The sequence below is a fragment of the Grampus griseus genome (genome assembly GCF_964374135.1).
Source record: "Grampus griseus genome assembly, chromosome: 19".
Taxonomy (NCBI): Eukaryota; Metazoa; Chordata; class Mammalia; order Artiodactyla; family Delphinidae; genus Grampus; species Grampus griseus.
Window position 1 is genome coordinate 57,867,588 of NC_139013.1, and position 68,845 is coordinate 57,936,432.

A 68,845-nucleotide genomic window follows, 5' to 3' on the forward strand; every position below is an offset into this window, starting at 1 on the left:
CGTACCCTCCTGCGGGGCCTCACAGGTGAGGACCCACAAGGCGACGTCTGTGTCACTCGTCACGGGGGAGTGTGTGCCCCGGAGGCCACCAGGCCCGGGTGAGGCGCAGGGGCTGGCGGTGACGCTGTAAACCCCGAAGCTAACGCTTGGCTGCCGGGAGTGAAGGGGGTAGAGCTGGGTCTGGGATCCACAGCCGCAGCCCATCCCCCGCCTTCTCTGCACAGTGTGCACCGAGGAAACGGCGTCCAGGTGAGGCGAACAAAGCGGGGCGGTCTGTTGCCAGGTGCTTTTAAAAAATATTCAAGTTTAATAATTTATGCTTTACCAGTAAGACACACATTTCTACTTTTCTGTAAAAGGCGTTAGTGGCACAGTCCTGAGTATGCCGCCCCGAAGCGGACCCGACGCTGCCTGGGCCTCACCTGCCCGCAGCTTTGCCCGGTGCCCCCAAAGCCCCGACTAGCCCGCGTGCCAGGTCCACCCCGTGCCCTGCTTCGCGACCGGCGGCTTCGGCCGTGGGGTCTGGGCTGTCCTCCCGCCGAGGGAAGGGGGACGGATAGTTATTCTGCGCGGAGTAAATGGTCGCACGAGGAGCACGGCTGTCTACTCCTGACCCAGCGGCAGCCCCACTCTCAAAATCGGGCCCTCCCTTCAATACGGTGAATACCACGGCGAGAATCTTCCGCGCCCCCTGCCCGGAGAGAGGCCGGGGGGCGAGCGGCCTCCAGGGCTCCGCCCACCGGACCCAGCCAGGCCCAACAGAGCCCCGCCCACCGGGCCCCGCTCCAATAGGATCCCGCCCTCCCAGGGCCCGGCCCACCGGTTCCGCCCCCGTGGTCTGAAACGGGCCCCGCCCTGGAAGTTGCTGTGGGGGAAGGGTCCCCCCCTGGCGCCTGGGTGTCCCCGAAGGCCCCCGCGGTCCGTGGAGCTGATCCCTGGTAAATTGGTTCTTTTGGGCAGCACCTGGAACCAAAGGCCGAGTCCGCCTGAGACCTCTGTTCTCACACCCTCCTCCCCAGCCCAGGGCCAAGACCAGGGCTAAAGCTGCCTCCAGGAAGCCTTCCTGCGTTTCCCTGCTGAAGGCTCACAGGCAGGTGAACACAGGCCCCAGCACCCACCAGGCCCTGGCGGCCCCAGGGCATGGGGCTGCCTGAGGCATCAGATCTTAACCTGTTCCCAGGCCCTGTCAAGCCAACATCTCCCCCTGCAGGGGGCGTCAGGAAGGAAGCCTCCCCAGGGCGTACACCCAGCCAAACCCACTGGGGTCTGAGGTGCCCCCACACCAGCCGGAGGATGTGCCCAAACACCGGGCACTGGAGAAGGGTCAGGCTGGTGCGGCTGCCTGCTTTGCCTGTCCCCTCGGGGATTAATAGGTTAACGTAGACAAGCTCAGAGCAGAGCGCTCCCCCCACCCCCCACCCCCGCCCCCGCAGTGACTGGTGGGGGACACGCACCTTGATGACCCGGCCTCGGAAGACGCTCTTGTCCAGCTCCACAGCGGCCTGGGCCGAGCTCTCGGTGGCAAACTCTATGTATGCATAGCTGGGGCAGGGCAGAGGCAGGTGAGGGCCACGCTCACCCACACAGAGGTGTCCCCGCCCCCCGGGCGCCCGGCCCCTCCCCGAAGCCCCAACCGACCCCTTGGGGTGTCCGGAGAACTTGTCGCACAGGATGGTGACCCGCTGGATCTCCCCGCAGTGGTTGAAATAGGCCTCCAGCTCCTGGGCTGTGCCCCCGTAGTCCACCTACAGGCATGGACCCTGGTGGGGGGCCTTCTGCAGGGGCCCCCGCCTCCCAGGGTCTCCTGCAGCACGTTTTCTTGGTAGAGAGGGGGTGACTGGGCCCCAGGGTGAGGGTGGTCGCCTAGACCTCTGCGCGCCCCCTGCCGGGGGAGTGGACTGGATATCCAGATGAATGCTCCCCAAGTTTACTGGCCTATGCAAAGGGTGCGTGGCTTTTTCAAGTGGAACTCGTTGCCAATAATCTGCCCACTGGGAGATTTCACGTGGAAATTCCAAATCCCAGCCCACAGTGGGAAATCAGGCCTGACCACAGAGGGTCCACGCTCCCTCATGGGGACAGCCCCCTCATCAGAGCCCCCCCTCCTGCTTCTCGCTTCCAGGCCTATGTGGCTTCTGAGTTTGCTACCCATACTGTCCCTTCCTTTAATCCTCACAGCCAGGAGGCGGCTGCAGAGCCAGTGCTGCTGGGCCGACCCCACCTCGCCCCCCTCCCCCCACTCACGTTGCCCACGTAGACGGATCTGTGATCGGCCTCCACCGCCTCCGTGGGGCTGTCTGTGGAGAGAGGGGCTTCAGGACCAGGGGGCTTGGCCTGGCAGGGGCCTCCGGCAGCTGCTAAGGGCAGGCGCCTCAGGCTGGTGGCTCAGTCCTCGCTCCTCGGGGAAGAGGGACACCCGGGTTCTTGGGGAAGAGCACCCCTTGGGGCCTATGTAGAAGGACCACTGCCGGGCCGGACCTCATGGACACCCTGGCCTTTCCCCGGGAGCCCACACTTTTCCTGCAGCAGCGCACAGCTCAACCGCATTTACCCTTGTGCCCGAGGACTTGCGGGCCACAGCCCAGGGAAGGGGTCAGCCTGGCCCTCTGGTTCCTACCCGTCTCGGGGCTCAGCAGCTTCCCGGCCAGCAGGGCCCTGGCGTCTTCCTCTTCCCCCTCTGGGCCCTGCTCCCCGGGCGGCTCCGGTCGCTGGGCCTGCTCCATGGCCCACAGCTTCAGTCTGATGGCTTCCAGCTCCTGCCAGCACACGGCCCAGGCTGAGCCCGGAGGCGGGACAGCCCCCAGGCTCCGCTGAAGGGAGTGCAGAGGGGAAGGGGGCCTGACCCTGCCTGTTCTCAGGGTCATGCTGGGGGCTCCCTGGGCGGGGGGAAAAGGGAAGACCACACGGACTCGGGCCTGGAGAGAAGCCCCTGTAATCCACCCCCAACACACAAAGTCCCCTTCAGGCCGGAGAGGCCACACTGCCTCTTCCAGCCCGTGCACAGGTGGGCGTCCCTAGACCCTCTTCCAGGCGTGGGGACAGTGGCCCTCTTGGCCCTCTCACCCCTGGGGTCAGAGCTGCAGCCGTCCGTCCCCCTGCCCCCATGCACAGCGTTCCCCAGGTTCCCGAGATCCCAGCCGGCCTCCACCAGGCGCTCGGCGCCGCTGTTACCTGGTCAGCTAACGGGCACTCGGCCAGGTCCCCCCTCTCCAGGACAGACAGCAAGAAGCCTGCGTCTTCCTCGCGCTCTTCCGCTTCCCCCGTCTCCTCCTCCTCCGTGTCTCCAGCCCCCGGGCCCAGAGGGCTCTTCTCGGCCTGGCTCCAGGCCCCCCAGCCCTGGGCCTCGGGGTCTGAAGAAGCCCTCCTCAGCCAGGCCTCAGTGGGGGGCGGGAAGAGAGCGCGGCTGAGGAAGGGCCACATGGCGGATGGGGCAGGAGGGGCCGGCAGAGCCTGCGCGCTCGCCTCCACGCTGCCTGCCGGCACCTGCCTGCACCCTCCCGGGCTTTAAGCCCTCCCCCAGGCCAGGTGTTCCCACTAGAGGCCTCAGAGGCCTCCCGGCTGCGCCAAGCCTCCACCCTGGCTTCCGAGCCCTGAGGGGTCAGAGGCTGGACCCCCGCCCCGGTGCCCTTCTTCCTCACTGGCCGGCCCCTCTGGGAGAGGGTGCAGCTGCGGCACAGCCGGGAGGGCCTCCTGGCGACAGCTCGGCCTCACCCGCCACGATGCAGGAGCCAGGAAGCTAAGGGGTCGCAGGTCCCCCCACCTCGCTGTGTCACGCCTCCAGTGGCCGGCCACGGTTAGGATGACGCGGGGGGGAAGCAAGTTACCTGAGTGTGCAGAGCACGGGTGGGGCACAGGGGGTCAGAGCAGACTTCCTGGAGGAGGTGGCATTTGAGCCGGCCTTCAAGGGTTGGGTCAGGCAGAGCCGGGTGAGCGTGGCCTGGGCGGAGGAAACAGCTTGAACAAAGGTCTGGGGGTGGGGGGTAGGGGAGTGCCACGAGGTCAGCGGCTTCTCGGGCCGGGCCAGGGCAGGGTCCTGGGCCAGAAGGAGTGACATCCCTCCTCCTGACCTCTCCTGGATTCCCTGCGGTCCCTCCCCTCCCCACCCCAATTCTGGGCCAGCTCTTAGGTGGGAACCACGTAACGAAGCCGGGTCCCTGCCCGGGCCGCAGGGCACGATGATGAATTCTGTGCAGGTCAGGCCTGGATACTGGGGGCCTCAAGGCAGTCTGTCAAGTCCCGCCCCATTCCTCTCTCTCCCCCAGGGCAGCTGCAGGCCTGTGTCCCTGGGTGCCCTGCTATCCTCCGTCTGTCCTCCCTAGCAGCTGCTCTGGCCTCTTCTCCCCCTGGCGTCGTCTTGGGGGAGCTCCTGCCATGCCTTTTCCATCCTGCTGACGTGTTTATGGGGGGCCCTTCTGGGCGCGTGTGCCCACCCAGCCCACATCCCACCCTCCAGACCATCGCTGGTAGGGTCTCTTCCCTGGGAATGTGGAGTTGGGGGAGGGGAGAGTTGCAGCCTGTGAACGAACCCTGGGGGCCGTGGATGGGGGGACGAGGCGTGCGCCCTGGAGGGAAGTGGGGGCCGCCGTGGCTGCCTTTCTCCTCCCGGCTCTGTTCTCACCTCCGTGGAGGCTGAACCCCCCCGGGCCCTGCAGGGAAAGGAGCCGGCCTGAGTTGGCTGTAAGCCTGCAGGCCTGGCCTCCCAGCTCCCGGCCCTCCTTGCCTGCAACACCCCCTTCCCCCCACCCCCCACCCCCGGCTGCACATGGCTTCATGCACTTGCATGTGTGAGGCTCCAGGGGGCACTATTCTCACTGTGCTGCTGCTTCCAGGAAGCCTTCCTGATTGCTCCATCTCCCTCTTGTGGCCACGGTGCCCGGGCCTCACCCTCTGTCTGACCTGTGTAAGTTACACGTCCCCAGGTCCTTCCCGGATGGCCAGAGTGCCTCAAGGGCAGCACTGAGGACAGGGCCCCAGCCCAAGGCTGGCTGGATGAGGACAGAAGTGCGGCTGCCGCGGGTCTTTCTCCCATGGTTCGGGGCAGTCAGGCCCCCTCTCCTGTGGGCCGAGACCCCACGGAGGGCCCCTCGCCCAGGCCCTTCCCTCTACCTCCAGGTGGGAGGCGGGACACCAGGAAGGCTGCGTCCAAGCCAAGGGCCGGCTGGACTCGGGCCCGGCCCGGCCAGCCTCCCTCTGAGCTCAGACCTCTACAATGGAAAATCGCTGTCATCCCCTCTGTGCCGGGACTGCTGACACACCAGGCCCGGCTGGGGCGCCGGCCAGTTGCCTGGCGTGCGGACAGGCTTGCCCCCATGCTGGCCTTTCCAGTGACGCCTTTCAAAATACACCATGTTCCAGGCTGGGCCCGAGTATTAATAACACCTCTTTCCTCCCAGGGGCCACCCGTGAGCCCAGAGCCCTAGCCCTGCACACCCACTAGGGGTGGGACCTGCCCTGTGAGCCGGGACACCACATCTGGGACACCCTGGCTCCTCAGGGTCTTGTGGGAGGTGCCCACATGGGCACAGGCAGGGGGGCTCGAGCCCTTGAAGCCACGAGCGTGTCATCTGGGGTCCGAGGTCGTCCCGACCACCTCGAGGACACAACCTTCGAGAGTTCACCCCACTTGGCCGGAACTCAGGAGGCAGAGGTCATCCGCCACGTCCCGCTCACGCCCCGACCCTGCACTACACGTTTGTCCACCCCTGTGGCGTGGTGCACCCCCTCTTGTCCCTCCTGCCTGTCACCGAGAAAGCCCCCCAACACAAATCTGGTGAATCAGTGTGTGAAACGGGCTTAGGCGGAGTCGCCAGGGACCCAAGGAGAGGCGGAGCCCGTGATGGTGAACGGCGGCTTTATTCCATGACACAGAACCCACGCGGCCGCGAACAGAGAGATGGGGGGACACGGGAGGGTGGCCACCAGGACCCTGCCTGGCACCGAGGAACGTGACCCAGCACTCTCGGTCCAACCCCTCTGGGGGAATTAAAAAATAAAATCACATGAAGAGGAAGTGGACAGTCAATCCATTGCCCACGAGGCTGCCCGAGCCCCTCGGCCCACGGAGGCTGGCCTGGCTAGGCCCCCCCTTGTCCTTCATTCTAACGTTTAAAGCCAGGCTCCCCTTGAGTCCCGACGTCGAGTTACTGCTCTAAGGGGTCTCTGGGGAGGCACTCCAGGGTCTGGCTGAATTGAAGCAAAAGCAACGGGAAGCAGGCAGATTCCAGAGTTCTCTGGAACGCCGGGGACTGTGCAGGTGGCTGCCCAGACAGCCGGCTCCCCGGGCCTCACCTGTGCACCGTGTCCAGGCTCGCTGCAACCTCTTCTTCCTCCTCTCCTGCCAGCAGGAGGTGATCCCGCGGGGGGCGCAGGAAGAGCCCCGTAGGTCGCGGGAGCCCGCAGGCAGGTGTGGGGCTGAGGCGCCCAGGGAGAGCCGGGGCTGGGAGAGTGTGCTGCGCCTCTAGGGCCACAGGGACACCCACCCCACGACCCCTGGATGGAAGACGGGCATAGGGGTGAGGCAGAGCCGGGCATGAGCCCCCGGGAGCAGGGGCTCCAGGAGTACTGGCGTCTTAGGGAGGCCAGCACGGGGCTCTGTCTTGCCCCTCCCTTCCTGGGGACACCTCCAGGCAGTGACCCCTGGTGACAAGGAGAGGAGTGAGTGGCGCCAAACCGCAATGTCTGGGACTTGCCAGGGAATGTGCGCTCCCCGACTGGTGGTCCCGGTCACAGGGCCCCTGAGCAGCTGTGCGGGCCACCTCTAGCGTCTCTCCTGGCCCACGGCCACCACACTTGCTAGGCGGGCCCAGACTGGCCAGAGCTGTTGCTGGGACATTGGTCCAATCTGCCCACGTCTGCAGCAGAACCTTATCTGTCCCGGGAGCAGGCCTGGACCAATGGGAGGGGCACTGGGAGGGGGTGGCCAAGGCCACAGGGGACCCGAAGCACCCCCACGGCTTTGGATCACTGAGGGAGTTGGTGACGCTACACTGGGTTCTGGCTGGGGATGGACTGAGGCGTGGTTGTGTGGATTAGATGGGAGACACATGTGTGGTGTGCAGACAGGTGGATGGTGAAAGGATGAACGGAGGACCAAGTGATAGCTGCGATAGAGTAATGGATGGATGGGTGGATGGACAGATGGATGGGCAGATGGACAGATGGGTGGGTGGATGGATGGATGGATGGATAGATGGACAGATGGATGGGTGGATGGATGGATGAGTGACTGGATGGATGAATGGATGGAATGGGTGTATGGATGAATGGCCAGAGAGATGACAGGATTGGTCAGAAGGGTGAACTGATAAAAGAATCAATAAGTAATTGTAGGTAGGCTGAAGGGACGGGCAGGATCATGGCCAGACAGACACGCTGCAGTGAGCTGGGGCAGGCAAGGTGGGCGGCGCCAGGGACTGGACTTTGGTGTCATTTTGAGGATGTATTTGGAGAAACTGGCAAATAGGAGGAAGTTAGGGCCTGTCCCGATCCCTCTCCACGCTGTCATTGGGATGAAACCGGAAGCAGCGCTCCCTCCCACCTGTGTCCCTCCGCCACTGAACCTCTCGGGCCCTGATGAGCAGCCCCACAGGGCGGCCCCTTCCCGGGAGGCAGGCTCCTCTTGCACTACGGCCCTTACCCTCCTGGCCCCAAGGCTTTCTCCAGCTCTCCTCTCTTCCCTGGTAGCACCCAAGGCTTTCCTTTGGTCCTGGGGACGGGAACCCTCGTGATGCTGACGGGGTCTGGGGTGTGCCAGCCTGTCCACAGGGGTAGTGGTAGGCACTGGTCTTTGTCAAGAGAACACCCCCCAGACACCACCCCCTGGGGACAATGACACGTCCTAAGAGAAAGAGAGGCGGGGGTGGGAAAGGTCGAAGGGTCACACGTCAGGGCGCTTTCCACCGGGGGTGAGGGGACCCCGGCGCCAGCATCTGCTGTCCCAGCCTGTGCATCTCCCTGACTCGGCCCTGTGGGCCGGGAGCTCCGGCCGCCGCCCGCCTCACTCTGCCCTCCTGTGGCGCTTGGCCTCAGAACAGGGTGATGCTGCCGTTTGGGTTGGACTTGTGGGGGAGGGAGGGTCTGCCAGCAGCCGCATCTCACCGAGCTTGGGCTCACCAGCGGGTCCGATCTCGGCCCCTGGGGAAGAGACCCTCACGCGCACACCGACGGCCCACAAGCTCGGGAGGCAGCAGGGCAGGCCGGCCTCTGAGCTGGACCCCCTTCTGTCCAGACGCCCTCTTTGCATAAGGAAGGCAGGGCGAACACAGACCACCAGCAGCTCCAGCCCCGGCCGCCCCCACTCCCCGACCAGAGCTACTCATTGGCAGTTTGCCTTCTCTGTGAGCACTTTGGCCACACAGGGCCTGAGCACAGCGACCAACAGACATGCCGGCTCCCGAAGCACGGAAGGGGCCCTGGACGGAAGGAGCCGCCTGCTTGGTGTGACCCAGCCCACACCCGGCATCCGCTGACACGTCGCCCCCAGGGACACCCCCTCCCGCCCCCTCTGGGCCTCAGCCTCCTCGCTGCCAGCCCCGCCCACCTGGCTGCCACCCTCTGACCCTGCGGACCCCCTCTGCTGGCCGGGGCTACGTCTGTCGGCCTCTGGCCGGCCCCTCGTGCCAGGCTTCTGTAGCCCTGGCCAGAGGAAGGTCTTGGTATATGAGATACGGGTATGGGGGTCACACAGAGAAGGTGGCCTTTCCTAGCTGGCTTGAGGTTACCTCTTCCCAACAGCTGGGGTGGAAGGGGCCGTCCCCACCTCGGACCCTCAGCCTGTGGTCCGGCCCTGCAGGCTGGTCTGGCCCGATGGCACCAGCTGGCCAGCCCTGGCGCGCCTGCCTGAAATCAAAGGGGACCCTGCGAGGGGAAGAGGAACAGAGGCCGGCAAAGCACACCCGCGGGGCTGCAGGTGAGGGGCTCCTCCCAGCCAGGACTCACCCCGCAGTCCTGACATCAGGGCCTCAGACCTCCACACCCACACCCCAGCACGCCCAGGGCGCCACCCTCACCGGCACAACCTCGTGGGAACGGAGTCCGAGGGGAGAGGCGGGGCTACGTCACAGCACGTGCACACCCGCCCTTCTGACAGGTTCAAGTCTCGCGAGAGAGAAAGCAGACTGGAAACATGACGGGTGGGCGCCCGCTGCCTCACGAGAGCCGAATCCCACCTGGCCCCTGGTCTTCTGAAACCCACAGAAGCGAGCCTCTGAGAGGCGGGTGGCCCTGCAGCCCCAGGCGGCCCGGGAGCTTTCTGGAGGGTGAGATAGGTCTAGCTCGATGGTCAGAGTTAGGGCTCCTGCCAGGTGGGGTTCGGATGGGACCTGGTCTGTGTACCGATGGAATCCTTCCTGGCAATACTCAAAGGGTGAATTCTTACAACTCTGAAAAGTAACAGCGATCAACAAACCCATTGCTCCCCGTAGGACCGCAGTTCGGCTTTCTTTGAAAACCTAGTTCCTGAACTTTACATACTTCCATGGTTTCTCTTAATTTTTTTTTTATTTGGCAAACATCTCTTCTTTATTATCATCACCATGAATATCATCATTTGGACCTCTGCAAGGACTATATACATTCACATTATCGCAGACTATTGACCTCTTCCTCTCGGTGGGGCCCCTGGGCACCCGGTTTCAGTAGCTGGTCACTATTGCACTCCAGTCCAGGGAACTCCTTACAGCCATGCAAGAAAACACAGATCGGAGACCGTGTTTGCTGTCTGTTCTCCCACTGGGTACAGATCAGAATTTCCTTATTCTTTTATTTCCTCCTTGAGATCGCTGGGGGAGTTGAGTGTGGTGGGGGGACAGGGCTAGGCTTGGCGGGGGGATTTCGGAGAGAACATCCCCTGAGGAACAGCTAGACAAAAATGCAGGGTTATATACAGCTGATCAAGTCTCCAGAAGGTGCGGGGAGGGCGGATTGCTTTCCTTTGTCGTTTTTTTCCTTTTTCTGCAGAAGTGTGGAGCTGCAGGAGACACAGGGGCTGGGACGGAAAGACGAGGTGGGCGGGAGGCTTCTCGGAGCGGGCAGCAGAGGTAGAGGATGACAACGAGAAGCAACAGTTGAAGGCGCAGTTGCTGTCTCCTCGCGCTTTGAAACGCAGTCAAGAATCAACCCAAAAGATTGTCACAGTTTCGTCTCAGAATTATGTTCTCTCTGGGAAGGACACGTGAGCACTTCTTTTTCACCAATGGAAAGAATGAAATGTGACGGAAATTCACAGATGGAGTGAGGACAGACGAGGTACCCTCCCTGCGCGTGTGCAGACGCACGCTGGGCGTGCCCCGGGTGCACACGCAGACGGGCACGCACGCGTGGGTGCCGAGGGCCGAGCTGCCCACCCCACCCGGCCCCGGCGGAGGTGCTGCTGTCGAGTTGAAAAGAAAGAAGTCGCTTTTTGTCGGACAAAACACTTCAAACCCCAACATCCCAACCCCCCCGAACAGAATCAAAGCAAAAGACCGACATCTGAACAAGCCCAGGCGTAGAGTAAGACAGTGAAATAAATACTTTGGCAGCGACAAAAAAATTGTGGATTTGGACTTGTCGTGTTTGCTTTTTGGATTTCCTTTGGAGCAGAGGTGTGTCCGGCGTCCTTGGCTGGCTAGCTGGCAAGGTAGTTTACAGGTATGCTTCCTTCACCTTTTTTTAAAAAAACTTTTTGGATTTCTACTTAAAGCCAAACAGTTTGACATTAAAGGAAAAAAAAAAAACCCTGAAAGCAAAAATTACTTCTTGAGTCTGAAATTGACATCTTTCTAACCGTCCTCGCTGCACCGGCCACACACCCTGGGGGGTGGCTTCCGGGACACAGCGGCTCAGATCTCCGGCTACAAAAGAACAGTTTTCTTTTTCCCTTTTGAATCAGGAAGGGGGAAAACAAACCCCACAGTTTTCTTTGTCCAGTTCTGAGTAGCTCTTTTGCCAAACAGCCCCCCAAAATTCTTCAATGAAAATATAAGCCACCAAACAATTAGATTTTTTCATTGAAGATAAAGTGTGTGAAAGTCATAAAGAGAGAAAAATGAGAGGAAAGAGAGAAAGAGGGAGAGGCGGGTGTGGACAAGCCGGTCACCTCCGGCCGGCGTCCGTCCGGCTACCTAAAGCTCGTCGGGTGGTTTCTCAGGATGCGCGAGAGGTTGAGGCGTGATCGTCAGGTAGCTGAGAAGTTGCATTGATGCAGTCCTGTTGGTTCTGTTTTCTTTTGGAGAGAAGCAGTAGCAGCAGTGACTCCCAAGGTTGGCTCCCAGGTCTGGGCGCGCGTCTAGCGGGCCGGGCGGGGCTGGGTGGGTCGATGGGCACCGGGTCCGGGCGGGTCAGTGGGGCGCGGCGTCCAGCGGGCCGGGCGGGCCGGGGGAGCCGGGGCGGGAGGGCCCCGTGGAGCCCGCCTCGCTGGGGCTGGCGGCGGCCGGGGGCAGGCAGGGGCCCAGGCCTGGGGTGGCGTCGGGCTGTCCGGGCACTGGCTCGGCCGCTGCGGCCGAGGGGCCCTGCAGGCTCTGGCCGCACACGTGATGATGCTTCTCCCAGTCCTTGTGCTGGCAGAAGGAGCCGCAGTAGCGGGCCGCGTTGCAGCCGCTGCACGTCTCGCTGGCCTTGCGCCCGCAGTTCCAGCAGCTCTGAATGTGAGGGGGCACGGTCAGAGGTGGCCCGGGCCGGCCCCCCAGGTCCCCAGAGTACCCTTCCTGGCTGCGGACCAGGGAAGCACACACTCCAAACACACCTGCTCAGACCCAGCCACGACATCACCGGGCAACAAGAGAAAAGCCCCAGCTTGCGATGACCCTCTGCAGACTCGGCCCCTCAGCTGGGCCGTTTGGGGGGACGGGCTCCCACAACTCCAGCCCACCCCAGACAGGTTCACGGTGGGTCACAACCCCCTCCCTCTCTTCCAGGAAGCCCTCCTGGCCTCGCCAGGGCCCCGATACCAGAACGTGGCAGCCCTGGCAGAGTAAAGAGGTGGGCTGCGCAGCCACAGCTGCTGAGGTCCCGTCCTTCCCCTACCACTGGGCCTCTGATCCTTTTTTCTGTAACAAGCGACGACCCCAGCTGCCCACATGAGCAGAAGGTGGGCAGGGATTCCAGCGAAAGGCCGGAGGCAGCAGCCCAGGCTGTGGGACGGGGAAGCTAAACCACCCTGGGAGAAAGGCCCAAGCGCCCATTTAGCCCCCAAAGCCTCCTGCTGGCCACACTCTGCAGGCATGCTCCCCGCCCCACCCTTGCTGCTCCCCAGATTCCTGCCGGCTCACTCCCTCAAGGACTGCTCGGACGGACGGTACCGCTAGCGGGCTTCCCTGACGCCCACCGTCCTCCCTGCGCACGTCCACGGCCTGAAGCGCCACAGGATGTCCTTCTGTGTCCCTGCTCCCCTTGCCCCCTCGGGGCCAGCTCAGCACAGACGGCTCCAGGGGCCTTTGGACAGTCCCAGGACCCCTGGAGAGCCTCCCCCTCCTCCTGGCCTCTCTGCCGTCCAAGTGCTTCTCAGACAAGGAGAGAACGCAGTGGACGCGCAGGTACCAACACGGTGACTCTCACGCCCCACTGCTCGCCTCTGCTCTCACAGCTTAGAGGGAACCTTGGCGTCTGCCAGCCTGGGTTCAAATAACGGCCCCACCACCTCCTAGGGAGTGACCTGGGGTAAGCCATCTACCCTCTGGAGCCCTCAGTGTCCACATCTGTACAATGGGGACACCCACAGGACCTGCCTCACCAGGCCGTGTGGGGTCGAGGGGCCCCGGGGCTGCCCAAGGTCACGTGGCCGGGAAGCACGTGACCGGGAGGCGGTAGAGTGGGGTTCTGGCCCCGGACTGGGTGTGTGTGGGGGGCAGGGAGGGCGGGCGGCCCTACCTCGCTGGAGTCCTCCTGCTGGTTGACCACGGTGAGGGCGTCCTCGGAGGCCTGCCGCCGCGCCTCGGCCAGGGCCCGCTCCATCTTGGCTCGCTCCATGCTGATGAGCTCGTGGGCCTTGCGCTCGGCGTCCAGCACGGCTTTCTGCAGCTCCGACATCGCCTGCCGCTTCACCTCGTTCACTGCTTCCTCTGCACAGGACGCCCCCGGCTGGTCGGCACCTGGACCGGCCCAGAAGGGTCTCCCCTGCCCACAGCCCCGGGGGCACGAATGATAGCGGGGGAAACCTGCAAAGCCAGCCCTCTACTGTAGTGTAGAGGACCGTCCCCTGGAGGGCGGGGACCGGGCCCACGCCCACATTCTGAATCAACAGGCCCGGGCGCGCCCGCAGGGACCCCCACGCAGACGCAGACGCAGACGGGGAGGGCGAGGGGGTCTGGGGCCCCGGGCCACCCCCACTCACCAGCCTTTCTCCAGATCTCCTCGGGCACGTAGCTGGACAGGGTCCGAGGCACGGACTCCCGGTGGACATCTGAAACACAGGAAGGCCGGCATCACACACAGGACGGGGCCCACCTGACTGGGCCATGGGGGCAGGGTGTGTGATCTTGGGGCCCCAAGATACCCATGGTGGAAACCCTGTTATCAGTTGCTGGGCGGGGGGAGCAGGGTGATGTCAGGAAGGGAGACCCTCGGGAGCCGATGGGCTTTGGATTCGGCTGGGAGCTGGGCCGAGCCTGGCCCCTCTGCGTCTCCACGGCCATCATGCAGGGGCCTCCCAGCGCCGGGCCCCTGGCCTATCGGAGCCGAGAGCTGGGCCTCCCAGCGGGTCAGGCAGCCCCTCTTTCCCAGGTTACACGGTGTTGGGTGCTATTTCACTGCAGGGCCGTGTGAGGGCGCTGCCGTGGCGAGTGGTGGCCCCGGCTCCGGTGCCCCGCGCGCGCCCACAGAGCACACCTAGCTGAGAGCCCTCAGCGCCCGCGGAGCTGCCGAGGGGCCGGGCGGCGGGCGCGGGGCCCTTCTTGCTGTCCTGGGCGGCGTCACTGTGGCGCCGGATCCAGTGGTTGAGCTCCTCGCGGTCGGCCTCCTGGCAGCGGCGCAGCACGGTGAGCGAGCGCCGCGTCTTCTCGGCCATGTCCATGATGCAGGTCAGGAGCTGCGGGCACGCGGGGCCGGGTGAGCCACTCGATGACGAGGACAGCCGGGACACTGCCCCACACTCCGGGCCCGGCCAGCCCGCCCGCCAGGCCTTCCCAAGGGGGCTCAAGGCTGCGGCCTGAAAACCCACCTCCACTGCCCGGAAAGACACCGAGCAGCTGGGCGGGGCTGGGGGGGCGCCCGGGGCACCACACCGGCGCGGAGGCTTGTCCCGACCCAGGGCTGGGGCTCTCCCTGCAGCCCTCGAGGAGCGGCCTGCCCCGCGAAGCAGACGGGCCAGCGCCGCTCTCTTGGGCTCCCCTCCCCAAAAGGACGCGGGGCAGGGATGACCCTGAAAACGGTGTTAAAGGGGTCCCACCCCCGCGGCCAGGGGGCCTTTCTCCGGGAGACGGTCCGCGGGGCCCTAGAAGGGAGGGTGCTGAGGGGCCGACCGGGAGCGCACGGGCGACCCTAGACAGGCGGGCGCGGGGCCAAAGGGGCGCACACGAGCCCTGCCCCCGCAGCGCCCGCAGGTTGGGCAGAGCGCCTGCGAGTTGCTGCGACGCCCCGTGGCCCGGGCCTGGACACTCACGTTGTTGAGGTGCTTCCACTCCTCTGACCACTCGCGCTCCGTGAGCCTGTGGTCAATCACTTCCTCAGGCCGGGACCCGTGCACGGCTGCGGAGGAGGCCGAAGGTCAGGCCCCGCCCCCGCCCCCGCTCCCAAGCCCCGCCCCCGCTCATCAAGCCCCGCCTCTGCTCACGCCCCTGCCGCAGGCCCCGCCCCCACGCACGCCCCTGCCGCAGGCCCCGCCCACGGGCTGTGCCCTCCCGTGGAGAGGTGAGGAAGAGAGCCCAGGGCACTGACCGTATGCCCACTTCCCTGGGGGCTCAGAACAGGCCTGGCCTCTACTCATGCTTCGGAGGAAGAGACCCCTGTCCCCATCCCGCGCTTTGGCCACCCCTCCCCCACCTCCAAATCCAGCCACTCTCACTCTTTCTGCCCCCTGCTGCTGGCATAGTGGCCTCAGACCTCAGTCAAGGGGCTTCCCCACCGCTCAGGGCCTCCTGTGGCTGCCTGGCTTCACCCATACTTTACTGCTTCCCGGACTCCTATGCGTCCTTCAAAGCACGGGTCCCAGGCTCCTTCCTCCTCAGCAGCCTTGGGCTCTCAGGCTCCCTTAAGCCCCATGTATCTCTGGTTGTGTAGTAACTATAGGTGCTACTTTGCTTATCCTCAGTCCTGCCAACAGACTGTGTCAGTCCCCAGGGCAGGGCCAGTGTGGCCTGTTCACCTCTGTGTCCCCTGGGCCGAGCTCCAGCCTGGGAAGAGGGGTGATCCGGCTTATCTGCTGGGTCTCAGGTGAGCAGGTGTAAGTGTGGCCTCCTGGGAAACAGTGGGGTCGGGAAAAGCCAGAGCCCTGACACTCATTCCCCATGGGACCTGGGCCCTTTGTCTTGCTTGTGGCCTCAGTTTCCCCCACCCTGCCTGCCTCCCGGAGGTGTGATAAGACTCCCGGGAGACGAGATGGAGGGGAGGGCCCTGGGTGTGGAGCAGGGCTCTGTGCTAAGGGCTTTACGGGTTCATCCCTGCCTCAACCTCCAACCGTGTGTGGGGGGAGGGGTCCTGCCGTTATTTCCATTTTATAGATGAGGAAACTGAGGCTGGTTACAGGGACATGTGGACCAAAGTAAAGCGAGGTCGGCTGGAGCTGGGGCTGTGCCCTTAGCCGCTGGCTGGTATAGCTCCAGAGACTGAAACAATGGGGTGCCCACACCCCATAATCAGAAACAAAACAAACAACTGAGAGCTGAGAAATTCACACCAGCAGGGCAGCGTCTGGCTTCCTCACAGCAGCTCCTCCTACACTTTTTAAAATACTGAATATGCTCATCCCACTGTGACCCAGCAGGGCCCATGCTTCCTGGGCTGGGGTCTACTTAGGCCTTTTTTACCCCCCAAACCTGAAATGCCTACCCAAACTGCAGCAGAGGTGGGAGGTAGTAGCCACAGCCCGCGGTACAGCACCCTGCCCTGCTGCCCACAGAGCTGGGGCCTGCACCAACGCCCTGCCCTGCTGCCCACGGAGCTTGGGCCTGCACCGACGCCCTGCCCTGCTGCCCACGAAGCTGGGGCCCGCGGTGCACCGCCCTGCCCTGCTGCCCACGGAGCTGGGGCCTGCACCGACGCCCTGCCCTGCTGCCCACGGAGCTGGGGCCTGCACCGACGCCCTGCCCTGCTGCCCACGAAGCTGGGGCCCGCGGTGCACCGCCCTGCCCTGCTGCCCACGGAGCTGGGGCCTGCACCGACGCCCCAACCAAAATAGTGGCTGAGATCTGCCTGACAGCTGGTGTTTATTTTTGCTTTAGCAGAAGCGGGTGGGAATTAGCACCTGCCTGACCCGGCTGCAGGGAGCCAGACGCTGTCACCTGCTGCCCGGGCCTGGGCCCGGGCCCTGGAAGCTTCCGGGGGGAGGAGGCAGGGGCAAGGCCTCTGCTGACCCTTCCTCTGGGCCCACCATCGGCGCCCTGGGCCTCTGCCTCAGGGGCAGCTGTTTCCAGGTTTCCCGCTGGGGGGGGGGTGTCCCTGGGGTGGAGGCTAATCCTATTCATCCCTTTGACCCAGCACAGAGGAAGGTCAGAAGGTCAGTCGTGGTAGCTAGACGACTCTGGGCCTGTCCGTTACCCCCTTGGGCCTCAGTCTCCCCATCTGTGATGTGGGCACGCTAACACATCACACGGGTGTGTCAGAACACATCAGGGTGCTGCCTTCTAGGACCCAGCGAAACATACAATGCCAACAAGAGGACCCCCGGGACCGGCCACACCACCCCCAGTGACAGCTGGGTCTCAGCACCCACTCTGGGCTAGGCCCTGTATTAACACCCTCTCACCCCCTGAAGGCGGGGCTGCTCTTAAACCCCGCCAGCAGGGAGGAGCAGGCCTGCAGGGCACGTGACCTGCCCAAGGGCACACCTGCCCCCGGGGCGTGTCGCCCCGGCGCCCAGCCCCCCTGATCTCCTTCGTTCTTGCACGGACCACCCTCTACGGATTTGGTGTTTTGGTGTAGCAGGACCCGCCGCGTGTGCTCAGTGGTGCCCTGCTTTCCCTCGGGGCGCCTGGGCGTTGCAACTCCTGCGACTTGGGGACCCCCCACATGCCCGGTCTCTCCCGGCTGCCAGTGCATCCTGAGCGGCTCTAGATCCCATACCTGGCCCTGCAGAGTCCCCGGGACAGGCACCTCTGCAGCCACGGCGCCCACCTGCCATGGGGAGGGGCCCTCCTGGCCCTGAGGTGGCGGCGTCCAGCTGCCCCCCGGGAAAGATGGCTGTCCCTCAGGCTTCTGGGCGCAGCCCAGGCGGGGTGGGGCGCAAATCTCTCCTCTGCACCCACGTCCTCAGTGCCCATCCTCCCCAGACAGACGCGGCCGGGCAGCGCCAGCGTTCACGAGCACACGGCAGCCCCGGATGCTCCGCCCGCCCCCACCTCCACTCGGCGCACGCGTGCACCCCCGCAGCGCGCCGCTCACCCAGCTGCCGATGGCGCTCCCGCAGCTCCCGGGGGTCGAGGTGGCGGTAGGAGTCCCGGAAGTGGTGGGCCACGGCCATGTCCTCCAGGCGGTAGTGCGGAGGCGGCGTGGGCTGGGGCAGCCCGTTGCTGGGGCTGCAGCGCTGGGCGGGGCTCAGGGTGCACGGCCGTTTGCTGAGGTGGTCCGGGTGCAGAGGGTCACGGTCTGACCCGTTCTCTTTGGTCCTGGTCCCAAGAGCAGGCAGAGGACAGTGGTCACGGGGCCACGATCCGTGGACAGAGGGGTGACGGGAAGGTCGGGGCGCGGGCAGAGAGCGAGCGAGCGAGCGAGGAGGAGACAGACCGAGGTGAACAATGGGAGAGATCAGACCCAGCTGCTGGGGGCCCAGCCCGGTGCGCCCCTCTTCCCCCTCCTCTGGGACTCCTGGGGTGAGGTGGTCAGGAAGCCTGGGCCTCCTTGGAGAGAGTGGGGGAGACACCCTCCCCCATCAGCAGGACAGGTACCCACGCTATGACCCAGCAGTGCGGGCCAGCCCAGGCACCTGGGCACCTCGGGCTGCTGGACACTCGGGGTGCACGTCCAGAACAAATAGCCAGGGCATGCCGGCCAGGCAGTATCTGTCCTGCCTCCGCCCCTGTCCTCCCGGGGCATCCGAGTCCTCAGGAGAACCCGCCACAGCCAGACAGGGCGGCCTCGCACCTCAGGCTGAACCTGACCAACCCGGCAGCGGCTGCCACGGAACGCAACGCGGTATCAGCCTGCGTTCTCTCAGCCCCGGAACTGGGGTGCCCGCTAAGCCTCGGCGCCAGCGCAGCTCTCGAGAGTCAGGTAGGGAGAGAGCCGGCCCCTCCACCGTCCCCCCAGGTACCTGTCAGGTGTCCTCCTCTTGCCGTTCTCGTTGACCTCCGGTAGGAGCTCCGAGGAGTCGGTGGGGGAAGAGGCGCTGGCATCCAGCAGGAGCTGCTCGTGCTGGGCCAGGTACTGGGCGGGGGTCTGCTTTGCCAGGCGGGCGCAGTGCAGGAGCTCCCGCTGCAGCAGGGGCAGGTTAGCCTGTGGGGGGCGGGGAGGGGCTTGGACTGGCTGCTGACTGAGGTCAGGGCGCCAGGTGCTTGGAGGTGAGGCAGGGACGCCAGTGGCCAGCCTTGCTGTGTGACTCTGGGCAAGCTGCACGACCACTCTGGGCCTCGAGTTCCTCTGCTACAGCCTGGGGATGAGGGCGGGACCACGCCCCCCATGAGACCCAGTGGTTTGGGGTTTCTCCCCTTCACCAAGCTTCCTCCTGCATTGGCGGAGGCAGGCTCCTCACCAGGACCCGCTGCCTGCACCTGAGGAAACAGGCCCCAGACGACCGCCCGCACGGAGAAGGAGAGTGAGGCTCAGAGGGGACGGGGCAGCCCTGCACACAGTCACCGCAGTGGATGAGCAGGACCCCAGCACACCTGCCGCAGACCCCAACGTGCGCTGGCTGGTCCTGCCTGCCCACTTTCTGCGGGTTCCCAGCCCAGCCTTGAATGAAGGTATCAGTGTACCCACGCCGCTCTGGACCGTCACGCGTGTCACCTCCCGGGGTTGGACACGACCACTGGGTTCCACATTTGTGGGTAAGGACACCACAGCACAGGGAGCAGAATGGCACGTGGGGGTGGGCACGGGATTCGAATGCAGATCCCGCCTGTGACCACCGTGCGTAACTGCCGTGCCCTCCTGCCTCCGCTCTGCTCTAGGCCTCCCGGCGAGCACGGCAGGGCCCCGGGGGCTCGGCGGTCTCCCCAGGCTGGGTGGGGGCGCAGCGGCAGGCCGCTTGGGAGGGCCAGAGTTCTGAGTATTTGTAACGAAGGCAGTTCCCCAAGTTTCTCACAGTGTTTCAAAGCCACTTCGGCAGCCTCTGCCGCCTCTGCACCACCAGCCCCCACTAGCGCATCCACCCGGACGCGATCAAGCAGCCAATGTGTTTTTGTCAGGCAGCGCCGGCTGCCAGGCCTGTTCTTTTCCTACTTGGATAGCTGAACAGCGGCCAGCCCGCCATCTGTCGAACACGTTAGGAGCGTGAGCTGGGAAAGGAGGTCCCGGGAGGTCTGAGGACGCCAAACATCCTCCCTCCCCCTCGCCAGCCCCTCCTCTCCTGGTGCAGCAGGGCGGGGGACAGCACGGGCCCTGGCTGGTTGTGTTAGAGCCATGGAAACATCTGGATTCCTGGCCGGCTGGACCCAGCTGCGAGCCGGGGCCACGGGTGGAGGGCTGGCTGGGCGGGGCAGCATCTCCCAGCTTCCGGAAAGCCCCACCACTCAGCCCCGCACAGCGTCAGGCTCAGGAGAGGGTGCAGGGGACCTGGGGCCTTTGGCTGGGGGAATGGGGACCAGGGCCCAGAAGAAATGCATAGACACTATGGGGGGCGGTGCGCCTCTCCTTCCTGGGCAGCAGCCCCAATTCTGTCTCCAGGGCCTCGGAGGCCTCGCCACTGAGATGCTGGACAGACCGAGCTGGTGAATCCCAGCTCTGCCACCTGAAAGAAGGTTCCATGCTGCCCCCTTCACAGACGGGAACTCCGGCCGGAGGGAAATCAGCGTTTGCATAAACACCCGCAGTCAGTGTTACTGGAGCAGGTGTCTCCCATTCGGTGAGAGTTTATGATGTTTCCACTGCTTTCCCAAGGATCTCCTCCACTGCCCCACACTCCACTGCAGGCCCTGTGTCTGCCCACCCTGGCTGTGCTGTGTGATCGTGGGCAAGTCACTTAACTTCTCTGACTTCTGCCTCACCTGCAGCTGGAGCTGCAAGCAGCTCTGGCTCCTCCCATCCTGGGTGTGAGGCTCCCACGAGCTTCTCATGAGTTAACTCTCCCAGTCCCACCTGAGGAGGTGGGCTGTCACACCCCAGGGACCCAGGAGGGGACTGGGAAGTGGGAGTTTCGGTTGCCCAAGGGCAGAGCTGGGCTTGAGCCGGGCGGGCTGGCCACTGCTCCTGCCTCTGCTATAGGAGACGGCGCCAAGGGCCACCACGTGGGTGCGCCACGGTTGGGCCCAGGAGGCCGTCAATCCCCAGGAAGGCGGTGCCCCCGCTGCTCCCAGGTCACAGGTGGGGAAGCCGAGGCCGCCCAGCAGGCCGGCACGCCCCCAGGCTCCCTGCGGCACTCTGCGTGCTCAAGAGGCCAGGGTCCCACGGTGAGTGGGGGGGGGCAGGGGCGGGGCACTTCCCAGGCAGGGCCGCGACGACTTGTCCACAAGCCCTGGGAACAGGACTGGCCATGCCCAGGAGCCCCACGTCTGGCAGACGAATGGACTCTGTCCCTGATAGCCCGCCGGCCCAGGGCCCTCACCCAGCTGCCCCATCACCAGGAGAGCAATCGGGGCGCCACAGCTCCGACAGCCCCATGACTGTGCTGCGGGCAGGGGGCACAGAGGCAGGCACTGCCAGGCCGGCGCGTCCCGCCTGGCGCCTCACTGGGGTGTGCCTGGGAGGATGCGGGGATGCCAGGGCGAGCGGGCCTGGCCGGGGCGCGCGGGGATGCGGCGTGTTTTCCCTGCTCCTGCTCCTCTGATAAACAAGGGCAGCGGACACGGGCAGGTGGGACCTGTGCTGTAAATGTCTAATCTGACAGGATAAGCAGGCACTGCGTCCCCCACGATGGGGAGCGTGGAGTCAGCAGTACGTTGAAAGCAGGGAGGAACAGGGAAGGGCTGCTGATGAATTGCAAATGACTGCCAGATGGGCAAACCCTCAGCCCAGCTCACAGTGAGCTCAGAGGGGTGTGGGCGGGAAGGCGGGGGGAGGGAGCGGATGTGGGGTCCCCTTGCAACGAGGTGCGGGCCTGGGGCACACCCCGGGCAGGCTGGGAGGCTTGGAGCTGGAGGGGTCGGGGCTCCGGCTCTGCTCCACCCCTCCACCAGCGGGGACCTCAGGGCCTCAGTTTCCCCACCTGTTAACCGGGAACAGTGGCAGTGCCTGGGCCACCCCCCGCACCCCGAGGGCTGCTGGGGGCCCAGAAGGGGCAGCTGCAGAGGACACGTCGTCTGCAGAACACCCGAAATCCCCAGGTGATGACGCCCAGTGGTAGTCGAGCGCGTCCCAGAGTCTTTACCTGCGTGTCTCCCCACAACCTTCCCAATAGCCTGAGAACAGTTCCCACTTCACAGCTGCGGAAACGGAGGCACAGAGGGGTGAACTAGCTTGGCCCAGGACAGTGGGGGCTAAGCGGCAGGGTCAGGGCTCGCATCTGGGCGCGTCTGGTATGGCCTGTCTTCACGACCCTCTGAAAGGCAGGCCCCGCCAGGGTGCAGCTGTGCAGGTGGCTGGGAGCACCACCTGGGCCCGGGAAACAAGAGCCCACCAGGCGCTCCAGGGCGGGCATCTCCCAAGCGAGCTCTGTGGAACCTGACCTGAGGAGATGCGCGCCAGCAGGGGCACCCGTGGTCAAATACGTTTGGGAAGCGTTTCACCTCCACCCGCTCTGGGAGATGTGCGACCCTCAAGGGGAGCGAAGGCCCTGAGGAGCGCGGCAGGGGAGACACGGGTCTAGCGCTCGTCCCCGTCTTGTGCACACACGCTGCCCAGCACCTTGTTAAAATGCAGGTTCTGACTCAGTGGGTCTGGGCTGGGGCCCGGGAACCTGCATTGCTCACACACCCTGGTGTTGCTGCCGCCAACCCAACACCAACTACCGAGAGGCCCTGGTCCACTGTTTACCCTCCGTGACAGCCACACGGCTGCCTTCCAACTGACACCCGCTCAGCCATCTGTCTGCTTACCCACATGACCACCGTCTGTCCACTGTCCCCCTCCCCTCGCTCCGTTCCGGGTACACCCTCGCTGCTCCTCAAACACAGCAGGCACACCCCTGCCTCAGGGCCTTTGCACGTGCTGTCCCCGCTGCCTGGCTCTGTCCCCCACTCTCCTCCCTCACCCTCCTCTATCCTCAGAAGGCACCCTCCCTGTAGCTCCGGAGTCCATGGCCGTTGTCAGCTGGCATAGAGCAGGTGCTCAAAACATAGCTTGTCGAGCGGCTGAGTGTATTGGTCACTAATATAACAGGATTGAGCCTGGGAGCTTGGTCTCCGAGCACAGGGTCGGGTGGCTGACTACTCTGGCCTGGCAGCGAGCTTGCAGGAGTCGGCCGTGACGACGGGTCAGCACTGATCCCCCCTGGGGGACAGGGGAGTCAGAGTCTCGAGAACAGTGGCTGATCTGAGCTGGCAGAGAAAAGACTCGGGGCTCCTGGGGCCCCAGCGCAGGGGAAGTGGGTTTGTCCCTACCTTCAGGAAGGGGATGACGAATGGCCGCAGCGGGAAGTTGGTGGCCTCCTGGAGCTTGGAATGGAACTCCTCGATGGTCAGCGTGGAGTTCTGGGGGGTGGGGCGGGGCGGGGCAGGGGGAGAAAACACCTTGCTTCAGCCCGGGGAGAGGAGGGCAGAGACTGAGGGCTGGCCCGGCCCGGGGTCACCACGTCCCCACCCGACTCACCACGAGCCCCAGCACCAGCGTGCGCACGCGCTCCCCGATCTCCGGGGAGATGTCACTGCCGAACTGCTGCAGGGTGGCCAGGAAGCGCTTGAGTTTGCTGAGCTGCCGCGCCCCGCAGGCCGGGGGCAGCTGCTGCGTGGACAGCGCGGCGGTGCACGAGGTGGCTGGGCCATTGCTGAAGCCGCTGGGCGTGGATGGGGTGCCGCTGACGGCCGTGGGCGAGGGGCTGCTGCCGTTCATCACTGCGTGGGGAGAGGCGGGCTGAAGACGCGGCAGGGCGGCCGGGCCCCATGGACACCCTTTACAGACGCACAAACTGGGGCCCCGGCAGGGTGGGAGCACAGACGTGATCCAGGCGTGGCCCGGGCTCAGCGGCCCCTCGGCTTTGCTCTGGGCCGCGCAGTCAGGCCCTCCACACCCGGGGACACCACGGCCGCACGCTGCCTGGCAGACACGCATCTCCTGCGAACAGGTAGAGGGGCTTTCCCACAACCGGGATCTGCGGGCCCACCCTCCTCTTCCACGGGGAGGTCCCTCATCCCCCCTAAAGGGTAGTGACCACCCCCCCACCACGACAGCCCAAAGCCACGCCCCAGTGCCTACGCAGGTGCCAGGCTGACGGGGCTCAAGGTGGGGCAGGGGAGCCTGGACCCCCGGGACAAGCGGGGTTGGATGCTGGTGGGGGGACACCGCACAGCTGCTGTCTGGGGCTGCTGCACGGGTGGACGTGTGCACACACGGGCCCCAGCTGCGTGCGCAGGACGAGCAGGTGACCCGAGGGGCTTGCGCTGAGCTTGTGCGGGGGCCCCGGAGCAGCACTGTGGGTGCCTGTGGTGACAGACACTGGGATGCTGTGAAGGGGACCAGAGGCAGGACCGTGATCCTCAGCTGAGTCTGCCCCAGGGCCGGGGAGCCCTGCAGAGCCTGACCACCTGCACCCACTCCCCTGCACCAGGGCCTGCACAGAGATCAGAGGTCGTGGGCTCCCAGGGCCCTCGGTGATGGCGGAGGGGGTCTGGACACGGGAAGGCTGCACGGGACCCGCGCCTTCACACTCCTGCTCACACACCCAACTCCCGCTCCTGCGCACGTCTGTGCTCCCTACACGACCGTCCCGAAGCCCACCCTCGCCCACACCCTGCACTCCACGCACCTTCCCTCCCTCAGCAGCCCTGCACACACCTCACGCAACATGCCAAACACACGTGCACTCATGCTCGCATACACGCGTACACGTGCACGCACAGATACATAAATGTGCACACACGTGCACACACCTCATGCGTGCTCGCACACAGGCCTATATGCACTGCACGCATGCACACACGTATGTGCACACTGACCCAGTGCACAGCCCACAAAGACCTATGCACACACGCACACACGTGCACACACATGCCCACAAGCATACCCCACATGCACACGTGTGCACACATGGGCACGATGCAATGTAGCCCCACGGCGCACCCATGTGCACACCCACACAGCACACTAGCACACGCACACGTGCAGGCGCACGTCTCACTCACTCAGCTGTGGTCCCCAAGGCCCGTGCCCTGGCCCTCCCGCCTTGTCTGGCTGGGTCTGTGCAGAGGCCGCGCGCTCACGCCTCGCTGGACTAGGGATCTGGGGACGCAGGACAGCTCAGAGCTGCTGTTTTCTCAGGGCCGGGTTTCTCCAGGGCTCCAGCATCTGCCGGGGCCTGTGTGTGTGGAGACGGGGGAGCAGCAGCCCCCTTCTCCGGGCTGGGGATGCTGCTGGGCTCGGCTCTGGGAAGCGGCCCTTCTGAACAGCCGCAGCACGGGCGGAGGGTGTGTCGCCCTGCCCCTCCAGACCACGCCAACCCAGCTATCCTGACCTGGCTCTGGGGGGTGACCTCCGCCGTCTTGGCCTCGCCCAGCCTGCAAGGGCGGGAGCACGTGAGGTGACCGCATGCCCGTCTCTCCTCCCTGCGCCTCGGCTATCCCAGGGCTTGGCTCTCCAGGTCCCGGTTGCCGGCTCCACCCGCCCCTGCAGGCCTGTGGGAGGTAGCTCCCCTCCAGCCCTAGGCCTGTGCCCTCCCCCTCGGAGCTGGAACTGGCGCCCCCCGTTAACCCCGAGCCCACTGTCTGGGCGGCTCTGCACCTTCAGCTTCCATGACCGCCTGCCGGCGACACCTGCGAACGCTCCCCCCGGCCCCCCCGCCCTGAGCTGCGGGCCAGGGACAGCCACCTAAGCCCCAGGCAAGGGGCCTCGCAGTCCCTGAGCAGCACCCACGGTGCTCAAGGTCGCCTCCCGTCCCCCGGGGGCCCCGGCACTCCGCAGACCCTCAGAGGCAGAGTAACGCAGCCCAGCCCTTGTGGGCGCAAGATAAGCACCCTGGTTGGGAGTGGGCGTCCTGGACCAGCCCAGACATGCCGTGTGGGTGAGATTCGGGTCTGGCCCCCATTTCCTCATCAGCACACGGCCCTCGGCCCAAACCAGAGGTGGGGCTTCTGGGCCCGGAGGACGGGGTGTTCCGTCTGCTGCATGCTCCCCCTCGCAGGACCCAGGTTATCCTTCTCCCACCGGAAGGCGCCGGAAACGCCTGACCTGATTGCTTTTACGTGTTGGGTGATGGCTCATCGATAACCGGCCCCACATAACAGACGTTTGGGAAGCACTGGTTGAAAGCCAGGGTTGGCGCCAAAACAGACGTGCTGCCTCTGTGTCCCGAGAGGGGGCGGGCTGCAGGCGTGGTGACCTGCTCCGCTCCGGGGCCCGCGCCCTTCACTCGGCCTTTGGTGCCGCTTCTCTCTCCCTGGAGACACAGTGCAGGTTGAAACCTGTTTGCCCCCCTGCTCTGGACGGCCTTAGAAGCTCCTTCCAGGACCCACAGGTGACACGCCGGCTCAGGGGTAATCCTACAGGACAGTCACTCTGGGGACTTTCTCTCGCTCTGGGATGGAAGGAGCTCCAGACACAGAACACGAAGGGCCCTGTCCCTCACCCTCTCCGAGGTGTGTCCAGGGCACCCTTGGACCAGAAGACTCTGCTGTTGTGCTAATTTTCTCTGTCATTGTGGAGCTGATGCCCCCCCCCCCCACACACACCCTCGTCGAGACTGATGACAGCCGCTGGCGGTCACCCCAGACAGGCCAGGAGGTGGCCTGCTGCATGGGGACCTCACCGCAGCGGGGGCTCCTGGTCACTCACGGCAGAGCTGGGCCGTCGCTCGGGGTCTGGATCCTCAGGGGCTTCGCAGACGTGCGGCTATCCATGCCTCCTGGGACCCCGCCCGCCAGCCCCTGGCCTGGCCTCCCCGTGGCGCCCTTACCCGCTCGCCCTCGGCGCCTGGTCCTCCCGGCGGCCGGCCTGCCCTCGCTCGCTGCGCTCCCTCCCAGGCTGCCGGGCAGTCTCAGCCGCTTGCTAAAGAGACGCCGAAAATAACCCTCGGCCACAAGTGCTTTCATTCCCGCAACAGGTGTGTTACTAAGATAGACCACACGTGTCCCGGCCGAGGTTTGGGGGCACAGCGCAGCACCCCACGGCTCCCCCAGTCCCGGGGCTGGGCCGGGGGGGCTAGGACGAGGCACCGAAAACAGCCCCTCCCGCCAGCCCCCCTCCCAGCCTTGGTCCTGGGAATCGCCATCCTCCTGTCCACACAAAGCTCACAGGCATCACAGCACCGCAGCTCCGTGCACACGCCAGGCCCTAGATGATGCCACACCTGGGCTTACATCGGGCCGGTCCAGATGGGCGAGCCCGCTGCGCTGGCTGGCTGACACACACTGCCAGCATCGCCCCATGAGAGCCTCGCCTAAGGGCATCAGCTGCAGCTTGGGCGCTTGGACGGGAACGTCCACGAGTGACCAACATCTGCTGAGCACCCCGCGTGGGCCAGACTTCGTGCTGACGTGGCCCAGGGCTTCGTGCGATCACCCCTGGCGCGGGCGCCATAACTTTCTTTCTACAGGTGGTGGCCCCGGCCTGTGGACACTGTGCCTGGAAGGGTAAGCGTGGGGTCTGCCCCAGGCAGGGGTCTGCCCTTGAGATGGGCTGTGGACTGGCCACTGACATCTGACCTTCTTGCAACTCTGGGACCTGCCTGACTCGCCCTGTTTTGAGTTGGGGAAAAGGAAGCTGAGCGAGGCCATCCGCCTGCCTGAGGCCACAGAGCGTACGAGCGGCAGGGCTGGGTGTGAACTCAGTCTGTGACTTGGGGGTCCTGGCTGCTCTGCTCTCCTGGGTCTGTCTCTTGGGCTCCATCCCCTAAGAGAGGCCTAGCCCGGCGGATGCAAGGGTGCAGGCAGAGCAGTGGGCGCCGGGTGAGGACCTCCCGGGAGGCCGCGGTTTTTGTTATTTTACTTACAAAGACAGACCATAGACCATTTTAAGCAGCCATGAAAACGGCCGTGGGGCAGAGACATCGCAGGCCCGTCCTCTCGATCTGTAAGCAAAATAAGAAAAGCACGCTGTGAGGAAGGAGGCCGGCACCGGACGCTGCCCTGGGGGGTGTCTACAGTTGGCCCCTCCCCTGCCTCTCGACAGCGTTTTGGGGATTGGGACTCTGTCACCACCTTGGGCCAGTCCACAACCTTCTCTGGGCCTCGGCTTCCTTCTCTGAAAAATGGGCTGGACCAGGGGATGTCTTAGGGCCGTTTCTGGCGGGAACATCTGGGGCTCCACAAGGGTTCTGGCACCTCCCTGGGTACGGGTGGGACACCCTGGCTCTTAACAGCTGCGTTTCTGGAAAGCGCCTGGTGACCCCACTCGGCACCATCCTCAGGGACCCGGAGCCCAGGTGATGGGCTAGAGGTCAACAGACACACCAATGGTGGTTCCGAGACGAAGCCCAGGTCTGAGCTGCCGCGAAGGGCAGAAGCACCGAAGAGGAAGAGAGATTTGATTCGTCTGAGCTGGAGTTAGTGGGCAAAAGCCACAAGGAGACAAGCTGTACCACTGTAAACAGAGACTGAGCCCCTGTCACGGGAGCAGGATGGAGCGCTAGCCCCTTAAGGGTCCTCCCCGCTGCCGAGTAGCTCCTTACATCCCTCCCCAGAGTTCTCTCAGCCCTCTGCCCCAGTCCCGAGCCACACCACAGCTTCAACTCTAAAATGAATTCGTGCCCAGGGCAGTCACCAGGCAAGGAGAACCACAGTCCTCAAGCCATGGCTCAAGGTCAGTCTCTGGTCAGCTTGGCTCGCAGGCCGGTCCTGGGGAATCTGGGGAGGTTCTTGGCAGGAATCCGCAGAGAACGCGGGGGCTCCGTCTACTCTGGCTCCCACCAGCAGGTGCACAGACGCGGTTAACCCCCCTGCTTTCAGGGAATTCGTGGGTTAGGGAACGAATCTGAGGCCACCTTGGAGGAAGCCTGACACTTAAGACAAAAGCCCCCAGCAGCCAGAGAGCACTAGGCGTCAGCTTAGGAAAGAAAGACGCTCTTGTCTCTCATAACCTGCATGCCCTGAACGGAGCCGGGACCCCAACGAGAGGGGACGGACCCTGAGCCACACGCAGGCTGCCACCCGCACGTCTGTTCCCAGGCCTCACGGAGGCGAGCCGGTGGTGTCAGCTGACCCCAGCCCAGTCCACAGCCTGGAACATCTGGTTCCCAGACCAGCACTGTCTGGAACACGGGCTCCTGGACCGGGAAGAAAAGCAGGCCAGGGAGTCGCGCCCACGAGGGTCGGGGTCCCCAGGTCGGAGCCCTCGACCTCAGATGGTCTCTGCTGGTCTCTCCTGCTTGCAACCCGGACAACAGTTGCGGGGCAGGTCATCTTCCCAGGGGCAGCTGCTGTTGCCCCGTCAGGAAGAACTCCTTTTCCCGCCCGGGCTGAGCGTACGCGGGGGAAGTGTCGCCAGGCTGCAGCCTCCCCTCTCCACCCACGAGGCCGCACGCGGAGGCAGCGGTCCGTGGACGGAGACCGGCCTGCGGCTCAGCCCGAGGTGAGGACTGACTCTTCTGGAAAAGAGGGAGGGGTGACAGTCCCCGGGCGAGAAGAGTGAATGAGACAAAGCACGGCCACCTCTGGCCACTCCTGTGCGGCCAGTGCAGGCTGCGCACGCAGGATGGCGGAGGGCAGGGCCCACCCCAGTCTCCGGCACATGTGGGGACCCTCACTCAGACCGACCCCGGGGGAACAGAAGCTGGAACATTCTGTGCCAAGCGATGTGTGGGGAGGGGTGCTTGGTCATTAAGCTCCTACTGTGCAGGGGTCGCCCTGCTTTCAGGTGGCTGCTCCCGGGAGCAGGTGGTGGTGTCCCATCTCCCAACAGAGACCAGCTCACAGCCAACATCCTACAACAAGGGGCCCAGCCCGACCTCCTTCTCCAGGTGGGGGCCGCTGCCTGGCCTCGGAGGGCAGAACCAGTACCCTTCACGCCCAGATATAAAAGGAGCAGGCCGGGCCCTGGGGCCCACCCTGGGCTCTGAGCACAGCCCAGGACCCCGGGTGGGTGGAGTGGAGCCCGATGAAGCCGGTGGGAGCCAGGGGCCACCAGGCCAAGGCATTTGAGGTTCCTGCCCCAGAGACGGGCTTCATTAGGGTTTCAAAGCCTGGGGAAGGGTCCCCCGGTGTGGGGCTTTCTGGCTTCTGAACATGTGGGTGGGGGAGGCACGTGGACTGCCCGCCAGAAACACCTAGGACACACTGCTGAGCCCTTGGTCGAGGGGACAGGGAACAGTGTCCCCCCAGCAGCCCAAGCCGGGGGTCTCCTTCTCAACTGCTCTGACTCAAAGGACCGGGGCTCAGGTGGTGCCTGTGGATTCCGAAGCCCACCCAGACCCTCTGTGTGTGCCGAGATGCTCAACCCAGGGCCCAGGGCCAGCGAGATACCACCACGTTGCTGGCAGCCGAGGCCCCCCTGACCCCAGCTCCTGGCCCACCCACACACCCGGCTCAGGCCTGGCCGCAGAGCTCCTCCAAGGCCACAGCTGCCTCCAATGGGCCCTCCAGGGCGTGCGGGCCCAAAAAGGATTCACCCACATGCAAGTGACCTGCTGTGTGACCATGGGGAATCCCTCATTCCTCTCTGAGCTCCAGTATAGCAGCTAACCTTGACAGAATGCTCACCGTGTGCCCACCATGCTAAGAACTTCTAACTCACTCACCCTCACAGCAGCTCCTTGAGGCAGGGGCCATGACCAGCCCGGCTTTACAGATGAGGAACACCGGGCCCAGAGAGGTTAAGAAGTTTGCCCAAAGCCTCACAGCTACGAAGCAGAAGAGCTGGGACCCGAACCTCAAAGCTTGGGCCCTGACCCGTGATGACATCCTCCCTCTTAAAGGCCCAACAGGGGCGTTTACAGGTCCAGGATGGAAGCTCGGACCTTAACGGGCTCGAGGGACCCCCAGAGGTGCCTCTCCCCGCTGCGCCCCTCGGGACCGGGCCCTGGGGTTACTCACTTGTGTGGGGTGTGAAGGGGGGGTGTCGCGTGGCCCCCTGGGACGCGGCGGGCGGCGGGGGTGGCATGCTGGGGGGTGTGGCCTGGGGCTGCGTCTTCACCTCGGCTGGGGAGCCAGGCATCGCGGAGGCCTTCTCCTTCCTGTCCGCTGTGGGCGTCACGGCCACCGGGGTGGGGGAAAGGAGAGAGAGACAGAGAGAGAGAGAGCACGGGTGAAGCAGGCCGAGGGGCACAGGGGTCGGCGCCGCCCAGCCCCACCTGGTTCCCGGCTAAGGGCCCCAGCAGCTGGACGTGGGCCTATGTTGCTGGGGGCCCAGGTGGGCGACTCCCAGATGGCCCCCAGGTAGCTTCCGGCTCTGCCTACAGAGCCCGTCCCAGGCCCCAGCCTGCCCTAGATAAGCCCCAGGTGTGCTCACAGGTGGCTGCCATCCCACCCACCTAGGACCGGAGAGCAGGCTTGGGTCGGCCCATTTCAGGTGGGCTGGAGGGTGTAGCTTTCAGAACTCTGGCCAGCCAGAGCCGGGCTGGAGTTCTCACTGTGGAAGTGGCCCTGGGGGAGCCTGGATTGTCTCTCCTGCAGACCAGGGAGTCGGGCGGCATCCCCCAAGCCTGCGGTACCCCAACTCTGCTTGCATCAGCCCCTCCTGGAGGGCATGTGCAGACAGCCTCCCCACCCCCATTCCTGAACCCAGCAGGTCCGGAGCGGGCCTGAGACTCCGCACTTGTAACAGGCTGCCGGGGAGGCCCCCGGGGCCACAGCTGCCCAGGTATTCTTTGCAGGGGGAGGGGGGTGAGCCTCTGGACCTCCCCCCTCCATCTTAGCTCAGGGTCAGGCCGCAGAGACCTGGGAGCAGCGGCTGGGATCGTGGGTGGGCGTCCCCGCTTGTAACGAACAGGCACAGCCCACGTGGCCCCAGCCACTGCTCGCCCTGCTGACACTGACGGAGTCTCCCGGGGGCCGGGGGCCGATGGGGCCAGGCTTGACACCTGTCAGCCACCACCAGGACTACAGCTCTGTCCCTCTGCCTCTGCCCATCCTCCCCTCCCCGGGGTCCCGCACGATCTGGGCAGAGGTGGAGACGCACATGCACCCGGGCAGCCACCTCCGTGAACAGCGATGATGCTAATGAACGGCATTTACCGCTACCTGTGCCCCAGACCGTGCAGACCTCCCCTCATCGCTCCCACATCCTCCTTACAGAGAGGAGATGCCCTCGGCACTCCAGGGCCCAGGGGGTGAGAGCAGAGAAGCCCCCTCCCCACCGGGCCCCACGGAAGGGGGAAGCAGCCGCTCACCAGCAGCCACCCGGCCTCGCAGCACCTGCTGTCCACTCAGCTGGCCTCCCTCCCGCCGGGCGCCCTGCCCCCCAACAGCCCGTCTGTCAGGAGGCTGACGGCTTGGCACACGTGTGCCACAGCTGTGGGGGCCCGTCAACGCCACGCCTGGCTACGGGGCTGGCGGCCAGTCTCCAGTGACAACCAAAGAAGGAAAACGTGGCCAGTGCCGTGGGCTCCAGGCCACCTCTGTGGGGTGCAGCCCCATCCTGGCCAGCCCTTCATCTGACCAGGCCACCCTGGGGCAGGCAGTCCCGCCAGCAGGCCAGGGAGGGCGCTTAGGGTGCCAGACTGGGACACCGGGGATGCAGGGCCTGGTCGGACCTTCCAAAGCCCTTCCACGTCGGGCCTTCACTGGAGCATCACGGGTGGAGCAGACCAGAGAAGTGGATGGAGAGAAGCCGGCGGGAGGGGGCCATCAGGGAGGGTGGACCGAGTGTGCCCGCGATGACGAGGGTGCCACATCGCAAGGAGTCTTGCGCCCACCCCACTGATGCCTGCCGGGCCTGTGGACGGAGCGGGCAGTGCCCTGCTGGTGCCCGGAAAGCAGGCCCGAGGCTGTCCACTTACAAAGGAGACACACACACGCTCCTGGAAGATGACAGTCGTGGCTCCTGTTCCCAGGAAACCCTGTGAGGGGGACGCTGCTGCCAGCCCTGTTTTACAGGCACAGAGAGGTGCAGCCATCCACCAAGGGCACACAGCACGTATGGTTTGGGTGGGTCTGCAGGGTTCCAAGGCCTGGTTGACATCAACGCGAACTCTCCTCCTTGCAGGAGAGGCAGCAAACCCAGGTGGATGGAGGTTCTGGGCTGGCTGGGTGGGGGCACCCCTGCGGCTCTCCCAGGTCCCACCTCCAGCCCTGGGTCCTGGGTCCCCAAGGGCTGTGCACCGTGGAAACCCCACAAGAAACCCCACATGTCTTGAATCTTGTTTGAGTCTGGCTCTATTGCCTCCTGGCTGGCTGTGTGACCTAGGGCCAGTCACCTCACCTCTCTGAGCTGACTCTGTAAAGGCTGAGGGCAAAGCGCTCAGTGAAATTCGGTCACGGTTTACGGAGCAACTTGTGCGCCGGGACCTGCTCTGGAGGCTGCCCTCGGCACGCACCCCAAGCCATGAAGCAGAAGGTGACAGAGCCCCTCGGGGAAGAGCAGAGGTGGTGTGGAGACGGCGAGCGACAGCAATTGTGGTCCAGGAACAGAGAACACAAAGGCAGCAGGGAGTGTGCAGGGCCTCTAGCTGTGCAGGGAGTCAACAGGAGGCTGGCTGGGCCGGGCTGGTGGGCAGTAGGGAGCCAGTGAAGGTTCTGCACAGCATCCAGTAGACATCATCTCTCCTGCCTGAAACCCTCCTCCCCTGCACGTGGGGCTTCCCAGGGTCCTACCCCCCGGCCCGCTCCCACGACACCCAGAGCCCCAGCTCCAAGCCCTCACACCCCCCCCGGACCACTCCCCCTTCCCTCCTGGGGGTCCAGCTCCGACCTCATGTCCTCAGGAGAGGGGTCCCCACGTGAGACATGAGGGTCTCTAGCTCCCCTGGAACGTGACCCCCGAGATGACCTTGTTTCCTGGCTCACCTGTCGCAGGGTTTCTGGAAGGCCAGCCACGAGAATGAGGTCACCACCGGCAGCCCTCCTAGAGGGGTCTCCCTGCTCAGGGGCCAGAGGGGGCAGGTCGGGGGGTCCTGGCTGCCCTGCCTCCAAGGTGGGCCGACACGGGGGCTGCTGAGGGGCTGTGGGCGCACCCACAGCTCACCCTGCACCCTTGCCTTCCTTGGGGCTCGCCGAGCGAGGACAGCAGGGTGCGAGGGAGCTGAGTCCCACCCTCCTGACGAGTGGCTGCCTCTGAGCCGGGCTCCCCGCCTCCCCGGGGTGCAGCATGGGTCAGAGGAGGAGGAGAAGCGTTCTTGGTGGGGGGCCGAGCGCCCGCCGTGGTCACGCCACCCGCGGCGGTAGCTATTATTACCGTCCTCTCGCCGCCTCTGCACCCCCGAGTGGGGAGCCCGGGTCAGCCCGCGCTGGAGCCAAGCCTGCCCGCCTCTGGCCTGCGTGGCCTCAGGGCACACGGCTAACAAGCTGCCAGACAGGCAGCCTCACTCTCCCAGGAGCCGGCTTCCTGCCCAGCCCCTTTCAAGGGCCCGCGCCAGCCAAGGGCTGCTCCCTCACCCCCTAAGACCCACTGCGAGGCTCGGACCCCCGAGGGCTAGGGCACAACCTTCCTGCCCATCTGGCAGCCTGGGTAGGGCCGTGTAGGCAGGACCCTGCACCCACAAGCCAGCACGAGCAGGAGCTGGCCAGGACGCGGGGGCCTGGGGAGGGGCCCGCTGTTGGGTGCTGACTGCTGGGGGCCGGTGAGCGGGCAGCTCCCACCCCCGCCAAGGCTGCGGCAGGGGGGACGTCCCGGCAAGTTCCAGACTCCACCCAGAAAACCTGGGCCGGCCTTGTGGGGCAGCTCTTCCCCCCTCCCCCATTCTCAGGTACCTCTGCCCCCAGCGTCCACTCCCAGGGGTCCTCAGCCCCGGGGGAAGCCAGGCCCCATGTGCTGCACGTCCACACGGCATCTCATTGGATCCTCATGGCCCCCCCAGAAGGCGCTGTCAGAGCCCCTGTACCGTGGCATCCTGTGCCCCGCCTATGAGAGGCACTGACCCCATCCATGGGACCCCGGGCTCGAACGGTCCCCCTGCACCCACCCCGGGTCTGCGTTTCCCCCACTCCTGATTCTAGGGTCATTGGGGGTCCTCAGCCCGAGACCCTCCACCCAACACCAGGGGTCCTCCTACACAAGCCCCCTTTTAGGGAGCTCTGATCTAGCAAGTTGGTTATGGGGCCCAGGCAGCTGAATGTATGTCAAGTTTTAAGTTCCTTGTTTCTTACGAGATTAATATATAAATAACAGCTTCCCCCATGATGGCTTAGCACATGCCCCTCATGCCTCAGCTTGCCTACCCCTCAGGACCCCAGGGACCGACTTTGACTAAGAATTCCATACCCCTGCTCGAGTACACACTGCACCTCAATAGCAGCCCCAGGAGGCAGGTCCTGCCATCGCGCCCATTTTATAGATGGGGAAACTGAGGCTCGGGGAGGACAAGTGACTTGCTCAGGGTCTCAGAGCCTGAGGGCAGCAGGGACCGAGCCTGGGGACTCTCCATCAGAGCCTCAAGCCCCCGCGCCCTGCAATCACTTGGGAGATTAGAAAGTTCTGAAGCCAACCCAGGGCTCCCTGCATGGGCCGACCAGCACACGGAAAGGGCAGCTGCCTGGGGTTTGAGGCCGGGGCAGGTTCATTGCTCTGAGTCAGTGGGTACCGCCCCGGGCGCCCTGACTCTGGGGCAGGGGAGGACAAGGACCACCTTCCCAACTCCTCGGGCTCTTTCCAGAGGTTAGAGCTCCAGGGAGGAAGAATCGGGCAGGCCACAGCATCCCTGTCACTTCCCCAGCCCCGTCAGCAGCCAGGGGCCAAGCCAGCAGCCACGGCAGCCCCAGAATCCCACACAGAAATGAAGCAGAAGATGGGGCGGAATCTGAAGACACGTCTGGGCTTATCCCCAACCGGGGCTCCCCGCCAGCTCTCCTGGAGTCCCCCACAGCGCCTCGACCAGAACGGCGGCCCTTGTGCTGCCGGGCGGGAGACATCTCTAGGGGTGCCAAACCCCGCACCCATGGTCCTGGCTCAGAGGTAGGCAGACAGGGGCGAGGCGCCCAGCCAGTGACTCGTGACCCTCTCACAGCCCTCGGAGGCAGACGGTGCTCTGCTCCATCCTATGGATGGGGAAACCGAGGCACAGAGGGGCTAGGCGACCTGCTCTGTTCACACAGCTGAGAAAGGGCTGGAGGCGGCCCCAGAGTCTTACCACCTGCCCCGAGGGCTGCCGCTGGAGGTGGTCCCCGTCCAATCTTCTAACTGTCCGTCCCCCGCTCCCCACCGCCCCATTCCGATCCTGTAGGGCGGGGGGTGGTCCCCGCTGGTGACACCCAGTGAGCTGGAGGGTGAGACGCGAGCGGCCCCCCTCGGGGCTGGACTTCCTCCCCTGGCCTCTGTCGCAGCCCCACCCACTGCCCCGCACTCCCAGCCCTCGAGAACATTCCCAGACCCCTGCGGCGCTCCCCAGGGCCCCGGGAGACCCTGCATCTTTCCCAGACCGCGGCTCCAGTTCCCACTACACGTCACTAATCTGTTGACAGAGGAAGCTGCTCTCTGAGCCGGGCGCAGCCGGTGGGAAAGAACGTTGAGTGTGCGGAACAAGCCACCCCATCCATCACTGTCCTTGCCTCCTGTGTTCCCAGCCCGCCCTGCCCGTCTGAGAACCGGCCACAGCCCAGCGCTCCCAGCCCTGGGGTTCTAGAACCCTCCACGGGAGGGGGGCCATGAGCACCGGCACAGCCCATTCCCCATCCGTGCACCGCAGAAACAGTGGGCCCCGCTTTCATCTTTTGTGCTCTGATTCTGCCGTTACCTCATTTGACCCTCATAGAAGCCGCAGGAACTGGGAAGGTGGGAAGGTGGGCCGGTACCGACGGGTAGCACAGCTACGGTGACAGAGTCCGGACTGCGAGCCGGGCCTGAGCTGAGCAGGCCACACGGGTCCCCCGGCCTGGGAGGTGGCAGATGAGGAGACCGAGGCTCAGGGCCCAGAGGCCACTCTCTCTGTGGGGTCTCGGGACGTGACCTGTGGCGCACCCACACCCGGTCCCTGGCACTGACCCGCAGGCAGGCAGGGCTCCCCAGGCCCGTGGTAGGCTCGGCAGGAGGCCTGCACCCTGAGGAGAAGCCCTGCGCCTCGGCCCCTCCCCTGCGAGCGGGTGGCCCCTGGGCACACTGCCCGGCCTCAGCCTCCGCAGCTGTAGGTAGGGGACGAGGAGGGAGCCCCACTGGGCCCGGCTCTGAAGTGCTGGCCTCCGCCCTGGGCCGGGCAGCCGGCCGAGGTTCTGAAGCTCCTGCCGAGGTGGACCGGACGCCGGACTTTCTTGGAGGCAGAGGGGCGAGCTGGCCCCTGAGACACGTTTCCTAAGAGCATTACCAGGTGGCCCCCTGCCCCTCAGCCGGCATCCTGAGAGTGCCCCAGGACGCTCTGTGACTGGCTGTCCCCTCTGCCCTCACCTCCCACACTCTCCTCCACGCCTTTGCCTGAATGCGACCATCTTTCTCAGCAAAACCAAGTGCCCAAAGTAGGGCCAAGCGCACAGGAGGTGCTCCACAAATGCTGTGGACTCAGGACCAAGGGAATGGGGAGATGGTCCACGGACAGCAGGACGGTCACAGCCTCGCCAGCCCCACAGGCTCCCTTTCGGCAGACGCCAGTCCTGAACCCCCAGCCCAGAGCCTCAGCCAGAGACGAGGGGAACCTTCCCAGTCAGGTGTCCTCTGGAGCCCCGTCCTCCGTCCTCGGAAGGCCTGCGGGCAGGGCAGCAGCTGGCTGGTGTCAGGTGTCCCGGGAAGAGCCCAAGGTGTCCCCAGCGAGGGCACACAGCCACCCGTCCCCGGCGCCTCCGGGCACACTCTGTCCTGCTCAGGCCAGACTCTCCTGGGAGGATTGCAGTGTCCCATCCCCACAGACATCCTGCCCAGGGCGGGGCAGCCCATCCATCGGGGCCCAGCCTGGGCTCCCGGGACCCTTCATCCCACACCAGCCCTCGAGGAAGACGCCGCTATCACCCCGCTTATGGATGGGGACAGCAGGGCCCAGAGTCACAGTAAGCGAGGTGCTTTCCCATCAGGTCCAAACTCTGTGTGTGACATTCGGGGCCCGCACGGCCTCATCTCCGTGTCCTCCAAGGCCCCGACGGCTCCCGAGTGCCCACGCTCTCTCAGGCTCCTCCTCCGCGTGGCGGAGCCCTAGTCCGGGTGGATGTCGCTGCCCGCTGACGCGATGAGGAAATCGAGGGGCTGGAGGTCGGGGTTCACGCAAGACCACAGCTCAGCGAGGCTGCAGAGTCCTGGCTCTGGCACCACTGGGTCCCGGCCAGGATTCCCCTCCCTCCTTCCCTTCCTTTCTTCTTACACCCCCTATCACACCACCGCTATGAGCCCCAAAGCCCCCTCTAACTACCAACAGCCCCCGACCCCCCACAAGCACAGAGGAGACAGAAGCGGGTGTGTCTGTGGGGAAGTCAGGCAGCGCACGCTGAAGTCCACGGCTTCAGGGCGTCCCTCGTGGGCAGCACCCGCTCGAAGACGTGCCCGTGTGTCAGACACAGACACCGTGGGGGCCCTCGGACCCCGGTGCAGCGTGGTCGAGCACGGCACCGTCCCCCAGCAGTGACAGCTCGTGGAGGTGAGAGCAAGGTGCCTCGGCCCACGAGCGGCCCTCCTGAGCGCCGGGCGCCCACGGGGTCCCACTGCGTCCACACGAGGGGTGGACGTTGTTCTGCCCACGCGGTCCCAGGCAGGTTTCTGGCCTTATGACCGTCAGGCGGGACCTTGGAAGCCGTGAGAGACGCAGGCGATGCTGGCGGTGCAGGCGAGTCCTTCCGGAAGGCCGGCCCCGAGCACGCCCTGGGGACAGATTCAACTCCTTCGAGCTCACTGACCACTGCACACTGGCTGCTGTGGGGCCTGGGCAAGGCGGGACAGACCCACTGCCAGCGCGCAGAGGGGGCGGCGGGACAGCGGGGGCAGACACCTCTGCTTAGGTAGCTCCTGCCCCCAGAATGCCCTCCCCTCCCCTCAAGGCTTCCCGGAGGGTGGGTGGGGGGTTTCTCTCCTGGACCCTGGGGCTCTCGAGCAAGCCGGGCAACCGCCTGAGGGCTAACGTCCTGGAGCAGGAAGAGGGGCACAGGGACCCTCCCAGAGCCTCCCAGTGGACGCGTGTGGGACAAACAAGGGAAAAGCTAGGCCTGCACCCCAGGAAGCAGCCGCGTCTCAGAGGGGCCTGTGACCCCGCCGGACGGGGCTCTCAGGCAGAGGCGGAGGGACTCGGGGGGCTCCAAGGACATGGGGTGACCCGTCACATCAAGATGGGCGGGTTTGACCAGGAGGCTGACCCCTCCCCACCCCCTCCAAGGCCAAGGTCAGGGGACGGCTTGTCTTTGATCCCCAATGCTCTGCAAAGCAACGCGAATTCTGGGGGGCGGGCAGCCCTAATGAGTCCCAGGAGCTGGAACTTGGGCCGCTTCCCACATCTGGTTTCAATCAAGGTCTCCACCGACCGACGAACCAGTAATAATATACACAAGGATTAGTATCTTCCCTCCCTTGGTCTGGGTGGCCCTCCCGCCCCCGCTGGTGCTCCAGCCACGTCCCTTGGATCCTCCCGCGTGGCCCTTCCCGGTCCTGGGGTCTGACCGGGAGGGCTGTTCCTCTGTGCATTGCTGCTGCCGCCGCCGCCCTTCCCGCTGCAGAGCGCTTAGCCACCCCGGCCGGCCTGCCTCCAGGGACCCTGCGACCACCGGGCCTGTGGGTGACAACAAGGTCACCCGTTGCCATGGCAACAACACTGGGCCGGGAGCCAGGAAATCTGGGTCCCCCATCCTGCTCTGTGACCGACTAACTGTGCTTTTTTTTTTTTTTTTTTTGCTGTACGCGGGCCTCTCACTGTTGTGGCCTCTCCCGTTGCGGAGCACAGGCTCTGGATGCGCAGGCTCAGCGGCCATGGCTCACGGGCCCAGCCGCTCTGCGGCATGTGGGATCTTCCCGGACCGGGGCACGAACCCGTGTCCCCTGCATTGGCAGGCGGACTCTCAACCACTGCGCCACCAGGGAATCCCCGACTAACTGTGAATCCATAAAACCACCGCAGCATGGCTCTGAGCCTCGGTATACCCCCATCGGTAAAATGGGCCCGTGACTCCCTCTTCTCAGGTCGGGGGTGGTCTTAGAAAAGGAAGCGTAAGGAGCAAGGCCACTGTGGCTCCTGTGTCGGGGAGGCTCCAGGTGGCCTCCCTCCACCCGTCTCAGCCTCTCGGCTGGAGTGTCAGTGGATTTTCTACCTGAGGCCTCGGTTTTCTCACCTGTGAGATGGGGATGAGAGCAGAGCCGCCCCGTAGAGGCTCGGAGGGATGGGACATGCTCAGCCAGAGGCTCCCAGAGGCCCGTGGGCCTGGGCACCAGGCGGGGCACAGCTCTCATTTTAAACGGGCTCCCTTTTGCTGGGAGCTGCGTATGTGCCTGGGTGCCAAGACCCCCTCATCCTGACAGAGCCCTGATGTGTAAGACCCGAGTTGCAGATGGGGAAACCGAGGCACAGGGCGCGTGCCCGGGGTCACACGGCCATAAGGCAGCAGATCCCACACGTGCAGCCCTCTGGCTGACGACCCTGCTGGTCGCAGGAAGAGTCCCTCACTGAGGACCCTCGGAGCCTGCCCAGAGGGGTGGCGGTGAGCCTCTGTCTGGGGGTGGGGTGGAGGGGCCACAAGAGAATGTCCTGCTACTCAGGGCAGCCCCTCACAGCCTCAGAGGGGGCGCTGCGGTGGCCAGGCCGCCCCCCGCATCAGCAGGGGCTCATGAATCCCGCTGGTGCGGAGAGGAAGCCGTCTGCCTGGACGGGAGTTTCCCTTCTACCACCGAGATGCTGTGAAACTGGGCCAGACACAATCTCCCCACTGTGCTCCAGCCCAGGGGTCGCCTCAGGAGCGGTCCAATCTCCCCTTTGGTCTGGCTGCACGCCCCCAGGCTGGGAGACCCCGTCCCAGGTGCTCCTGTGCGGCCGCAGGGCCTCCGCACCTGCTGGGACGCCCCCCACGTCCACACGAGGCTGTCTCCTCATCCTCACTCAGGATTGGGTCCCAATGTCCTCCCTTAAAGGAGCCCTCCTAGCCCCCACCCCTGCCCTCCCTGCTGCATCACCCACTTTATCTCCTGGGGAGCACCTGTCAGCACCCACAATGGTGGTCCGTGCAGGTCCCTGTGTTCACCACCCCTCGCCTCAAAGACACGGGCCTCGTCTTTCCGTGCACTGCTAACCCCAGACCAGCACCGACGCCGGTGGTCCGTAAGATGCTCCACAAAGGTGTGTCGGCTGACCTGTGAGAAACCCAGAGCGGCCCCGCCTGCCCTTGTGCTGCCTTGGCCCCCGGCCCAGACCGTTCGTGTTCACGTCGGAGAGCATGGTGGCTGTGGCCGGAGAGCCCGGGCGGAGCTTGGCTTGGGACCTGCCCCGCCCAGCGGCCCCAGCAGGTAGTGCCCCTGTGTGTGTGTGGGGGGGGGGGGCGAGGAGCTGTTCTGAGCCTGCCCCACAGCAGTAAAGCTTGCTCATGGCTGCCTAGGACACCCGCCACCTGCGGGGGTGGACGGATTGCAAAACGGCCTCAATTCTCGCGCCCCCCCGCCCACTCACACCCCTTGCAATGTGACTGCAGCTCTTTCCACCCAGAGATGGAGTCGATTTCCCTGCCCTTGGATCCGTGCTGGCCCTGGGAGTCGCTCTGGCCACTAGGATGCGGCAGAAGTGATGTCAGCCGGCTCTGAGCCGGACACCAGGCGGTCAGCTCCACTTGCTGTCCTGTGGAGCCTGCTGGAGGGGAAGGCTCACATGGGGCAGGGTTGGCCCAGCTGCCCCAGCTGGGGGTCCAGGCGCATGAGGGGCCCGGCCACACTCAGCAGAGCCAGGAGCAGGCCAGCCAGGACCAGGACCTCACACATGAGTCGCCCAAAGACTATAAGGCAGATGAAGGTGGCTGTTTTAAGGCACTAAGCTTTGGGCAGCTTGTCACACAGCAATAACTACCAGGTACACACTGTTACTTAGAACCACAACATTTTGGAGCTGGGAGGGCCCTTAGAGACCCAAGGATCAGATGTTACAGGGGCAGGTTCCAGCTGGACCAGGGTTCCTGCCCCTCTGCTCCCTGCTCTGGTGGAGACGTCTGGGCTCAGGTGAGCAGGCCACCCAACGGACCACGTCTGAGGACATCATCCGGCCCAGACAGCGACCTGCAAGGAAGCTCGCCACAGCATTGCTTGTGAGGGGGATGAGCCCACAGATGACAGGCCAAACACATCCTCCGCCAGGGGGCCCTACGGAACCCGAAGTCACACGGTGGGTACCTTCACTCAGGAAACGGCTTTTCCGTGCCCACAAGCCTGGAGCACTGCACACACAAGGCACAGCGGCTTGCTCTGAGGCGGGGAATCAACGGAAGTGCCAACAGCCGGGCATCGGCAGCAAAGGACAAGAACACTCACTGGCCACTGTCACAGAGGCCCATCGATAGGTCAAGGGGCAGATCCACACGGCAGAATATTATGCAGCAAGGAAAAGGACACACGTAACCCAGGCACCAACACAGACAAATGTCACCAACGTAAGGCTGAGTAAATGACCCCAGATCCCAAAGGGGACGGGCCACGTGATTCCACTTACACAAAGTTCAGAAGCTGGCATTAGGGTCAGGGTGGTAGTCCTGCGACAGGCAGTGACGGGGAAGGGCTCGGGGCCTGGGGCAGGTCGGGGAACGTTGCCTGGTGTCTGCACACTCTGTGAACACTCCCACATACACTCTTCTGTGTGTGTGCTGTACTTCAAATACCCGATTACTAGCAAAAATGGTGCCCCAGAATACCACCTAATAATAGGGAAAATCAAAAGAGCTGGAAACACGTGAAACTCCATCTTGTAAATAAACATACGTGCAGAAAAAGGATGAGAAACAAAAGGTGACCGTGGTTCCTGGTAGAAGGCTGGTCAGAGCCATTCTGTCCATGTCTGTGTTTTCAAGAGGGGTCTGGGGGTTTGGCTGGAGCGAGGAGGCCAGAGCTGCCGCCAAGCGCAGATGCCCCAAACAAGGAGGGGGGCGAGACTTCCTTCTTGGACCAAGCCTGGGATGGTCACAGAGCCAAGTCCACGGTGCCCCGGTGCTGAGCGGAGTTCTGAGGCGGCCGGGGTGGAGAGCTCACAGCAGCTGGAATGGAAACCCTCCCTGCTCTCCGCCGGCCGCAAACGTGATCCAGATGTCCCCCGGCTCGCCCCGCGGCTGGCGCACAGAGGAAGCACATTCCTCGCCCAGCTGTCCGGGCTGCGCGGCCAAGAGCAGCTCCTGAGAGCTGAGGGGGAGGCGCCCGCCATCTGGGCCGCCCGCCGTGTGTGTGTGACTGTGTGCGTGTGTGTGTGTGTGTGTGTGTGTGTGTTGCCGGGAGCAGTGGGAGGAAGGGTGCCCTCCTCTCCCAGCACCGGTCCTGGCACTCTGGGAGTCCCCTCCCGTCCACCCATGCACACCTGCCCCCAAGGGGGAGTGGCTCAGCTGCAGGCTGGCACACCTAGTTAGTGTGAACAGGCTGGGATGATAAACGTGGTGGTGCCTGGGCAGGCACGAGGGGTGTGGGCACGTGGACAGACACGAGTGGGTGAGCAGAAGGCGGGGGGATGGCGCTGTGACCCAAGCACGATGGACAGAGTCCCCTCCTGCAGCTCTCAGTGGTGGAGGCGATGGACACACAGGCCACCACACAAGGTTGCGCGGTAGGGGGGAAAGGCCCAGCTTTGGGGGCGGGCAGGCCGGCCTCCAGCCGTGGCCTCGTCACTGGGGTGGCCCTGGCTGGGCCTCCTCCTCTGAGCCTTGGTTTCCCCAACTGCACACTCGGGCCGACGTCCCCGTGAGGACTAGCTGTGCGCCTGTACAGCCCAACACCCTGCTTTGCTCACACACACACACCTGGCGGGGATGTGATGGGGTGGGGGAACCCGCCACCCCAGGAGCTGCCTCGCCTGGTGGGGGAAGTCCTCCTGGAGCCCAGGACATCTACACTGAGGCCTGAACAAAAGACGTGTCCCCCAAGGGCTGCGGCAGCACCTGGTAGAGGCCGCCGCGCAGAGTGTGCACGTGTGTGCGTTTCCTGGGGGGAGGGGCTGTGACCCCAAGGAAGACTGCAGGACACCGGGGAACAAAAGAGGATCTGATATGTACACGGAGAACCTCTAGAAGGAAACAAAAGCTGCCCCTGGGCAAAGGCAGCAAGGCCCCCTCCTCTCTGCCTCCCTCCTGGACCAGCCCCGCTTTTAAACCACCTCCTGATTTATTTTTAAACTGCCTGCCGCCCACCAGCGTTGTGCCCCCCGCCAGCTCTGAACGAAAGTGACAGTAACGTGAGCAACAGATAATGACAAAGTGCCACTGAGCGAATAAACAGAAGCCTTAGTCCAGATCCCTTATTTTAAAAAAGGAACTCACAAAACGCAAGCAACTCTGGCCACAACACCCTCTGAGGATGGTCGGTGCTCAGGCTTGGGTGAAGCGGGAAGCCCTGCATCCGCGCAGGCACACCCGGACAGGGTGCGTCACTGGGAGAGGCAGGGAAGCCTTGAAGAAGAGGTGCATTGCCCCTGTGCGGTGTGCACAGCTGAAGCTGGGAGGGCTTCCTGGTGGAGGGCGCAGCTTGGCAAAGCAGTGCGGTCGGAACTCCAGGAACAATCTAGTAACGAGCTCCGCCTGTGCACGAAGGTGGAGAGCAGGGCGGGGAGGCCGGAGGGTCTGGAAACCTAGGCCACGCGGTCGGGATATTCCCCTGCCGGCAACGAGGCGCCCCCGAAGGCTTACCCGATCCCCAAGGCATTTTCGTTGCTTAAAAAACGTGCAGACTGGCTGCATACCACCTTGAAGGCCCCAGAGGAATGTTGCCAAAATATAAAATAATCAGGCTGCGCCTGTGAATGCTAAATAATAATTAGAGACCGGCGGTTTACCCTGCACGCACGGCCCATCGAGGGCGTCTCTCCGGAGGGCCACATGATCCTCCCGCCAGCCCCGAGACACAGAACGCCGCCCTCGGCACACGTGGCCCGCGAGGACCCCGGTCACCCGTGACGGGAGCCACCGATGCGGCGAGGGGGTGTGGCCCCAGGATGCTGCCCGCGAGGCCTGAGGGATCCCACGTGGTGACCTGCACCCGCTGAAGCAGGTTTAGACGTCACCGCCCGCAGAGGTGGGGGCTGAGGAGGTGGTCCGGGCTGGCTTTGCTCCGAGGGCCGGGGTGTCTCCAGCTCTCACGCCCCACTTTCGTAAGGATGACCCGAGAGCTGGTTTGGTTGCTCTGCGGTGAGGGGCAGCCCAACATGGCGCTGCCCCCGTGCCTGCTGCGGGAGCCCCTGTGGACCGGGACTGGGGTGCGGGCAGGCCTGTGGTCTCTCGCCCCACCCAGAGACAACCAACCCCCCTTCTGTGCCCTCTCGCTTCCTGGACGTGGAAGGCCCTGCCCAGGCCCCTCCCTGACCCACACACCCAGGGACGAAGCCGGGCCCACGAGAGACCCCACCGCTGTGGGGGCAGCAGCCCTGGGCCCCAGGCCCTCCCGTCTCTGCCTTCATGGGGGAGGCTGGGGGCCACTGGAAAAGCTCACGCTTCCTCTGGCAGAGAACTCGGTAAAGACAGGAGGCGAGGTACCCTGGGGGCCTTACAGCTACAGCATTCTATCGTGGTCAAAGCTCATAGCACCGGGGAGGCCATCACTGCCTCCCTTCCCACATGCTCAGAGAGGTCCAGGTCTGCACCCGAGGTCACACAGCACTGGTGCAGGCTGGGCGCTCCTAAGGACACAACAGGCATGTCTGGCCCCAGCAGCTCTGTCTACTGCTCACCTCCTCAGATACCTGTGGTTAATTTTACAATTTAACGCCAGCCACGCCGGAGAGGCCTGGGGGCAGAGTGGCCTCACACCACCTCTTGGAGGGAGGCACCGGGCCCCAGCCTCTTTGCATCCCGGGCACCATCTTCCCAGGACCCTTCTCCCTGATGGATTCCAAACAGTCCATCTTCTTCCCCAGGAACCGTCGAAACGTTCCAGAAATTCCAATCACATGTCACCCAAAAGTCACGGCCCAGACCCTCCCCCGCAGGGGGGCCAGGAGCCTCAGGGGCCACACACAACCCGTTTCCAGTGCAGACAGCTTCCTGCACGTTTGCTGCGTGCCATGGGCCATGCGTCTCACCCCACTCCCACTGTCACCTCACGCAGTCCCCGGGACCCCGCTATTTCCCTACTTTCAGAGAGTCAGCAACGTGCCCGTGGTGAGCGTGGCTGCTGGCCCCAGGTGGGGGTCATAGTCACACAGGAAACCCGTGACTATAACCCGCTCCCACCCCTCCCAGCCCCCACCCACAGTAACCACCGCTGACGGGTCTCCAGGACCCAACTCTGTGTGTGTGTGTGTGTGTGTGTGTGTGTGTGTGTGTGTGTGTATGTGTGTGTGTGTGTGTGTGTGTGTGTGTGTGTGTGTGTGTGTACGAGACCCGGAGGCTATGCTCATTCCCGCTGCAGTCTCCTCACCTGTGCAATGGGGAGGATGGGCCCCACCCTCGAGGGTTAAGAGGAGACACAGAGGGCTTCCCTGGTGGGAAGAGTCTGCCTGCCAATGCAGGGGATACGGGTTCGAGCCCTGGTCCGAGAAGATCCCACATGCCGCTGAGCAACTAAGCCCGTGTGACACAACTACTGAGCCCGCGAGCCACAACTACTGAGCCCGTGAGCCTAGAGCCCGGGCTCCACAAGAGAAGCCACTGCAATGAGAAGCCCATGCACCGCAGCGAGGAGTGGCCCCTGCTCGCCGCAACTAGAGAAAAGCCCGTGTGCAGCAACGAAGACCCAACACAGCCAGAAGTAAATAAATAAAATAAATTAAAAAAATAAGACGCAGAGTAATAACTAGTAGAGGCAGCAGCCAGGTATACAGCAAGTGCCAAATTAGTGCCAACCTACAACAGCAGACACCCCGAGCCCTGGCTTTCTCGAAGGTGCTCCCCGAGCCCTGGCTTTCTCAAAGGTGCTCCCCTGAGCCCTGCCGCGAGACGGAGGGACGCCGCGCCACACCACACAAAGGCAGGTGGAAAGGAAGCCTCCCCCTCCGCACCCAGAGAAGCCCCCAGCCTGGCAGGACGGTGTCCCCTGCCACTTCCCAGCCCTGCCCCCCACCCTGCTGGGTGGTCTCCCCCCAGCCTGGCCCACCCAGCCTCGAGGCCAGAGCCCCCAGCGGGCCCTGGGGATGACACTAAGGGGACACTAAAGCCTTCTGGGGAGGCAACCCCGTGAGCCAGCGTCCACACAAGCTGGGAACAACCTCCTTTCACTGGATTTAAGGAAAACACAGTCCTCTGGAAGCAAACCTTTTAAACAGATGTTTCCTCTTGGCAAGAACTTCCCGGGCGGGGCCTGCGCTCTCACACAGAGGCGCCGGAGAGACCAAGTGATTTCCATTCTTTTTAGGAAGGGGAGGAAAATATTTTAAAAAATGTGTTTTACAAGCCTGCCTTTGCCATTGTTTATGTAAACAGGTAAATTGTTTCCTGCCTCAATTAAAAACATCTGCCACATAAATGAATACCAATTAACTCATCCTGCTTTTAATTAGCCTGTTAATTACACGCAGGCAGCAGAAAGGATGCCTAGAGTCGGCGAAGCCGCGTGCGCGCCCTCCCCCCAGCCTGGCAAGGATCTGGGCTGTGTCTGGCTCCTGCAGGATGAGCATGGCAGGGAGCTGGTGGCGCGGTGCCAGCCGGGATTCCCTGATCTGGGGCTGCCGGGTGGGCACCTCCTCCAGGGGCCCCTGGATGGGGTGGAGCCCCCTTCTACACCCCGTTCTGCCCTCCCCCCTCATCTCCTCCAGCCACCCCCCTCATCACTGGAGAGCAAGGAGGGAACTTAAGGGCGCCCCACTCACATCTCGGCCATATTTTGCTGGGGGAAGGAGGCAGCCAGGGAGTGGAGGCCTGTGCCTGGTCCAATAAGGCCTGCCTGGGAGGGGCGGGGTGGGGGGGAAGACAGCTCGGTCAGACGCTGCATCGCATCGCTGCATCCTGAGCACCGGCCTGGCCGCCTCAGGAGTGCCCTCACCCGCCCCTCGCCTGCGCCCCTCCTCCGCAGCCTTCACCATGGTTTGTGATTTCTCACCGTCTTGTGCCTGCTTCCCCGAAGCCCGGCCCAGGGCAGGAGGCGCCCAGTACACGCTCTGTGAGCGAGCCTTACCCAGGCGATGTCATCATTCCCACTCGGGAGGCTCAGGAGGGCGGAAACCCCTCCAAGGGGTCACCTGGTCACATCCCCCCTCCGGAGGGGCTGGATTTGAACCCGGGGGAGCCCTGATTCCAGGGTGTACTGACAGCACCGAGGACATCACAGAGGCCAAGCTCCGGAGCCGACGCTGTCCCTGGGGGCTGGGCTGGCGGGATCTCAACCCTCACGTCTGATGGGCCCCTGGGGTGCCCCCTCCTTCCACACCCGGGTCTCTCCTTCCAGGGTGGGGGGCACATCCCAGCCTCCCACAGACACTCTCCCCACATCTCCCCCAGGTTCCCAGGGCTTACAGAAGCAGAAATGGTCAGAGCCCACCCAGCCAGAGCGGTCAGTGGGCTTCCACTCACACTCCAGGCCCTTCAGGCAGGTGGGCACCAGAGCCGCTCAGCGAGAATGCTGCTGCTGAGGAAAAGGGAAAAGGGCAAGATGTGTCCGACTGCGTGGTGATGTCTGCCACGGGCATCATAGCAAGTGGACGGAGAGGAACCCAGGATGCAGTCCACCTTTCACCCACAGTGTTCTAGAACAGTCTGCCTCTCCAACTGCCGGTGGGCACCTGCTCAGGGGCTGCCTGCACCAGGCCTTCTCTGAGAGGCGGTGAACAGTCCACAAATGGACAGGCCAGAGGCCAGGGGCCAAGCCCTTCTAACACCGGGTCCCAGCTCACAGGCCCCACCTGGAATCCTGTCCCACCCTGGGAGAGGGGGAGGGGAGCAGCCAGTGCTAAGTAACCAACAATATATTAGCTCATTTAATCCTTCCAACAGCCCCGTGAGGTTTTCCTGCTATTTAATGATAAGGTCGAAACATAAGACGTGTTACCCTCCCACCCCACCCCCCCCCGCCCCGTTTTACAGATGCAACTCACACACAGAGGTTCAGTAACTGCTGGGCACACGGCTGGGGAGCGCAGGGGTGGGGCTCCACCCAACGACGCAGCTCCGCGTGTGCCCAGCCTGAGCGCACACAGCTGCCTGGACCCAACCCGCTCCTCTCCCAGACCAGCAGCGGGCTGCTGGGGGGAGCCACAGCCTTCGGGCTGAGTCGGGCAGCCGCCCACCTTCTGGCCGCAGCTACGCGTGGGTCCCTTCACTCGCTCGGCCTCAGCATCTTCCCCGGGAAGTGGGGGACCCTCACCCTGCCTCGCGACACGGGCGCGAGGATTCTGGGGCTGTCCTGCCAGCCTCCCTGAATGCCTCCCCTTCCAGGCAGGCCACCAGGCTGAACTCCTGCACGTGGCCGGGCAGTTCCTTGAGCTGCTGGAGGCCAAGGCCAGCACGGGCCCGGGCCCGCCTGCACCTCAGCCTCGCCGGGTGGGGGCCTCTTCAGAACTTCTGCAGCGTGCTGTCCCTTCAACACCCGCCGGCCATCAACCTCACACGGGTCTGGGCCTTTCTCTGGGGTTTTTTGGCCAATAAGATGCATTAACGGCAGCTCTGCACAGAGCGCTGGGGCAGCTGGGCCTGACGTGGGGAGCCCCGTGCTAGCTCACCCTGAGCACATCTCCATGCCCGGGGGGCTCCCCGAGGAGCGGCCAGGAAGGACAGCCGTCCCCAAGGCCCGTCCTTCAGGCCAAGAGATATCTTGCTGGCAGCCTGCAGCCTCACGTGTTCCAGAGGGCCCGCCTGCTTGCGGGGAGGAACCCAGACTTGCTGGTCAGGACTTCAGATGGGCAGTGGCCACAGGGAAAGGACCACAGGGACCCTCAGGTCCCCCACGCCCCGGGTCTGAGGCAAGGGCTCGTGATGACCCGAGTCAGAACAGGGACCCCGCACCCCAGAGGCCACGTCTGCGGCGGGAGGGCCGCACCCCGGGGTTTAAACCCCAGTGACCTCCTCTGTGTGTGGCTAGAAGCCACCCCCTCAGAGGTGACACAGGCCGTGGGTGGGCAGTTATAACAGAGGGACGGTCCTGCAGAAATGAGATGCCGCCGGCCAGCGGGCGCTCGCTGGTCAAGTGCAAGGTTCAGAGTGTCCACATGCTACATCAGCCCCGAGGCGAAATCGCTGTGCTGCTTCCGAGGGGCACGGAGAGGGCAGGAGCCGGCCCGGGGTCACAGAGCGGCAGCCTCACCCGCCGGCCCTCAGTCCCCGGATCTGGAGAACAGGCTGTGTCCACAAAGGGCAGAGGATCTGTTTCCAGCCCCGCCTCCCCGCCTTGGACGGCACCGGGCGGGCAGATGGGCCGGCGCTGCTGCAGCCGCGGTGGCAGCTGCTCTGGGAGAGGGAGCAGGGAGCCTGCTCCACACCTCCCTCCTGGGCGGAAGCTTCTGGGTGTTCTGACTCATTCCACAGAACCTCCAGGAGATCTGGGGGTGGGGCCCTGCTGAGTCAAAACAGCCCGGGGTTCTCTGTGGAGGGAGGAGCAGCGCTCTGCAGGGGCTGTGAGGCCATCCCCCCGCCTGACAGCAGGGAAAGCCGAGGCCACCACTGGCCCCGGGGTCTCCCCTCTGACCCTGGGAGGCCAGGCCAGGCCTGTCGTGAGCCTCGGGCACGTGTGGAATCGGGCGGTGCTTTATCTGGGGCTGCGCCCCCATCTCCCGGGTTCCCCTCAGGGTGGGCTTCCCGAGGCTGAGAAGTGGGGGGCCCCGATTGCGGCCAAGGCCGCGGGGCGCTCCCAGTCACGGGACACCCTCCCGCCCCGGTAGTGTGACCGTTTCCATGTGACTTCTTTTTAAAAGAGAGCTGCTAAGGAGGCCCCGGCGCCTTGGAGGGAACACCTGTGTCCGTAGGCCTCACCCCGACCGCCCCCCGCGGCCTGCAGGGCGGCCTCTGTGCAGACGGCGCTCCGTGCGGGCGTGTGGGACTCGCCCGCTTGCCCTTCCTGTGATCCGGGGACAGCCCAGCAGGGCAGACGCTCTGAGCTCAGCGTGCTTCAGACCCACAATCGTCCAGCACAGCAAGCTTCCGGGGACAGACCCGAGGGGCAGCCCGGGCTCAGTTCCGGCCTATTCCGGCTCCACAACTCAGCTGCAACGCCGTGAGGACGCCCGCGGGCCCTCCTGGTCTCTGAATGCCCATCTTCCGACCCTCTCCCAGCAGCGCAGGGTTCAGGGCACAAGTGAGCTTCCCCCTCCTCCCTCTCGGCAGGCCTCGGGGCGGATGGAGAAGAAGCACCTGCCTCAGCTTGAGCAGGAGGACAGGGCGAGCCGAAGCCGCCAGTCGTGGGGCCACAGCCTGACCCAGAAGGCCCGCGAGCCTGGGAAGGCGCAGCTCCACGCGGGGATCTCCCTCAGGGACAAACTGGCCGCCGCCGTGTGGTCATGAGGGTGGGGGGCAGGCAGACCCCAGGCGATGCCAGGGCTCCCGTCGGATCAGCCCTGCGAGTGCTTCAGCGCAAAGCCGGGCGCACGGGGAGCTCGTGGCTTTTGCATGCCTTAGTATCGTTTTTGCTCTACTTTTCGCCGGGCCACGCGGCACGTGGGATCTTAGTTCCCTGACCAGGGGTCGAATCCACGCGCCCTGCTGAGGAGGCACAGAGTCTCGGCCGCTAGACTCCCCCGCCAGGGAAGTCCCCACGCCTCAGTGTGGATGCCAGCACCTCCACCAGCCAAAGTCCTCAGTGCCCACCGGCGGTTCCCGGGCCGTGCTCCGCCCTTCTCGGCACTCCTCCCTCGTGTCTCTCCAGCCACAAGCCCACCTCGCTGGTCCTCAAATGTGCCAGGCACACTCGTGCCCCACGGACTTCACACAGGCTGTTCCCTAGGCCAGAGGGGCTGTGCCCTGGTGGCCTCCTGGCTCCCTCCCTTCCAGGCTTCAGCTCAATGTCACCTCATCAGAGAAGCTGGACCTGGCAAGGACAGCAACCTCCCCCCAGCCACAGGCCCTCCCCGCGGGCCCTGGTAGAGAAAATGTTCCTCGACCCCTTCGTTTATTGTCCGTCTCTCCCCAAACAGAGTAGCAGCCCCGCAAGGGCAGCGGTCCGTCCGCTCGATCCTGGAACAGCACCGACGCACGACAGGCCCTCAGGCGCTACCTGTCGAAGGAACGAGCAAGCACCGCCGAACCGACTGCGTTCTAATCGACGGCTCGTCTCAGCTCCACGTCACCCAGCTCTGTGCCGGCGTCCCACAGCCGCTGGGCGTGCGCTGTGCCGGGCAGCAGTGACCCCCACCCTGGGGCCAGCCTCCCGGGCTTCGTCCAGGAAGGAAGCAACGGCTGGAAAGCGGGGTCACGCTGGAGGGGGAGCCCTGATGAGCAGATGTGAGCGGAGGTGGGGGGCGGGGAAGCACCGCCTGGAGTCAGAACGCAAACCCCCAGCCCCCCCGAAGCTGGGGGCACGGTGGCTTTGGCCAGGCCCACCCACCCCCAGCATGCAGGGGGCTCAGAGGAGGAGTGAGGGACTGAAGCTCTGCTGCAGTTCGAGAGCTCCGCTGTCTTCCAGTTTGGAGAGAAATGAAAAATCCTCATCTCATGCACCCTGGCCAGGCCCTGGGTATGCAGATTCTGCCCTGTGTCCAGACAGGCGAGGGGAGGGGCCGGCGCCTCTGGGAGGGGAGGGTCCATCTGTCCTTCTCCAGGGACCGCCCCACGTGGGGTGGGAGCCGGGGTGCCCAGGGGGACAAGCTGTGTCAGCTGATGGCGGACAGGCATACCACGAGGTGCCAGGCTGCTCCTGGCTTTGCAGTGGCCCCAGAGGCCCGGGCTCCCTGGCAGCTGGGAAGGAAAATGCCTAATCTCTCAGTGGTTCCCGGGACGGGGCCGTCCTGGCTGGGGAGACTGAAGCAGAGGTGACCCGGAGCGATCTCCACCGCCCTCCCCTCCTCTGCCCCAGGCCCAGGTTCTGCAGGGTCCCAACCCCCAGGGGCCTGTCCTGACCCCCCACCCTGAAACCCTCCGTAATTCTTCCTGCAGGAGGGGGCCTCCTCCCCACGCCACACAGGCTCCTTACCCACGAGGAGTCCCCCATCCTGGGTGGCCAGAGGGAGAATCTGAGGACATCACGAGGTGGAGACTGGGCGTCCCCGCCGGGCCCCGTCCAAACTCCCGACCCAGGAATCTGAGAGCCGGCACCTGGTGGTTCTATGCTATGGAACGAGGGGTGTTCTGGCCACGGCAGGCGGGGCTGGATGACTTCTCCACGAGCTCGCCCGTCCCAGCGAGTTGTTTCTGGGGCCGCCCTCTCCTGCCTCTCAGCTGCCCCTGGAGTGAGCCCTCGAGACGCCGCGGGGTAAGGTTGAGGCGGACGGCATGACCCTGGCCGCCTCCCCCCGTGGCCCCCACGCAGGCAGGACTCACGGCCCGACTCCAGGGCTGGCGAGCAGATGAGATAACTGTTTGTGGAACCAAATACAGCGACAGCTTGCAGGCAGGCGGGCCCTGCTGTTCAAACAGCCCTCTCCCAGCACCCGGCGAGGGCATCCCCGCAGCCGCGACCCTGGCATCGCCGCGCGTGAGATGGGGGCGCTCACAGATGACACACGTTCCTGATCCCCTGGGCCTCCTGGGTGTCAGGCTCCCGCCTGGGCTCTGGGGCAGCGGCGAACAGACAGACAGAAGGCCTGCCCTCACAGAGCTGACCTTCCAGGAGGGAGGTGTGGCGCCGGGCAAAGAAGAGGCCCAGCGGGGAGGGGGAGGGGCGGCCGTGGGCGCTCACGGCAGAGAGGACGGGCGGGGCGGAGGGGGGCACTGGCAGCCACGTGTGGGGGGGGGGGAGCACGCAGGCAGAGGGCCCCGCCAGGCCCCGGTGTGCCGGGGAGACGGCAAGGCAGGCGGGGCGGGGCTGTGTGGCCCTGAAGCCACCACAGCAATGCGGGCGATCTGGCTCTGTCCCCGGAGGAGCCACATCTGACTAGCTTTCCGGGGGCTTCTCCGGCTGCCACGTGGAGGCCCCAAACTGCCTGCCTGTGTGTGGGGGGAGGGCAAGGGTGAAGCCGGAGACCAGGTGCAGAATCTTGCTCGTGCCACGCACGCCGGACGCAGGTGCCAAGGAGACGCGGTAACTGTTTGCGGAACCAAATACAAGGACAGCTTGCGGGCAGACGAGTCCTGCCGCCCAACCACCCTCCAGGCTCCTGGCGGGGCGTCCCCGACAGCCAGGCATCACCACTTCGCCCCGCCCCCGGGTCAGGGCATGTCACCTGTGGAAGGCGACTCTGGGAAGCCGGGCGACCAGGGTGGGAGGCTCTTCTTGTGAATTCATCCCTCGAAACCTGGGAGTCAGTGAGTTACACCGAGTGACCACTCGGCACAGCAGTTCCTGTCCCAGGAGTGAGCCCAAGAGAGCTGAAAACACACACGCACCCAAAAACGTGTACACGAAGGTTCACAGCGCATCAGTCACACTCGCCGAAGGCGGAAGCAGCCCAGCTGTCCATCAGCTGGTGATGGACACACACAAGACGCGCAGATCCGCGCAGTCCAATCTCAGTTGTTACAAAGGAATGAAGCATGACACGTGTGACAACACGGACGAACCTCGCTGAGTGGCCGGAGGCGGTCGTGTATCTGAAACGCCCAGAACGGGCAGGTCCACGGCGACGGAACGCAGAGCAGTGGTTGCCAGGGGCTGGGGCGCGGCGGGGGCGGGGGGAGTGAATACTGGTGGGTATGGGTCTCCTCTTTTTGGGGTGATGAGAACGTTTGGGAATTTCACGGTGGTGCTGGTTGTACAACATCGTGAATGTGTTAAATGCCACCGAACCGCACACTCAAAAGTGGTTACGGTGGCAAAGGTCATGTTGTGTGTTTTACAATAAAAAAGAAACCCAGTGGGGAGACGGAGGCAGGCAGGACGCGACCTTGTCCTCCTCCCGTGGCCCGTCTGTGTTGCTAACAGCCCAGGACTGGGGAGTCCAGGTGTGATGGGGACACGCTGCCCTCCCCGCTTGGCGGCCAGGGCTGGCCCACAGCAGCGCAAACTGGGAGGGTCATGGCCCTCTTCCCAGGCGCAAGGCTCTTGGTGACCTGGGGGTCCCAGCCCTACAAGTGGGCAGGAGGGTGGCTACCTTGCTGACCCCAACCCCGGCTCCCCTGGGGCTGGTGGTCCCAGGAAGGAAGATGGTGAGGCCTGGCCCCGCTGGCTAGTGACCCACGACCTTCCAACACACGCCCCGCATCCGGAGGCATGGCCTTCAGGAGTCAGCAGAGACCCTGAGGACAGTCCGCCTAAATAACCTCATGAACCAGGAGGCCTAACCGTACCAAAGGCCCCTGTGATGTGAGGATTCGCAGCCGGAAAGGGGTTCGGGTGGCAACTGAAGGAAGCTCAGCCGCTTTGAGAATCAGATAAAAGCCTTTGGAACGCGGGGCGTCGGCACAGGTCAAGCCCAGGACCGCGTGGCCACCCTGACCCGTCCTCCCCTCCACCCCGAAGCCCCCAGGGCCGTACAAGCCCCGACAACTCCACCGACCCCCCCGGGCCAGGAACTGTGCTGGTCCCTAAGCAGGGATTTAACGATCACGACTGCAGAGATTCTGAAAAGGTTTCGCATGAACAGAGAGGAAACCGAGGCCCCAAGAAACCATATAACCTGTTCCAGCCAAGGGCAAGCCTGTGGCCGGGGTTCCAGCTGGGTGCCTGACACCCTGAACGAGGCTCTCCCACAACAAAGCCAGGCACACGTGAAGTGACAGGCGTCCTGGGACGGTCCTTGTAGATGGTGGTGACAGGCATCCTGGGACAGTCCTTGTAGATGGTGACAGGCATTCTGGGACGGTCCATATAGATGGTGACAGGCGTCCTGGGACAGTCCTTGTAGATGGTAGTGACAGGCGTCCTGGGACAGTCCTTGTAGATGGTAGTGACAGGCGTTCTGGGACAGTCCTTGTAGATGGTAGTGACAGGCATTCTGGGACAGTCCATGTAGATGGTGGTGACAGGTGTCCTGTGACAGTCCTTGAAAATGGTGACAGGCGTCCTGTGACAGTCCTTGAGAATGGTGACAGGCGTCCTGGGACAGTCCTTATAGATGGTAGTGACAGGCATTCTGGGACGGTCCTTGTAGATGGTGGTGACAGGCGTCCTGTGACGGTCCATGCAGGTGGTGGTGACAGGTGTCCTGGGACAGTCCTTGTAGATGGTAGTGACAGGCGTCCTGGGACAGTCCTTGTAGATGGTGGTGACAGGTGTCCTGGGACGGTCCTTGTAGATGGTAGTGACAGGCGTCCTGGGACAGTCCTTGTCCATGTGTGGTGACAGGTGTCCTGGGACAGTCCATGCAGGTGGTGGTGACAGGTGTCCTGGGACAGTCTAGGCTGGCTGCACAGCTCCCCTATGAGTGCCCCCGGGGCTGCTGCCCTCGGGACAGTCGACGGAGGTCACACATCCTTCTTCTGCCTGGTTTTCACAGCCTTGCACACACACTTACGTGCCCCGTGTGCACCCCCCACATGCCCACTCACACACAGGGCTCCCAAAGCAGGGTGAGGTCCACCATGGGCCCCGGAGCGAGCGGCTCCCCCTCCACCAGGGACCTCTCTGCAGCCCGGCCCCTCCTCACCAAGTAGACGGAAGGGCAGTGAGCTGGGAAGCACACCTTTTCAGGCATAAGTGCCCTGGCTTCAGACCGTCCTACCCACATGCTGACTGTGGGACAGAAGGGGCCTCTGCAGCCCGTGCTGGGGGCTCGGGCTCGACGCGCAGAGGGAGCACGGTTCTCCTGGATGAGCCCCACCCTCTTCGGTGCCCGTGTCTGCCCACATCTGTCCCCCAGGACCATCTTCTCAAAATGCAAACCTGACCAGCCCCGCACCCTACCCCACCCAGCCCAGCTCAAGGGGCTTTCCTGGGCCTCTGAGCCTCCAGGGATAAAGACCAGAGTCCCCTCCGGGTCCATCACGCCCCACAGTCCCTCGCCTGGCCCCGGCCCCCTGGCCTCCGTGTGGTCTGTCACCTCCGCAGGGTCGTCCCCGACACATGCCTCACAACGCCACACACCTGTACCCCCAGCACCATCGCATCACAGCAGCCCTCACTGCTGTGGCCACTTGAGAATTCCCTGTGCCCGCACCCTGCTCTGTCCGACATGGCGGCCACCAGCCAGCCAACGTGGTTGCTCAGAACTCAGAGTAGTGTAAAACACACGTGGAATCGCAAACTCTTTTTGCTTTTTTTAAAAATCTTATTTATCTTTGGCTGTGTCAGGTCTTCGTTGCTGTGTGCGGGCTTTCTCTACTTGTGGCGAGCAGGGGCACTCTTCGTTGCGGTGTGCGGGCTTCTCATTGTGGTGGCTTCTCTTGTTGTGGAGCACAGGCTCTTGGCACGTGGGCTTCAGTAGTTGTGGCGCGTGGGCTTCAGTAGTTGTGGCGCGTGGGCTTCAGTAGTCGTGGCTCGCGGGCTCTAGAGCGCAGGCTCAGTAGTTGTGGCGCACGGGCTTAGTTGCTCCATGGCATGTCGGATCTTCCCGGACCAGGGATAGAACCCATGTCCCCTGCACAGGCAGGCAGATTTTTATCCACTGCACCACCAGGGAAGTCCCTCAAAGTCTTTTTTAAAAAAGATCTCAATAATTGAAAAAGAACAATTGCCTGTTGAAATGACAATATTTTGGATATATTGGGTTAAATAACAGATATCATTAAAATTATGTGGGTTTCCTTTTCCTTTTCCCCTTTTCTCATTGCGGCCACAATCCTAACTGACACAGTCTGCTCTGCTTGTGGGTGCTGGGCGCAGGCTGGGCTCACCAGGCCGTGGGGGCCGACGCGTCCCAGGAGAAGCCGTCATTCAGAGCATCTCCTGTGGGACACGGCTTCGGGTGTCCCAGAGGGCACATGGCATGTCCCACCCCCTAACAGCTACTCGGATCACAAACCGAGCAAACTCCAAACTTCCGTGAGGTCCCTGAATAGTCCAGAGACGCCGGCATGTAGAGAGGCCGTCCCAGGGCTCTGTCCACACACGATCGGACCCCGGGGAGTCAGCTACGCAAAGAGCTCGTGAGGCGACAAGATCAACGGCTGGCGGGCCACGTGGAGAGGGTCTCAGCCAGACCCCCGACCCTGAGCCTTCACAAGCGGGATCTTCCCCAGGTAAAAGCAACGCCTGTAGTGCTGTCCAGTCTGTACTCCAAGGCGCGTGGCAGACGGGGTCACAGCAAGGCGGCGGCGTCCTGGCCCCTGCCTGTGGACAGGCACCTGGTGGGGCGACACGGCTGCTCGTCAAGGGAGTGGATAGGACCGCGTACCCTGTACTCTCCTGCCCAGATGTCCTCTACGACAGCAGAAGGACCTCTCTGCCAGGACCATAGCCACCCCCGCCGTCCACATCCGCGCTGCCAGCACAGCCTGGTGTGGAAGTGTCAGCACACAAACACCTGCCCTTCCCTCCGCCCTGTGCACAGCCAGCTCAGACACGGAATGCTGCCGTCTGTGCTCTGCCCGGGGCAGGGGTGGCCGGTGCCCCACTCTGACTTCTCAGGGGCAGGGAGGTCGGAGGAAAGGGCTCCTGTGTTTACTGCGCTCACGAGTCCAGGCTGGGCTGGGTGGGCTCGGGAAGCCCAAGGCCCAGGGAGAAGTTGCACCAGCTGTTGGGGGAACCAGGTGTGGCGGAAACATAGAGGCTCTGGACTCAGATGACCTGGGCTCCTGAGCTGGAATCCCACCTCTGCCACCAAGGTGGGATGTGATGACGCTACTGGATGTGATGACGCCAGCCCCAGTTTCCCTCTGTGAACTGGGAGGGGAGCAGAGCATGGGGGTGCAGGGCACACAGCCCCGGACCCTGGCTCTGAGCTAGCTGCGTCCCCAGCGTGGGGAGGCGGGTCAGCAGGTGTGGGGGCCTGAGCTGCGCTGGATCACCCCAGTTTGGGCAGGAGGACGCAGGCGCAGGCTGGGAATCAGAGAAACAGGGCGTGACTGCAGAGCTGTGGCAGCACTGGCACTGAGTGGCCCCCAGAGAGGGGCTGTGACAGCCAGGTCTAGAGCCACCAATCAGCCAGATACACCCGACCTTTCACCCCTCATTGCAACCCAAAGAGGGAGGAGCCAGTGCGACAGCATTTTGCATTGAAATAGACTCAGAGAGGGTGAGCGATGTGCTGCCGGTCACACAGTGACCAGGAGCGGAATTGGGATTCAAATCTCAGCAGTGGGGCTCAGAGAGGCCAGGGTGGTGCCCCTTCCCCTCCACACAGCCTGGGTGAACAAGCTGGGGGGGGCTGTGGCCTCCTCTGGTCCTAACGACCCTCCTGCCTCTCAACACGTCCCCCGCCTGCCTGTAAGGGGGGCCACAGCAGCTGGAGGGCTTTCCTTTCCTGCAGTGGCTTCACCCTGGCTTTCTCGGGTGCTCCCGGGTCGGGACCACGGGGTGAGTACTTCCCCGTGGGTCCCGCACGTGGCCCACGGCTGTCAGGTACACAAGGAGACCTCCGGACCTGCCCCGGAAGCTGCGGCTCCTGCCCTGCCCCCACTGTGGACTTTTCTCTGCCCAAGTAAACAGAAGGCGCTCAGTGCCGGACGTCCTCCCAAACCTCCTCCTGCCACGTCCACCACGCTCTGGCCTCAGGGGCAGTGGGAGGTCCAAGCACCCAGGCTCGGGGAGGCTGGAAGCGGGTGTGGACAGTAAGCAGGATGGACACCGGACGCCAAGAGCGCGCGGGTGGTCAGCCGAGTGGGACTGCGGGCACCCTGGCCCCAAGAGAAGCTTTCCTCGTTGCGGCCAAAAGCATCTCTGCTTTCCTTCCCACCGACACGTGGCTGCCGGTGCAGTCGCCGGGGTACAAAGAGCCGAAGTCCTGACTTGTTTTATTGCCGCAGAAAACCGCTGCACACGGTGCGTCCGTCGGAGGCTCCGCTCAGCCACGCACCGAGTGCCCCGGGTATGCCGTGAACTCAGACGCGGGAACCGGGAACCCACTGTTCCTCACTTTCCTTATCCTGAGTTTCCATCCCCAGCGCCAGGCCTCCGCCTGGCTCTTTCCACGGAGGTTACGAGGGTGACGTCCTGCCCGGGAGCCTGTTTACAGATGCCAAGCCCGCGCTGGCATCTGTGTGCTTGGCGTAGGGGCCCCGCCCTCCGCACTGCCTCAGCTGGGCCCCCACGGAGCAGGGTTCCGGCCTCAGAACCGTGGCAGCAGAAGCACGCCCGCTCCTTTCGTGCCCAGAAGTCTGAGGGCATGAGGCCCAGAAAGGATGTGGAGGTGTGTCCAACCGTCCTGGAGCCTGACCCTCAGAATACGCAGCGTGGTGCCCGCGCAGCCTGGCCTGGACCCGGAGACCCACGCCTCTAGGAGCTGTGACCTCGTGCAAAAAAGGAGCCTCTACCAACCCACCCCTCTGAGCTCCCCCCTCCCCGCGAGCCTGGGCCCTCAAAGGCCACACCCCAGACGGACACCCACCAATCGCGAGCTACCAGCCTCCTCCTGCCCCTCCCTCGGACGCAGACGGACGCAGAGGCTCCAGGTGGGGGGACATGGGAATCTGTGGGGGGGCTCTAAGGAAGCATGCCTGCAGGCCCCACACTGGCCCTCCGGAACTTGGCGGAAAGCTCAAGGGGCCTGTCCACCCTCTGGTGGACCTCTCCCGGCCTCAGTGTCCCCGTCTGGAGAATGGGACAGCAAGGGTGCCCACTTCAGGGTTGTCCTGAGGTCACATGAGAGGAAACAGCCTGCCATCGGGGTGTGAGCTGCTGTTGGTGCTGCGTTACGCTCACTCTACCCCCTGCCTGGACGACTACCTGTCCAGCAATGCAGCGATGGGTGACAGGCACCTTCCGGAGCCAGTTTGGTCCAGGAAATGCAACAGTGGCCACATTCCCACGTTTACAAGTTACAGAGTTCAGGCCGCCCCACCCGGGTCTGGGAGGTGACACCAGCTGCCCAACAGCGATGCGAGCGTTCTAACAGACAATGTCCAGTGGCTTCCAGAGGGCCTCGAGTGACAATGACCACCCCTCCCCTGTCCAGGGTGGTGGCACGGGGGAGGGGGCTGGCCTTGGGCCTCTGTGACCCAGACACGGCAGAGGTGCTTACCTTCCCCGGCCCTGATCCCAGGTGGCCCCAAGCCCCAGGTGGTGCCCTGGATGTCAGTTACAACTGTGCCCCACGAGCCTGAGACTGTGTCCAGGTGAGGGTTCCGACATCTGGGGCGTTAACCCCCCCTTAGCACCCAGCAGTCACCACCAGCCTCCCCAGGTGTGGAAGGAACCCTGACAGGCGGGCCGGGGACCAGGGCTACAGACACAGGGAGGCCAAGGTGGCTGCTGTCTGGGTGGGGGTGGGGCACCCAGGCTCCCCTCATGGAATCGACAGCCCACACCTCCCCGGGCCGCGTCTGTGAAACGGGGAAAGTCCCACCGCCCCGCAGGCTGTCCCGCAGACTCAGGCGGTGAGTGTGAGCGCTGAGCCTGGCTGGGCAACGCATGCCTGGTCCCCAGGCTGACTCGTGCTGGCGGCAGGACAGACCACACGCAGTGAGAGCTGGGCCACGGAAACGCCAGTTCCCGCCCCCCCAGAGCACCGCTCATTAAGCACCTACTGTGTGCTAGCCCTTCACCTCGCCCACGTTCCGGATTCTGAGCACACACGTGTGCACACACATGCACACACTGACTGGCAAGGGAATTCAGAAGAACTGAATTCAACCACCACCCTGCAGGTCCTGCAGGAGGCAGACAAGTGGCTGGAAGGGGGAGGGCGCCGAGAGCTCCAGGGCACTTCCAGGTGGCAGGGAGATGCCTCCCGACACCACCCTCCCCTGCTGCCGGGAGACCGGTGCGCAAAGCCGCCCCCTACAGCAGCCTCGTGGGCTTGGACCTTGTGGATTAGTGACCCAGCCTGCCGGCGTCTCCAGATCCTTACGTAGGAAGGAAAATTAATTTCTTCCAGTTACGCAGAAATGAAAATATGGGGACCCAAATCAGAGAGATTTCCTGGAGGTGGTAACTCATTATGCGGATCACCTGGTGACAGAGGAAGGGCTGGTGGGTGGCCCAGAGCAGCCCCAGAGGGTCCTGGAGGAAGATGTCCGCCCCACATCCTCCAGCTCGCCAGCCCGGGGACCCTGGGTGGGCTTGTGAGCAACCGGGTACCACGTCCCTTCCCCCCCATCACACACAGATCAAGGCAACTCCAGAGAGAGCCGGATTCCGACAGAAAATTGGTCCTAATGTGATATCCCCTCCCACCCAGCGTCCGCCTAGCTCTCGGGAGCCCCAGGCGCCACATCTGTTCCTCTGCTCAGCGCCCCTACCCTCCTCTTCCCTCGCATCGTATGAGGGTGGCCCGGCAACAGAGCCCCACGCAGCCGGGCTCTTTAGGGACCCGGCTGTCAGCTGCACAGAACAGAGAACAGAACCCCCTGCCTCCCTGGGACCCCCATGCAGAGGACAGAAGGTGGGAGGTGGGGTGACACAGCGAGACCCCAGTGCCCATCACAGTGCCAGCCCTCTATGAGTGTGCCCTGCCCCTGCCCCTGAAAAGATGCGGGGGGCTTCCTGGCATCCAGGGCAGGCAAGAGCTAACCGCCCCAGGGGCCCAACCTCAAGAAGTTTCTCAAAACTTGCAGCAACTTGGGAGAGCGACGAGGGACACAGAATAGCTGCCCTCCCTCTGTCCCCGGCCAGCCCCTGTCCTCTGAAGGCGGCCGCCCTGGGAACCTCCTGTTTCTGGGTCCAGGGGAGGAAACACACGCCCAGTTAGACATAATGATTTGGTGTCCTGGCCGCTGGTCAAAGTCAGGGCCTGATGGTTGCTCAGATCATCTCCCACAGGAGCACAAGATCTCTATTCTCAAAGGAAATATGTTTCTCCCTGGTCTCTGTAACAGGCCAGAGATCGGCCAGCCTCAGCCCAAATCGTGGGGAATACAGTTATTCTGGGGGCGGGGACTGGCAGGGGTCTCCACTCCCACAGGGGTCTGAGCACACACGCAGTTCCCAGGGGCCGGAAGGCGGAACAGCCTGGGGCTGTGTGTTCAGAGCCCGGTGCCTCAGAGTGTGGCTTGCCACCAGCCCCGCCGCCTTCTGCTCCACGTAAGCCCGTCTAGGGCTGAATTTCCAGCCATCTGTCCCTCCACGTCGGCTCACACCTCCCTCCCCGCCGTTCCCACAGCCTGGCTCCCAGCCTGCCCAACATGCAGATGGACGGTTCCCAAAGCGTGTGAGCAGAATCGCTGCCACGGGGCTGCGCCCGAGGCCCCGGAGCTGTCAGGATCCAGCGGCTGCTGTTCAAGACCTTCTCCCCAGCCACGGGGAGTGGGGCAGGACCCAACCCCCAGGACTTCACGCCTAAAAATGTTTAACGGCTCCTGCGCTGGGAGGCATATCCAGGAACCAAAACAAGAGGGGGAGGGGCTAGAAGGAGCTCTGGCCCTCCCCAGCCTGGCCACAGGCACCTCCATCTGTCCTAGGGTCACCCTCTGTGCCCCCCAACCAGTCCCCTGTCACATGGCCCGAGGCCTCTTTGTCGGGAAGCGCGGGCACCACAGGGGAAGCCACAGGACTCCCCACCTTCCGCACGCAGGTCCCACCTTAGGTCTGACCACACCCCCAGCAGGTCAAGCTCCCGCTCACCTTGGGGGTGGTCAGTGGGCGGGCGCTGACTGGGCTGGCCCCACCCCGCTGTGGGCTCCAACTTTGCAAAGTGGGGAGGGGGGCCTCGGGAGGCCCACGCACTCTGCCTGGCTGCAGGGAGACCCTAGGACAGCAGCCGCGGGCGGAGTCGGGTGACAGCGCGGCAGCGCGCGGACGGACGGGACACTTACGGTCCGGGGGTCCGGCGGACGGGAGGCGATTGCACTCTCGCGACCCGGCTCCTGAAGCGGCTTTTCTTTCGAACTCGGTCCCTGCCTCCGTAACTTGGGGGCAAACCGCGCGCTGTCTTCTCGCGCCGGCCGCGCTCAGGCGCGAGACGGGGCCGGGGCGCGCAGGGCGGCTGCCCGGGCCATGCCCAGTCGCGTTCCGGGCCGCTCACTCCGCCCGCCGGCCGCCCGCGCGGGAACAAAGCGCGCACGCCGCCCCGGGCGGTCTCCGGCCTCCGCGGCCCGCGCCCGGTCCAGCCGCCGCGCCTTTGGCTCGCGGGCGCCGGCTCCGGCTGCCGCGCGCTCGCCCGAGCGTCTCACGGGGCCCCGCGGCCCCCGCCCCGCGCGCCCCGCCTCCGCCTCCTGCCCCTCGTCGCCGCCGCCGCCGCTGCGCCACCTGCCTCCCGCTCGGCGCCCATCGCGCTCAGCTCCGCCCCGGGGCGCCGGGCTCCGTGCGGGGTCGGCGCGGGAGAGTGGCTCCGCCCGCCGCCGCCCAACGCCGAGGGCCGCCCCCGTCGTCCCAGCCACTCGGGCAGCCGCGGACCCCGGGGCGCGTCCTGAGAACTCGGCCGAGGGCGCGGGCCAGCCTTGGGGGCCGCAAGCTCTAGGGCGCAGCCGGCGGCCGGGAGCGCGGGTGCGAGTGTGGGGGCTGCGCGGGCGGAATGCGGGTGCGCGGGGTGCCGGGGTGGGAGAGCGGCTGCTGGGGAGAGAGAGACGCGCGCCGCTCAGTAGGGAGGGATGTCCGTGAGGGGAGCGCAGGGTGCCGCGAAGCGAGGAGCGCGGGGAGTGTGGGAGCGCGGGATGTCGTGGTGGGGGTGCCGCGGGGGTGGCAGTGTGGGTGCCGTGGGCCGGGAGCGCGGGCTAACGTGGGGATAGCCGTGAGGGTGCCGTGCAGGGAGCTCGAGTGGCGCGCTCGGCGGGCCCCTCGCCCGCGCCCACCCCCGCCGCCGCCTCCGCCTCCGCAGGCCGCGCCCTGGGCGGGCGGGTGGGGGCCTGGAGCTGAGCGCGCCGCCGCGCACACCCACCTCGGAGCAGTCGGCGGGCGCCCGCCTCGCAGTTTTACAGCCGCAGCGTCTGGCGTCCCGGCGGGAGGCGAGCGGCAGGCGTCCCTCCTCCGGCCGCCGCGCCCCCCCGCCCGCCGCCTGCCGCCTGCCGCCTGCCGCCTGCCGCGTGGGCCGGGCCGGGCCAGGGCCGCCTCCGCGCTCAGCCGGCAGGCGGCGCCCTCTCGCCGCGCCCCGCACCGCGCGCCCTGGTGGCCTCTGCCCCACGCTGACCGAGTTACGGAGCGGAGTGCGGGGGGCGCAGGATTCCCGCTCACAGCTTCTGGCCTGGGGCGTTTGCGTGTGCTCTGCATTTATCTAAGTCCCATTCGTTTAATGTCACCCTGCAGGAACGCCCAAGCCGCTGCCCTGGCCTCTGTGCGCCCCGCTTCTCCTTGCCTGCAGCCCTCGCCCTACCTCCCTACCCGCGCCCACTTTGCCTCTTTCCCTAAAGTGCTTTGCGGCAAATCTGGTGCATTTGCCCGGTTAGTACATTTTAGCAAAATTGGTGCCTTTTCCCTTTCTTCTTCCTCCAACAGACACAGACTGTTTCTTAGAGACAAGCTGGGGTCCCAAGGTCACGGTCTTAGGAGACAGAGGGGCCAGAACTTCAGAACACTACAGCCCTGGTTTGCATCTCATTTGGCATAAATCTGCATGCGAAGTTCCAAGGTCCCCAATTCCCAAGTACAAAAATACAGCAATGTGCCAAAAAATATCCTTCTTCTTGACTGAGCCCTGCCCACCGGGGCGAGCTAGGCAGAGGAAGCTGGTGGGAACACAGTGCAAGCCTCGGGGCGGGGCACCACCGTCCCATCCTGGTTGCCACCCCCAGAGGCACTGCTCCGGGGTCTGTCAGCTGGGTCACCAACTAGCCATGTGGCCCTCACCAGTCCCTTGACCTCCTGGGCCTCTGTCCTTGTGGAAATGAGGGGTGTGGTGAAGGATTACTTGGAACACAAATGTCTGGCATCTCCCATCCCCTGGCTTTCAGAATGTGATCAGGTGTGGACCCCTCTTGTCCTGGGGGAAGAGCAAAGGGTCCTGAACCCGTGTCACAGAAGAACGTGGATTTAAAAGCAAGTGTTCCAGACTTCATACATCGGCGTTTATTCACACCGGCTCCCTTACTTCATGACCAGACTTCATACATCGGCGTTTATTCACCGGCTCCCTTACTTCATGACCAGACTTCATACATCGGCGTTTATTCACACCGGCTCCCTTACTTCATGGGCTCTGAGGCGCCACACATTTTAAGACGCACCATCATTTTAAGACGCACCATCATTTTAAGCGCCACTAAGAAAAGAGAACACTCTCGCCGTTGTAAGCCTAAGATGCCTCTAGGTTTCAGATATGTTAACATGCCACCAGTGGGCCAGGTGGAGCATTGAGCATCGAACAGACAGCCTGAAGCCAGCCTCAGGGGCTTTCGGCCAGGCCGACGGACAGGTGGACTGACGGACAGGCACCAGATTCTCACAGAGCATTAGCAGAAGCTGGGTCCAGCCTGGGCTCTGCTGCACCTTGACCCCTACAAACAGCACATCGTTGTCAGTTCTTTGTGTTAAATTAGCAATTGCAGGAGCTTCCCTGGTGGTCCAGTGGGTAAGACTCCGCGCTCCCAATGCAGGGGACCAGGGTTCGATCCCTGGTCGGGGAACTGGATCCTGCACGCATGCCACAGCTAAGACCCAGTGCAGCCAAATAAATAGATAGATAGATAAATATTTAAAAATTATCAGTTGCATTGTCACTGATTTAAACAGGGTGCTGAACACCACTGGAGACGTGACAGATCCCCAGATACCAAGAATAAAACTGCAATCATTAGAGACCACGCTCAGGTCCCGAGCCAGTCCAAAGGCTCCCGTGTCCCCACCTGGGAGGACTGAGGCCTGTGGTGACTGGGTCAGACGGACGGCCAGGCCAGTCTGGCCACATCACAGTCATGGTGAGTCACTGCAGGAGCTGCCACATTGAGGAGGGCTTGCTGGGGGCAGGCACTGAGCTGAGCACAAGCTCTGCATTTTCCCACTTAGTTCTCACCTATCTGCCAGGCAGAGGCTACTGGAACCCCCATTTTACAGGTGGAGGGACTGAGGCTCCGACTGGCTGCATGGCCACACAGACCCACACGGGTGGAGGCTGAATGCCCACGCTGCCGCTACACTTTGGGCTCCCTTTTGCCTCCCGTGGGCTGGTTTCTCACTCTGGAGATGGCCCAGGAACAACCCCTGGGTCTTTGGCGGAGCTGGAGTCCCACCAGGCCAACTTGGCCTGGGCGTGCAGACCACCAGCCACTGCAGACCACTTGTCTTTAAAACTAATGCTGAGGGACTTCCCTGTCCAGTGGGTAAGACCCCGCACTCCCAATGCAGGGGGCCTGGGTTCGATCTCTGGTTAGGGAACTAGATCCTGTATGCATATCGCAACTAAGAGTCTGCGTGCTGCAACTAAGAGCTGGCACAGCCTAAATAAATATTAAAAAACAATAATTCTGAGTGATGGTGGACTTCCTCAAACACGTATCTGTTGTATGTGGAAATCTTCAGCAGAAGTTTAAATTAGCTTCCGAGAGTATAAAATCTGACATAGTGTTAATATGAGTATTTCGAAATAAAAGGGTGGCTGATGGGCTAGAAGTGATAGCGTTTCGGTAGGCATCACTGTCCACTTAAAAATACGCGCACGAACTCTTAACATCTGAATTTTCACCAGCTCCCTAGCTGACACAATGAGCTTTTAGATACAACACCAAAAGCCTGATCCTTGAAAGAAAAATTGGATAAGTGGACTTCATTAAAATTTAAAAACTTCTGCTCTGTGAAAGACACTATTAAGAGAATGAAAAGACAAGCCACAGAATGGGAGAAGATGTTTGCAAGACACATACCTGATAAAGAACTGTTATCTAAAATATATAGGGACTTCCCTGGGGGTCTAGTGGTAAAGAATCTGCCTTCCAATGCAGGGAGCGCGGGTTCGATCCGTGGTCAGGGAAGATCCCACATGCCGTGGAGCAACTGAGCCCGCACACCACAACTACTGAGCTCGCGTGCCTCGACTAGAGCCCACGCGGAGAAGCCCACGCACTGCAGCGAAAGAGCCCACGTGCCTCAACAAAGATCCCGCGTGCTGCAACTAAGACCCAACACAGCGAAAAATAAATAATAAATCTTTAAAAAAATATATGTCTATAAAGCCTCCTCTCTGACACCTGAATTTTCACACAGCTCCTTCCCCCCTCACCGTATATTTCCATTCCACCCAATAGATAGCGGAATTTAGATTCCGCTATCACACAGAACTATGTAAAAACGTTGGAATGACAAGATTTTAAACATTCTCGCGTGTTCCAGTTTGCCATCTGGATTGGGTTATCATTATAATTACTGGTAATATGCAGCTGATACAAACCGTGCAAATTTATTACACATGTTGAGAATTATTAAACATAAAAGGTAAATTTTTATTAGAAATATCTCTCCTAAAAAGAGGGATGGACAGATTTTGTGGAGTAGTTTGTGTATCCTTCCATCCATATTACTTATTGCCAGGAAAAGACAAAGTTCCACATTAATCGCATTCCTGTCGTGGGTTTTTAATGTGAAACTGTGAGAAACCCCAATCACACAAGTAAATAGATCAGGATCAGAGGCTGATGTGCCCTAGTGGTACCACCGTGGCCTCCTTCCATCAGTTTTGTGCCCCGAACCCCGGGGTGACCAGTCACAAGAGCGATTTTTAAGGACTGTCAGTTGCCAAGTCCATAGGCCTCCTTCAGTTTTGTGGCAAAGACTGGAAATGGCCCGAACTGCAAGAAACTGTGTTTGCTGCAAGTGGGGAGGCGGAGAGGAGGCATCGTGGGGGGCCCAGCAGGGAGACACCGGCCTTTTTGTGGTAAGTGAGAGAGGGATGACTACGCAGAGGAAGCTGGGAAAAGGGGCTGCACCCGGGCCCAGGTGGGCGGCATCCTGCCCTGGCCATCAGCCACCTGTGGGCATCAGAGTCTGGGGCTTTGAGTCAACCACGAAGGCAGGGAAAGAAGCCTGAGCAGAGAGAGTCCTGGGCTCCAGTGTGAAGCCCCCCCAGCCCTGGGGGCATCTCTTTGTTCCCCCCGGCCCCTCACACAAGACTGGTCCTCCCACCCCGATCCAGGGATGGCTCCTCCTGCAGAAGGGGAGGCCCACCCAGAGCCCCAGGCAGAGACACTCTAGCAGGGCTGAGCGGGAGGTCCGTGAGGTCACCCTGTCCACCTGGCTTCAGGGCTGCAGAGTAAGATTGTGCAGGGAGTACACTGCCCCAGAGGGCAGGCAGGGAAGGCAGGTGCGGCTGCATTGGGGGCAGAAGTGCCTTCCTTTGTCCTCACAAAGGCAGCTCTGCCTGTCACCAAGGGGCCCTGTCAACCAGCTCTGAAATACCTTCTTGGTGTGTCTACGGGGAAGCCTGCCTTCCTGGGCCGCTGGCCCCCCACCCACCCCTCACTCGCCCCTCTTCCTCCTCACCGGCTCAGCC

General features: G+C 63.8%; 2 protein-coding genes across 2 annotated transcripts; both read right to left on the reverse strand.

Moving 5' to 3' along the window:
- Window positions 1–526: 526 nt before the first annotated feature.
- PABPN1L (PABPN1 like, cytoplasmic) lies at window positions 527–10,430 on the reverse strand (the record flags this gene model as incomplete). Its single annotated transcript, XM_082677845.1, has 12 exons — window positions 527–963; window positions 1,455–1,542; window positions 1,639–1,745; window positions 2,245–2,297; window positions 2,618–2,810; window positions 3,172–3,403; window positions 3,825–3,937; window positions 4,527–4,646; window positions 5,075–5,204; window positions 6,289–6,489; window positions 8,001–8,133; window positions 10,250–10,430. 12 exons carry the CDS (start codon window positions 10,428–10,430, stop codon window positions 652–654), a joined length of 1,863 nt encoding a protein of 620 aa, XP_082533971.1. The 3' UTR covers window positions 527–651.
- Window positions 9,519–30,471, reverse strand: CBFA2T3 (CBFA2/RUNX1 partner transcriptional co-repressor 3). The gene is made up of 11 exons (XM_082677409.1): window positions 30,336–30,471; window positions 27,299–27,376; window positions 22,969–23,210; window positions 22,761–22,850; window positions 18,380–18,561; window positions 17,512–17,735; window positions 14,576–14,661; window positions 13,804–14,002; window positions 13,310–13,378; window positions 12,847–13,037; window positions 9,519–11,618 (listed from the first exon to the last, which is right to left on the reverse strand). The coding sequence occupies exons 1-11, from the start codon at window positions 30,454–30,456 to the stop codon at window positions 11,319–11,321; spliced, it is 1,782 nt and encodes a 593-aa protein (XP_082533535.1). The 5' UTR covers window positions 30,457–30,471; the 3' UTR covers window positions 9,519–11,318.
- Between the last annotated feature and the right edge of the window lie 38,374 nt (window positions 30,472–68,845).

Coding starts and splice junctions, on each gene's coding strand:
- CBFA2T3 (XM_082677409.1), bottom strand. CDS start 30,456: ATGCCTGGCTCCCCAGCCGAGGTGAAGACGCAGCCCCAGGCCACACCC. Junction 18,562..22,760: donor TCGTCATCCCCTTCCTGAAG/GTAGGGACAAAC, acceptor CGCCCCCCACAG/GCTAACCTGCCCCTGCTGCA. Junction 17,736..18,379: donor AAGAGGAGGACACCTGACAG/GTACCTGGGGGG, acceptor TCTTGGGACCAG/GACCAAAGAGAACGGGTCAG.